The sequence below is a fragment of the Vitis riparia genome, chromosome 19, assembly GCF_004353265.1.
Source record: "Vitis riparia cultivar Riparia Gloire de Montpellier isolate 1030 chromosome 19, EGFV_Vit.rip_1.0, whole genome shotgun sequence".
Lineage (NCBI taxonomy): Eukaryota > Viridiplantae > Streptophyta > Magnoliopsida > Vitales > Vitaceae > Vitis > Vitis riparia.
In genome coordinates this window covers 24,137,685-24,203,298 of record NC_048449.1, presented here as the reverse complement: position 1 = coordinate 24,203,298, position 65,614 = coordinate 24,137,685, and the positions used below count along the sequence as shown (strand labels likewise).

General features: G+C 34.7%; 4 protein-coding genes and 1 non-coding gene across 12 annotated transcripts in view; 3 read left to right on the top strand and 2 right to left on the bottom strand.

The window, feature by feature from the left end:
- The window catches only part of LOC117909161 (phosphoglycerate kinase, cytosolic), a 4,980-nt gene extending 2,892 nt beyond the window's left edge, over positions 1–2,088 (top strand). For both annotated transcript variants that reach the window (XM_034823066.1, XM_034823065.1), the window contains exons 5-7: positions 688–1,005; positions 1,150–1,308; positions 1,638–2,088. In XM_034823066.1, the coding sequence (XP_034678957.1) occupies positions 688–1,005; positions 1,150–1,308; positions 1,638–1,832 (672 nt within the window). In that variant the 3' untranslated portion in view covers positions 1,833–2,088. The remainder of the gene's footprint in view (positions 1–687; positions 1,006–1,149; positions 1,309–1,637) is intronic.
- A 3,545-nt stretch (positions 2,089–5,633) lies between these two features.
- On the bottom strand, positions 5,634–39,126 carry LOC117908763 (homeobox-DDT domain protein RLT3). Of its 7 annotated transcripts, none has more exons than XM_034822473.1 (20): positions 38,977–39,126; positions 38,372–38,427; positions 37,478–37,600; positions 31,232–31,352; positions 29,744–30,190; positions 28,119–28,186; positions 27,773–28,015; positions 27,579–27,641; positions 27,284–27,500; positions 27,079–27,179; positions 23,048–23,134; positions 22,666–22,797; positions 18,624–18,764; positions 15,998–16,120; positions 15,395–15,853; positions 10,320–10,739; positions 9,596–10,216; positions 8,169–8,273; positions 7,798–8,030; positions 5,634–6,106 (listed from the first exon to the last, which is right to left on the bottom strand). In XM_034822473.1, exons 4-19 carry the CDS (start codon positions 31,344–31,346, stop codon positions 7,812–7,814), a joined length of 3,561 nt encoding a protein of 1,186 aa, XP_034678364.1. In that variant the 5' UTR covers positions 31,347–31,352; positions 37,478–37,600; positions 38,372–38,427; positions 38,977–39,126; the 3' UTR covers positions 5,634–6,106; positions 7,798–7,811. The 7 variants fall into 7 exon arrangements, with proteins under 7 accessions (XP_034678364.1, XP_034678361.1, XP_034678363.1 ...); XM_034822470.1 differs by having other exon boundaries at positions 37,521–37,600; XM_034822472.1 differs by having other exon boundaries at positions 37,545–37,600.
- Positions 39,127–45,725: 6,599 nt separating this feature from the next.
- Positions 45,726–47,231, top strand: LOC117908361 (cytochrome P450 89A2-like). The gene has a single exon (XM_034821946.1). It carries the CDS (start codon positions 45,726–45,728, stop codon positions 47,229–47,231), a length of 1,506 nt encoding a protein of 501 aa, XP_034677837.1.
- A 2,543-nt stretch (positions 47,232–49,774) lies between these two features.
- On the top strand, positions 49,775–57,536 carry LOC117908524 (putative rRNA methylase YtqB). The gene is made up of 6 exons (XM_034822156.1): positions 49,775–50,006; positions 50,615–50,678; positions 51,844–52,036; positions 54,175–54,248; positions 55,419–55,574; positions 57,231–57,536. The coding sequence occupies exons 1-6, from the start codon at positions 49,838–49,840 to the stop codon at positions 57,352–57,354; spliced, it is 780 nt and encodes a 259-aa protein (XP_034678047.1). The 5' UTR covers positions 49,775–49,837; the 3' UTR covers positions 57,355–57,536.
- A 7,282-nt stretch (positions 57,537–64,818) lies between these two features.
- Positions 64,819–64,891, bottom strand: TRNAR-CCG. Its single transcript has one exon. It is a non-coding gene; the product is annotated as a tRNA-Arg (tRNA).
- Positions 64,892–65,614: the final 723 nt, after the last annotated feature.

Here is a 65,614-nt window from a genome sequence, read left to right as displayed (position 1 = left end):
CCTCCTTCCTTTCTGGGTCTGGTCTGTTTTGCACAACTAAGCGCTGTTTGGGCATCAGTTGGTTGGACTTGTGGTCAAATAACCCCATATTGAATACGTTCATGCACCTAATAGGCCTACATGTGAATGAAAGAGAACTTATTTACAAACTTAGTTGATCCCTGAACATGTATCTATGTATTTGAGTTTGTGAATGAGCCTGGTTTATCCATCTCGTAACAAGCTTAAAATAGCTAAGCAAGTCCGAGCTTCATCTGTTCATAATCTGGGTGGGTCTTTTACAAACATGAAATAATTTATCATTAATTTTTTTTTGGCTAATTTATCTCTACCCTAAAGATGCTACTAATCAGATCCATAATGTTTGTTTGATATTAATAAATGCTATGCAGAGTGGATCCTAGCAATTAAAGTAATGAGTTTGACCTGTTACATTCATGTTTACAACGTTGAATGGCCCTATCTTTTTCATATAAATATTGGTACTGTAGTTCTTTTTGATGGAAAATATGAGTACTTGTTAACATAATTTTATTGTTTCTGTACTGCTCCAGTGCCATTGAAAGTGAATTATTTGATGTACATAACTTAATGTATGAAGTCCAAATAGTGGCTACACCTTGGTTTTCTTTGGTTTATAATACTTATTTGAGTTTACTTGACATAACATTTGTTTTCTGATTTTAGGAACTTGACTACCTTGTTGGAGCTGTGTCAAACCCCAAGAGGCCGTTTGCTGCAATTGTCGGTGGCTCGAAGGTGTCATCCAAAATTGGAGTGATTGAATCCTTGTTGGAGAAGGTTGATGTCCTTCTTTTGGGTGGAGGAATGATGTTTACCTTTTACAAGGCCCAAGGTTACGGTGTTGGTTCCTCCCTTGTAGAGGAAGACAAGCTGGATCTTGCAACTTCACTTCTTGAAAAGGCCAAGTCCAAAGGTGTCTCACTACTTCTCCCCACAGATGTTGTGATTGCTGACAAGTTTGCTGCCGATGCTAACAGCAAGGTTTGTTTGCTCGTCCTTCTTTTTGGAAAAAAATTTCCCTGTCCCAAACTCTCTCAGAAAATATCTTCCTCAACTATCCATTGATATGTATTATGATAATTTGTTTCTGAAAGGGTTAAAAACTTCTGTTCAATGTTTTTGCAGGTTGTCCCTGCATCCTGTATTCCAGATGGTTGGATGGGGCTGGATATCGGACCTGACTCTATCAAGACTTTTGGCGAATCTTTGGATACTACCAAAACCATCATTTGGAATGGACCTATGGGTGTGTTTGAGTTTGATAAGTTTGCATTGGGAACAGAGGTAATGCATAATATACACATACATGAAATATTCTAATGTCAACTACATTGTTTGATGCTCTTTTACCTGCAATGCTTGAATTTACCAAACCAAAAACCTTTGCCCATGTTTCCTGGTAAACAATCTGATTTTCCCAGTTGGAATTATTTTCATGAACTTCTGGGAAGAAATTCTAGTTTGTATGAATGATGCAAAATAAGAACTTCACCATTTTTTTGTAAACTGAAAAAATATTTCAATGCTACGATGCTGCTACAAGCCTATTTCACCAGGAAGCTCAATTACCTTATTTTGTGAGTGTATTGAGGATTATTCTTCTCCAACTGCAGGCAATAGCCAAGAAGTTGGCAGACCTAAGTGAGAAGGGGGTGACAACTATTATCGGAGGTGGTGATTCTGTTGCTGCTGTAGAGAAGGTTGGGCTCACTGATAAGATGAGCCACATCTCAACCGGCGGTGGTGCTAGCTTGGAGTTGCTGGAGGGGAAGACATTGCCTGGAGTCCTTGCACTCGACGATGCCTGAGCTGGGGTTTGTCTCCATATTTCTAGTAATGCCATGGTATGTTTTTTTGCTCCTTGTTTAGGGGTTTTGGAAACCATAACAAAGAGGTGATCCTGTAGAGGCTATGGATCAAATTTTGAATAAGTAGGTGGTTCTCAGCCATGAATCCTGGTGTTTTGCCTGGGAACAACGTTAATTATCCTACAACATAAGTTTTCTAACAGTATGTTTTTGGTTGTGTGCATTATTTTTGAGATGAAGCCCTTGTTGTTCCTAATTTGGTAGGTCTTGCCCTCATGTTTTTGGTTAGATCTTATGTTACCCATTAGGTTTAAGGTTACTTTTGGTTCCGGAAATTACTTAAGCAAGAAAAAAAAATACTAAGGAAAATGTTTGTCTTGTTTAGATGTATTATGAAAAATATTAAAGAAAATAAAATGTAATTAAAAATTAATTAAAAATGGTGCATTGTCAAAATGTTTTATCTTTATGTTGAGAAGAAAAAAATGGATTTGAAGTTTGTAATTTTTTTATTTATTTGCTACTTCAAAATTATTTTATTTGGATTTTTCTTCAAATTTTCTACAAACCAAACATGGCCTAAAAGTTAGCATATTTTTTAATGTGAAATTCAGCAATAATGGGTGATTTAGGTTTTATTTGAGGGGTGATTGTGGTAAAAATGCATTTAGCTTGTTGCCCTTTGGTTGGTGTTACCTTTATTATTAGCATTTTTATGCAGAATTAGACACGTTATGTTTGGCAAAGTTCTAGATAAAAATTATAAGGAAATAAAAGGATAAAGACACTTTATAAGTGCTTTCTTTCTTGATTGGAAGCCTCATGCAAAATTTGAGGGAAAGAAAATTAATTTAAAATAAATTATGAGAAATGTCTTTGAGAATTGTTTTTTAGAACATAAATACGTTTCATAATTAAAAGCATTATTTTTTATTTTTCAGAATAAAAAACATAAATACTTTTGATAATTAAAAACATTATTTTTTATTTTATGTTTTTATGAATAAAAAATAGGATGTTTTTTTGAGTTGTTTTAAAAAATAATTATATAAATATATAAAATGATTAAATTAAAATATTAAATATAAAATTATTTTTAAAATATATTTAAAAATATTTTAGGTTTTTATGTAGATTTTTATTTTGTAAAAATTAGAAAACAAATTTTAAAAATTATTTTTTAAAATTGTTTTTAAAAATAGTTATTATATATATATATATATATATATATATCCATGGAAATGAGAAAAAAGAAGATTTTTTTTTGTTTTTCTTCCCTAACACTTCTTTTCTTTTTGCATTGTTCCATTGATCAGGCAATTCGCCTAGGAGATCAGATGACACTGACTATGGCACGAGTCATGACACGGATGGTGCATAAATCCAACATCATGACACACGTGATTGAACGCTTTTAAGTTAGAAGCCATGCATGTGCCCACCCTCCTCCGACTGACCCTCACCAGGGGCCTCACCACAAGCCTAAAGTTCGTTATGCTAAATTAATTAAGACAATCTATGATGTAAGACATTCCTAAAGCTCTTTACACTCCAAATTTCTCACACAAAATAAAACTAAATCTATTTTTTTGAATTTCGGATAACTCCTCGTCTTAAAAATAATTTAAATTACTTCAATTTTGTGTAATTTAAATAATAAATAAATTTATTACAAACTAATAAAAGTATCATAAAAAAATCAAATATGATTGGAATAATATGGTTTTTTTTTCTTCCCATTTTATCTTTTATGTCATAAAAAATTTTAGATCTAAAATTTTCTACAAGTTACTTCATTTGGATACAAATTAGTCTAAAATAAATTCATAAAGTTTCCAAATCAAAACCGAAATTTTGCTACATACATTTGGCTTCATGAATTTCCATGGATTTCCCATCCAAAAGGAAAATGATAATACTAAAATCATATAAAAATGAATTTACCATAAAATTTTAAAATTCAACCTTTTAATATACAACAAATTCTAATAATTTAAAAAAAAAATAAAACTCCAATACATAATTCACTGTAATAATTTCAATTAATTTAAAAAAAATAATAATCAAGATTTGATGCTCATTCCCAAATTAAAAATAAAAAAAATTAACGAATTAATATCAATAATGGAACATATATTTTACTCACAAATCCATAAATTTTAAGACATACCAATAATAAGTTCTTATTCATCATAAGATTTAGAGTGTTTGATAAATCTACTTAATGACTTAATAACTTAATATAAATCATTAATAGATTAAATATATTTAGTAAAACTATTTATTTTTAACTTTAAGTCAAAATAATTAATTTATATTTAATGTTAAATCCTTTTTGCCTCATTTGTCCATATTAATGAGAGTATATTTTTAAATTATAATTATATATGCATGACTCCTTTTTTATAGTAAATATTTTATAGTTATTTTATAAATCTACAATACTTTAAATATAACTATATTATAAATAAAATTATTGCTTAAAATCAATGAAAATAAACATGAGTTTAAATTAATAAGGGTAAATATGTCAATAAATACGCCAATTTCATGATTTAGAATAAATATTAACTTTATCAAATAACCTTAACATTTAGTGTGAAAAATAAGTAATAAGTTACCACTTAAAAATAATTTTACTTAAAGTCAACTTAAGTCATTAAATAATAAGAAATAAATTTTACCAAACATTCACTTAATCTATTAGCATTGTTTCAAATTCCAATCTCTACAACTAAGTACTTTTATACCCTTATTCATCCTAAGATTTAATCTAAGATTTTGCATATCCATGATCTCAAATCAACTTAATAAAGATTCATTGCGCCAATGTCGGCATCATTGATGCCTAGTTTCGATAGACTTCAGGGAATTTTTTCCTATTAATAGCCAAGATTTAGAATCAAAGAATAAAAAGTAGAATTTTGCTGCAAGTGAAGCATTCAATATTCTCCCTTAGATGCAATTCTCCTCACGGCGTATGAAGATCTAGTCACTCATCTTTAGGAAATTAGTCATGATTCTCATATTTGGTAGCCAAGAAAATGAAAGAAAAAAATAAAGCAGAAAAGAAAATTGCAGTATATTCTAGGAACGCCCAATATACAACACTACAAGTCACTTTTGGCCTCTTGTTGTATTAGTTGTTACCTTTTGAATTTGAAAATTGGAGAGATTTTCTTTTCCCTCCATTTTGATTTTTCCACACTTTCTCAGCTGTCAAACAAGAAAATCCTGGCCAGTATGAGTGACCAAACCACCACTTATTTGTAGGAGTACTGATTCATGGATCTTAGTTGAATGCACCTAAAAAACTCCATCTATATTCTTAGATTCAAAGATCAACTATTCATTAGTAAATTCTCCGTAAGTAATTCTTAAGCATAAACTGAAGTGACCAATGAGAGTGATATTAATGAACAACAGCCAATAAAAAATAAAAATAAAATTCAATCTAAATACTTAATGATATTCAACTCAAATTCAGATGTATTCAGATTTCAGATAAAAGAATAAACATCATCTTATATTAAAAGCTGGTAACTGTATATAAATACTTGTTTACTCCTCATATACGTGTATAAAAATTTGTATACCGAATAAAAAAAGGAATAAGCTGTCATTCTATTTTTCTCTCCTTTGCCACTGTTTATGGAAACTGCATCTTAAGGTGAATTCATAACATAATTTTGTTCCCGAAAACAAATAAAAATTGGACTTTCTAATAGATTTTGACAATCTGTTTTAAAAAATGTTTCAAACAGGCCTGTAATCACCAATCCCACATCAGAAAGCAAGAAATTCACAAAAGTTGGCAGCCAAGGTGATATACATTAATGAAAAAATATATAGAAGGTTGCAACAGTAACATTCGTCTCCACAAAAGGCGAATGAAATTTATGAGATTTCATCATATCAGGGATCAAAATTTGGTCTACAGAATCAAAGGGCTCACTGGCCAAGGATAATGCACCAGGAACTCAATTTTTTTTTCCAAATACATCTAATAATGCTGTACAACAACTTATCGGCCAAAAATGCGGAAGTAAATGCAGTCTCCCTTTGTACAAACTTAGACCTATCACTTTGTTCGGGTTGGGAAGCATCTAGGTGATGATTCTTGTCTTTTGGTTCAATGTCGCTGAAGGTTGGAACTGTTTCACCTATTAGTAATGCTTCGGAGTCCTCAATGAGAGGCGACAAGGAATTATTCTTTGAGCCTCTGATCTACCAAACCCAAAAATGGTTTATCTATTGCTCAAGAGCGCGCTTACCTGAAATACAAGCCAACGGTTTTTCAGATATCAGCAAAAGTTTGCTCTAGAAAACATGTCTTAAAAATAAAATCTTCAGAAATTGTTTTCAGTGAAGATATTTGTCAAATATGTTTTTTAAGTTAGAAAACTGTTTTTAAGAACGGTTTCCAAATAGGCCCTAAGCATTGTAACTATGTACGAATGAATTGTCCAAACTCTCTTTTTTGGGTACCGTTTCACTTTGTGTTCTCTTCATTTGGTTTCTGTTTTCGTACTTCCTTTGACATTCATAATATGGGCTTCGCCTTCTTTCTTTTACAGGCAATGGCAGCCACACTGTTCCTTCTCATGGCACTTTGTGTTCCATTGCAGCCTTGCCTTTGTTCTTATGGTGGGTATGGGCTGAGTAGAGACTGCACATGTTATCTTATGTGTTCAATCCTCTTCAAGGGTCCTCCCAATGCTTGACCTCCATGCTTGAATTCAAATTTCTGGGAGGAAGGCTGACTGGATGTACTAGTTCACCTTCAAGGCCATTCTGTAAGGCATCTTCAAGGTCATAAATATGCATGGCTGTTGATTTCCGTCACATTTCAATCCTTCAATCCAACGTGTGAGGTCAGTCTATCTTTAGACACCTCGACAAGGGGTGGTAAGCTCATCAAACTTTTCCACATAGCTAACATGCTACCTTGCTGCTCAACTATTCAGTGAGGTGGTCTTGGTGATATACCGATGAACATTTTTTTTTTTCTCTTAGTTTAGGAATAATTTTTTTCCCAGTCAAAAATTGAAGGTTTCCCAACTCAGCAAAGACCATTGTTCCAGGATTTTCCACCATACCTTATGCCCAGCAAATTTCATTTTCGAGAAACACACCTTCCAAGCATCTACCATGTCATACCAATCAAATTAGTAATTATTGCAGCAAGCAAATCACTGAATACCTAAGGTCAGTCTTCGGTATACAATCAAGCACTTAGACATGTATCTTCTTCATGACATTACTACTCAATCATGGTGTTCATGCTCGTTTACACCAGTTATTTCCTTAGCCATGTCACCTAAACCTAACAACAGTTGTGGGGGAGTTCTAGGCTTCTAGCTTGACTTCGTCATGCATTATTCTTAGGTTTGGTGGACGGACCTCATCTCTCTAGTTATCAAAGACTCCATCCTCTTGAACTCACATCCCATCATCAATATTTCCCTATATCTTTCTCCACTAGGCAATTGATTTTTCCTTTCAACTGCAATGACACACATCTTCACTTTATCTATCCTTTCCCACAAGCCGCAAGTTAGCTCATGCCAATACCATTTCCTATCATTAGGTTCTTCATAGAGATTCTTCAACTACACGTTGAACTTGGCTATGATACCAAACGGATGTAGGATTAGAAAAATAGGGCTATATGTGTTAGAAGATTGGGTAACTCAGGGTTAATAAAGAAAAATTGACCAGTAAATTACGGCAGTAAATAGAACTCAACAATAGGACAGGGCTTCTGGGTTATGATGGTAGCTAATTGAAGGTTTAAATAGTTGACAGTGAAAGTTTAAAGAATGGGCTGCAGTTTTAAAAAAACAAGACAAAATAATTAAAGGAATATAAAGAATTTTGGGAGAGAGAAAGAGAGAGAGCTTGAGCTAGTAAATGGAATTCAAGTTGTCAATGATAGGAAAGGACATTGACAAAACAGGCATACCTTTAAATCGGGTACTAATTTCTTGTTCTCTTTTTAGAATGAAGTTGAACCCTCTCCAGATGGGGTGCAATCAAGGCATCCAACTTCACCAACCAGAGTGCAACTGCAGATGATGTTTGGGGCATAGTTGAAAATGATACAACAATTTCTTCCAAAAGATTATTAGAACCTAGCACAACATTGGACTGACACAACCAGTCCTCTTTGATGGCACCAACAAAATCAGCAAGAACCTGTAAGACATATGCATAAAGAGGATACCAATGCATGGTTCAGAAAATAATCATATATCATATTTTAAGAATAATAATAATAATAACAAAAAAAAAAAACCCCGAGTGATAATATGAAAAACTAATGATGAAATAAACCTGCAAAAGCTCTGTCAAATATGAAGTGCGTCTGAGGCGTCTGACCCAAAGCTTATGAGCAGATTTTGACCAAGCCTCCACTAAGGCATCTTCAGGCATGACTGACTGCATATGTGGGAGAGGAAAAAATGGTAAGACAATATAAGGGCATAATAGAAAATTGTAAAATTGATATACAAGTACACACATATCCTTAGTGTTTCTAAAAGACATTAAACCCCAATTATTTGAGATTTGCCACATGAATCCTACCAGAACATTCTGCCTATAAATGTTCGTATCTCCCATTGAATCATAGACCATCAGGTTATTTATCAAATATTAATGCAGCACTGCACCTTACTCCCATAGTATTCTGCTTGGCCTTGCAGCAACACAAAATTATCACTCCTTACTTATGCAGTATTGCTCTTAATAGCAAATGCAAAACAAACTTAGGCATGAGGAAAAGGGGGAAAATGGGGAAAAGGGAAAAAGTTCACCCCTCTTTGATCACCTCTATTGGTCCAACGACTATAGATTCTAATAGGGTGTTCACTCTTATATCCATCCCTCCGTGTATTGCAAAATACATGATTCAACATCCCTCTTGATGGAAACATCCATCATATGGCCATGTTTCCTGACTGTCCACTCTGCAGCATAAAGCATAAGAGGCATCGACATTTTACAAAGTTTTCCCCTCCAGTGTAGTAAGAATTCCTATAGCAGTTACATATTGGTTCCCACATAGCACAACAGATACAAGGATGTTCTAAAATCATCCAATTAATGGATGATCTAACCTTAGCAATTAAAATGGTCACTTTTGGGTGGGGGCATTATAGAGGCTTTCATCAAAGTCATTCCCTTCGTGTTCTTTCCTCTCTCTCTCTCTCTCTCTCTCTCTCTCTCTCTCTATATATATATATATATATATTCTTTTTTTTAAAAAAAAAAACAGAAACAACTTCACTGAAGTCATTCCCTCGTTTTAAAATTCTAATTTAATAATATAACACCATATTGCTAGCCAACAAAATCAAATTAATTATCATCAACTTCACTGAATTCATGACAAATTTCCTTCTTTCCATCTTTTTTTTTTCCATCCTTTGGTTGGAGTAGGTGTGTTTCCAACCACCCATCAGATCCTTCTTTGGGCAACTCCCACACCAAAAATCAGGCTAAATGGTGCAAACTAGCCAGCTGATTTGGGCATCTCATCCACAGATGTATTGTCACAGAAAGTATCAGTTTATGTTTTTGAGATGACGTCAAATGCATGCAGCCATGCTATAATTAACAGATAAAACTGCAGACAGGAAATATTGATGGTATCACCTATGAATGAATGTATGTGAATATGCATACACTTGCATTCTTATGTATGATGTGTATGTGGCAAACAAATAAAAAACAAAGTAATTAGCCAAATGACAACCCACCTCAATTGCGTGAATTGCAGCTTTCAATGACTGCAACTGTGATGATAGCACCTTATGCTTTGGAAACATGTCATTGTCTTCTTTCTCCCTGCATGTGGCTATATGAATCGCATATTTTTCTTCGAGATCAAAATCAAGCTCAAAAGTGGTATGACAAGTTTTACAGTGCTTTTCATCCCGCCAATACAGATCATGACAACTTTCACATCTAGCGAGTGAATCAAGATAAGTCCTCTTGCCATGTTTTACAGCATTAAGATCAGAGTAAAAAGACCTCCATATCCATGCATCAAATTCCTGGAGACGGCACCATCTTTGTTTTTGCTCTTCTCCCTTCTTTCCAACTCCAAGAACTATGGCACCAGATGAAGCCAAAAAATCATTGGTAATATCAGTTGCGCATGGGTTGTCTACTATATCAGATACTGGAGAAGAACTATCTTCTCTAATCATATACAGGTCAGATCTATCATATTGTGTCAACGACGTGCTTCCAGAATGGATTGCTATTCTGCTTGACATTTCTTGGCAGAGAGAAGCTTTCCGTTTCTCTAAAGATGCAAGAAGAAAAGCCTCCCGCTTACCCCTGCCATCCAACACCGACAGCAAGGCACAAAAAGCCTGAAATAGGATCAAGAAATACAGGTAGCTCTTAACAGCTAGCTTTGGTTGGGTTATAATAGGACAATAATATTAGACTACATAGCAAGGTTGGGGAGCTTACCTCTTCAGTATCAATCACCTCCCAGTGACCATCTTCAGAAGATTCAAAGTACACCCTCTTGTGACCAGGATCATTTGCATTACAAGGGCCTAAGAAAAGCCAGTATCTATTATACCTTCGATCAGGCCCCAAAAAGACAGATTGCATTGGATGTAAATCCAACCCAACTTCTGCTTCTCTTGTCTCCTTTCTTTTGCTAGAGAACTTTTCTTTCCCATGGAATTTTGAGATTGATGTGGAAGAATCAACTGGGCATAACTCAGATGATGTATCTATTTCCTTTCCGCCAAGCATTTGTCCAAAGTGGCCCCATGCTGGTGTGGGCAAGTTGTGTTGCTTTGTATATGATCTCTTTATTTTTGCTCCAGAACCATAATGATGGATGTTAGGAACATATTCTACTACCGCTTTTGTAAGATCCTACAAAGTATTTGCCACATCATTAATATAATAACATATGGAAAACTTCTAGAATGTTGAGCAATTGATCACAAATATGCCAACAATAGTTGTGCTCCATGACCATGTACTTCTAGAATATGTAACAATTGCAGACTGCCAATTGACTGTCACATGGACACAACTAATAGCTAAGGAGGAGAAAACTGACACGGACAAAGAAATATGCATAGATTATCATACACAGTTCCATCAGAAAAAACTGCACAAACAGTAAAAAATGTTTCGAGACTGACTCAAGGCCTGGACATTTCTTATGGAATTCCTGGTTATGTGCTGCGTGATAAAGAAATAGCTAGATCCAAAAATGGAATTCGGAATTGCATCAAATCTCATTCAATTTGAATCAAAATCATTACTAAAAGTAAACATATATATATATATATATCCCTTCAAAAGGAAATGAAGAAAAATTGATATTAACCATTAACGGGATTCTGAAAGCACAGAATGATTGGATATGAAATATGAAATCTTGAGAAATATTAAAATAGACTACAATGAATGATTGGAGCCACAATGTAGAAAAAATATATGCATAAATGATATATATGATTCATTGAGAAAGGTGGGGGGTAATGGTCGGGTGATGGAAATGTACAGCTATAAGCATATAATATAGAACAGCATTCTCATTATCTGGTTCATTAAATGAAATTATATCAGTTATGGGTGGAAATTCTTTTCACAACCCATGAACACAACATGGAAACAACATGAAGTTGGTGGGTACGGATTGAATCTAACCATGTACTTGACATGATTGTGTCAATCTCTGTAACCTTTTATTAAATAGGTAAATACTTGGCTTAAGGGTGTCACCCTTTCTGACCTACCTATATATACACAAGCAAACTATACCTGGTAAAATGAAGGATGAAAATCTTTCGCAAAAGAAAAATGTCCACAGGTAAATATAAAAGGGGTTACAAAAGTCCATCCAATAGAAAGCCTTGGCTTCCCAACCTAAGGAAACAAACCAACAAAATCCAAGGGGGGCATAAGATCTCCAAATTAAACTAGAGAATAGGCTCCTCTCTTGGCCAGCCTGTTGGCTTCCATGTTTGCCAAATCTCATCTTCCATAAGAAAGAACAACCTAACCCCTTGTCAAGTTTGATAATCCTTCACCAGCTTCAATTGTTAGCCATGCAATGAAAAACTATTCTTAAATCCCCTATCACCAAGAGATTACCGAAACAACTCATTGATAAGTGATGGCAGTTATTTATGGGACTACAGGAATGTTTAGAGATTATTGTTGAAAGCTTTTTCTAAACCAGAAGGAAAGGGTATAATAGAGGTACAAGCTCTTTTAAAGGGTTTGTTGCAGGCCAAAACTTTTAAGCCCTTCAAATCCGTGGACTGCTGCCTGCCATTGTCATTTCATGGGTGTCTAAAGCCCCATTTGAGATAACTTTTTTGTTTTTTGTTCTCTCTTTATTAATAAACTAAAGAAAAAAAGCAAACCATAATTTTCAAAGGGTAATAATAATATTATAAAACTTTGACTAACAAGAAATAGCTTCCCACATAAACCAAAATAAAGCTTCTACGAGAAATAACATTTCCTAGCTTTCATATATGCTCTTTTTTTAAATCATAAGCTCTTTTAACATAACTAGCTAAACAAGTACAAAAGTTCTTACTGATGTTAGTAGATCTTTAAATGCTCTTTTTTCATGGAAGTACATTTGGCTTCTTATAGATGTTAGTATAATGAGATGCTCTTTTTATTTGGTTCCATGCTCAGCTAACTAAGTCATAGATCATTTAGCCAAGCAAGAATGCAAGCAATTGCTATCCTTTGTGAGGACTCGTTTACCTCCCCTCAAATTGTGCATTTCAGGTTGTACTTTGCCTTGATTTCCCTTTTAAGATGCAACTTGTTTACTTTTCTTACAAGTGGTAAGGATGTGCTTTTCCTCTTTGATTAGCATTTTGTAAATCCTCAAAGGATCCCTCATTCTTCTTTGCATTTACTAAATCCAATCAAATTAGTTTGTTTGTGAGGAGAAACAAAAGATAACATCGAGACCCAACTCCCTCGGAATTTTGAGACCTTCGAGTGAAGCCACCTTAAAATCAGATCCCTCCAAGAAAGCTCGAATTCCCTACCCCATGATTTTGTACGAGTCTGCTAATGCCCTCTCACTTGGATTGCCTAAGAAGCATCTTTCAAAATTAGGCTTCAAAATACCAAATAGCACAAAAATTCACTTAGCCTCTGATCCACCACTCTCTTATTGGTGGTGGACCAAACTGCAATCCTGAAAAATAATAGTGAAGGAAAACCTTAAGAATTCCTTCTGGTTAACATCATGAGATGTAAGAAAGCAAACATCCCCCTGCAATTCAATCACCGGGCTCTTCCTATCTTCAAAGGTCATCATGATCCCTTTTTGTTAAGCAACCACAAGATAAAGTTTTAACGTCCTAACTAGTACAACCTTGTATTTAGGCTACTACCAAAATCCTGAAAGAGATAACCTTCATGTTGGGGCACCCCTGAGAATTACCTACGTATCCCTACTACTGAGAACAGTGTGTGGCATAACTCCAACACAATGGGGTGATGAAAAGAAAAGATAGAATGCAAATTCCCCACTTCCTAAGCACAAAACACAATAATCAAAGCTAATGACTTTCTAAACTCTCCTTGAAAGAAGAAGACATTTGCATTTCCATTTCTATTAGCCAACAACCAAGAAAATGCCTAAATTTCTAAGGAAAATGTAGAGTTCCATGTAAGTTTGCCTTGGGATAGAGTAAGCGCTTTTGAAAGGAATTATAAAAAAGATTTAGAAGAGAAGAAACCACTAGCCCCAAAGAGGAACTTTGTAAAGACAGTAGAAGAGCAGGTAAATCTTCAATCTCTTGATTAAATACATTTTTCTATAACTCAAGATTCTAAAGGGGAGAGTCATGCACCCAAACATGGAGCCTAGCAATAGGAAGACCCCTCAAGCACAAAACAGAACAAAGACAATAGAATATATGACATAAGTGGTCATCTCCACACAACAAGTTCTCCCAAAAAGAATAGAGGGTCCATCATGCATTCAAGTTGTTTCGCTTACGGACATAATGATCATGTTAATACAATATCATTGTTAGTGGTGTGATGGGGTAAGCCTTTTAAAGTTTATTCAAAGAGAAATGGGAAGACCTAAGTAAACTTTAAGTAGGATTAATATTAATTAGAATTGAATTAGGATTGGTATTTCTTAGAGTCTATCATCCACAACAAGATGAATGTAGACAATAAAGTCAGGATAATATTGGACTTCAACTTCCCAAGGGCATCAATGTGGATTTTTTAATTATTATAACACGGTCCAAGTATAACCTGCTTAACTCATATATTAGGTTCACTGAAATTTAAACTGGTAGTAAAGGTTACTATTTAGTATAAAGAAATACATTAGAGGGTAGAGTAATTAAGAGAACCACAAGCACTATCTGACCTATCATACCTTGCTCCTTTCAATCCCATGGTCCCACCAGCCAGAGTCCAAAGTCAAGTTCCATCATCAGTGGGCATCAATGCAAGTAAGGCTCTATATCTCTCTTTTTTATCTCATTTATATCTCTGTCTATCTCAGAACAGATGTTGTTTCATTAAATAAATATCAGAGTCGAGAAATCACTCTTATTATCTTTTCCAAATGTGATTTGTGCTTGTGACAGATCACGCTTATGTCAAGGTCATTTGACACAACTGTCAAATGGATTTTTTCAGGTTAGGTAAATTTTTTATTTCAACACAATATGAATCCAACATAAGACAACCCCTTGCCACCCCTAGTATCAATATAATTCATAAATAAACTATATGTTCATTTTACAAAAACAACTTACCTAAAATTTAAAAAAAGTCATTTTTATGAAACCACTCAAACTCTTTTGAAAAGAGATAAACAAAAATGAAGCAACAACTTGTATTTGTTGTTTCTGCAAATACTATACAAAAAGATGGATCATATAACAATAACAAATTCAAATTACTATAACCAAACAGTGTACTTTATTAGGCAACATATGATCAACAATTCACCAATCATTGGGCACAAGATCCGCATATCGGGAAAAGGGACTAGATATGACAATAAAAGATATTTCAACGGAAACCATCTAATGCTCAAAGCCTCAAAGTTTTTGTGGAACTAAAATTTGATCATCTGAAAATGGAATAAACTCATGGAGGCTTGAGTTTGAAAGGAAAGATACAATAGAAAAGATAGGTAAACGCTAAGCCAAACAGTGATACCTGGAGTTCATATGTCTATGAGTCTATGAAAGTTTTATTTATATATATAAAAGACACCTAGCATCAGGCACTTGAGGTGCATTGTTCTTCCACCAGATAAAAAGCATGAAAAGAGGCTTTGCCCGATACCTTAATATTGAGAACAGAAACACCATAGATATGATACATAACGTTGACAATACAAGTTCTCACGATTGCAGCTCAAATTTATTTTAGAAAAGGCTGCACAACTCTGATAAACAGGTAGCCAGATTGCTATCAAAGAAAATATAAATAAATAGATAACTAATAAATAATAAAAGTAAACTTCTAAAAGTATGGACTAAATGAAGAAAAAAATGGATTACCTCCATTCTGATACTGCTTCCACCACTAACAAGATCAACCAAAGCCATTAAGGCATTGAGCTTCTCTTCAATGCTTAAATCTGAATATTCACCCTCCATCAATCCTAATAACCATACTTCTCCTGGATTGCTCTCATCAATTTCAGTATATATAGTCAACATGCCATTTCTCTGTTTATGATGGTTCATATAATTCAGTTTCCCTAAATTGGAAGTTCCTGAATCAGAGTCAGAATCATCGTTACTGCTATATTTTCTGCTGTCCTTAGAGTCATCGTCAATGCTTCCAGAGTCATCAGTATCTGATTGAAAATTTTCAGCTTCATTTGTGTGAGAAGTAATGCGTAGACGATATGAAGAGCTAGAAATCTTTTCATATAAAGTAATGTCACTTGAAAGGGTAGCATATATTAGAAGTTCCAGCTCATCAGTCGTGCCAGCAAGATTCAATTCAGAAATCTTCAAAACAAAAGAATACCATTTGTCACTAAAATAGAGAGAAATTGATTATTAAACAAATTATAAATGAAAAACCGAAAATAACACCTATTTTTATTACTAATTTCCTTTCCATATAAATGATTACATAATCTAATAGCTTACCTGCACACACCTTGCCAAGTCTGGAACTTTCATACCATTATTTCCTTGATTCGATAAAATACTAAACAGTTCACCCTTCAAAGTACCAGGACGTAAGCCATACTTTACCATAGGATTCAGTTCCTATAAAACACCAACAAGAATAGTTAAATTTTGAGATCCCTATTTCACAAGTAAACAAACATGGGGGCAAGAGGAAAATAAAAAGGAAGCAAACATTTGAGTAAACAATCAACCATCAAGCAAAATGGAACTACTCTTCCTTTCAAGCCTGCTTTCTGATCAGAGCAGCACCATTCCATACTCAATCTTAACATGCATGCATGTACATCCACAATAATTTTTTTTTTTTTTGATAGATTTTATTGTTTTTTTTTTTTTTTTAGATAGGTAAAGAAAAGTCATATTAAAAGTAAAGAGGAGACACCAAAAGCAGTGCCCTTAGAGTATACATGAAGTATACAAAAAATGCCTAAAGGCTCAAACCAGAGGGGGAGGGAGAGAAGCAAAAAACATCACATGTCCTTACTTAGAGCCTAACCAATCAATGAAATTTACAAAAGAAATAGGGTTCATATCTACAGACACCCTAAACGAAAATTGAAATGCATAAACCACTATGACTTTGATGCCACCCAACGAAATTACTTTGAATTGCAGTCACACTCCTTACCCCATTTGGGCTATTTTCACCTCCAGCTCTCCTCTCCTCTCTTCATAATTTCTCCTATTTCTACTTTCCTACTGATTCTAACAGATTTGAGTTTGTTTATTAAATGCCCCATTCCTTCAGTGGCATCAATATTTCCAATGCCCTCAAAAATCAAGGCTTTAGTTTTTCCAAAATCACCAAAATACACTTTCAGAAAGCTTTCATTAACTCGAGCTCTTGCATAAATTCATGCCCTTCCCACCCCCACACCTGGATCTGGTTCCAAAACTCCCTAATATTCTCTCAAAATTTGGATGTTGCAACCATACATCAACAGAATGAAAGGGGTGGGACCCAGATAATCAAGTTAATCTCCATTACAATAGCACGATGAGCAAAGATTGATCTAAGCAACACTTCCAGAATGATATTGGGGAATCCAGGATTACTACGTTGAGATCAACAATCTCTCCAACCATTCACAAACCAGAGTCTATTGCCTCAAGTAAAGACCTTGCTTCTAAAGGAGGATCAACCGACCTAACAATCCTTGATTATTTCATCCAAGGGTTTGCTTCTAGTAACCCTTCAACACTCTGCCACCCCCCTCCTTTCCTCCAATCTTTTTGCATGAATTGGATATCATTGAAACTCACCCCCGTAATATCCGCACCAAATCCCCCAACCTTTAATTGTCATATGGAAATACAAATTTCTTCAGCTTGGATGTGAAGTAGTATTGCCGTATCTTTTTTTTTTTTTTTTTGATAACTTGGAGTAGTATTGCCATATCAAGAAACAGAATTCCTCTTTTTTAGCGTAAGGGCATTTTCTAGAGTTGAACCCAGGATCTGAATTCCAAGATGCATTGTATAAGAGGCTCATAGAGCTGGGGAGAAAAGGAGTGGTGATCCTAATTCAAAGCTGTGAAACAAGAAACCAACCATATAAAATGTGATGATGATAATCAAATACTTGCAGCCCATAATTCTGCTGCAGTGGCTGACCTATGGGGGAGGCAAGGAGGTGGAAGCGGATGTTGGGAGGTGCACTATAGAAGATCCTTCCAAGATTGGGAATTTGAGGAGGTGACTCGGTTTTTGGAACATATTTCTGCAGTAAAGGTTCAAGAAGGGGAGGATTCCTTAGTTTGGAAAATCGATAGGAGGGGAAAGTTTAATGTCAAATTGTATTATAGGTCTTTAAGGGCTGAAAATTGCTTTTTATTTCCAGCCAAAGAGATTTGGGGTTCATATGCCCCTCTTAGAACTCGTTTTTTTGCTTGGGAAGCAGTTTTGGGAAAAAATTTAATAGTAAACATGTTAATAAAGAGGGGTTGGTCCATGGTTCATTGGCGCAACCTTTGTAAAGACGGTGAGGAATCGACAGACCACATTTTGATTCATTGTGGTAAGACAAGGGAGCAATGGACTTTGCTGCTATCATCTTTTGGACTGGTGTGGGTGTTTCTAGCTTCAGTGAGAAATTTGTTTCTGGAATGGAAAGTTAAAGGGGCTAAGGAAGAAGAGGACAGTTTGGAAATTGACACCTATTTGTCTTTTTTGATGTATTTGGGGAGAGCGAAACCGAAGAATGTTCCAAGAGGAAGAGTTGTCAAACCAATGTTTGAGGAACCTCTTTTTTTGTTCTCTTCCAAAGTGGTCTCAATAGTTTTTTGATTTAGACTTTCCCTATTTTCTGAATTTTTTGGGTGATTGGCATGGCTAGCTTTTTATCTCTCTAGGTTTCTTCTTTCTTTTTGCAGCTTTGTTTTGGCTCTTTTCGTATACTGTCTATATACGTAGGGTGCACCTCCTGTTTTGGCGTTTTCTCAATTCAATGTCTTTGTCTATCAAAAAAAAAAATAATAATCAAATACTTGACTCCTGGACTTAAAATGAAACAGAATGCTAATTCAGCTGCAACATTGAGAAGATTAATTGATTAAAATGGTATATGTCCAAATTTGGATACCTTATCAAGGGCTTCCCTCCGCAATGTACCTTTTCTTGAACCAAAACCAGCTGCAACCAAAACTTGACGCAGTATTTCTGTCCATGTTAAAGGATTCAGAGATCTCTTCCAAAACTTCAGCACAAACTCATTTTGTCCAACCTGCCAATTCAGGGGTAAATATCGAGTCCATAACATATAGCAGAATGGTCCCTTTATAGATAAGCACTGATAGTGGATTATAAATATGAAATATATGAAAAAGGCACCATGATACCCATATAAATAAATATCACTCTGCAAAATGCTAAAAATTGTATGATTAAAATCTTCCTAAAAATACCACCTTAATACCCCAGATTTCCTTCAAGAAAATTATCGCATGACCACACAAACCTTCAGCAAAGGGGGACTAATTTTATTGATGACTTTTCTATACAAATCAATAAACCCAACAAAAAGTACATGGATTTTTCAAAAATTATTTGTTGAACACAGGGATGTTAATCATTTGAAAAGATATTGCATGGAAACGTTCTACATATGTTAAATAAAGAACTAGAAAGATACTGATGGTTCAGAAGATACAAAAGGAAAAGAACAACATTCCAAACAAGTAAAAGCAAATATCAGAGGGAAAATTCAGCATCATTAAAAAGGCAAAGTTGCTTTGTCCTAAGAAATTACTACCAAGATGAGGTTCAAACTGAAACATGATTCAATTCTCTAAAATGATACTGAAATCACTTTTTCTTCATCATTTTTGGGTAATTAAGCATTATCATTGTTAGGCATAAATTTCTCTATGTTGCCATTTTCATAAAAATCAACAATTTAACAATCTCGTATACTTCGCAAGATGACAACATAGCACCATATGTATAAAATTTTAGGATTAAAATGCTTGATAATAATTACATGTATAAGACAACCTATGTTACATGGACACTTCAAACTATGTCAAGCACAACAGTCAAACACGACATCGCAAGGTTTGGTCAGGGGATAGTCTCCAACATGCCAATTGATCAAATATGTACCCAACAGGTGTGTCCAACAAAGAAAAAGATGAATGATTCCCAGGTTAATTGTTAGGAACTCACATTAGACATTCTATCTTAGTTACTTGACCTAGGATATAAAACAAGAAAAATGAAAATTAGGTTACTTAGTCATGCTTCCATGTCCTAAGATCTCAGGATCAAATGAATGTAACACCTGGGCAAACACCAACACCCAGCACTTCTACCTAAGTCCATGTAATACAGATGTGACACGTCTTCACATTTGCCAATACTTGTAGGGATGTTCTAGGTGATCAAAACCATATGTCCATGAATCTTACTAGAATGAGGGTGCTGAGATGTATGAGTAAAAGAGAGCTTCTAAATGCTTTCTGGTAATCTTAAGTTGCTTCAAGAATCTTGGGTAGCACATATTAGAAATAATTTAGCAATAGGGGTATTTGTGCAATCACCATCTCTTTCCACTCTCTTCTCTCTCATTCTTCCTGCTACTTCCCCTTCTTTTCATCTCTTCGCTTCTCTTCTTTGCTTTGTTTTCTTCCTCATTGTTGCACATCAACCACATACACCAATTTGGCAAAAAGGAGCATTGTATAGATGTTTATGCCCAATCAGAAGCGCGATATCCTACTAGTGGGAGACTCGATCTGATGGGGGAAAGCCTTTTAAAGTTTATTCAAGGAAGAAAGGGAAGACCTAAGTAAACTTTAAATAAGATTAATATTAATTAGAATTGAATTGGGATTGGTATTTGTTGGAGTCTAATTAGGATTAGCTAGTTGAGTTATAATATAATTAGAATTTGAGTCATGATAGGTTATTAGAGTCTTAGTAAATTTTGGATGTTATAATTAGAATTAGAATCATAATAGGTTATTAGAGTCCTAGTAGACTTTGGATTTCTTAGAGAAGCCTATAAATAGGTTAATCAATGTCAATCAAATGAATGAATTGATGAATAATATTATATCTTCTTTCATTGCAAGGTTGCAACCCTCAATGGTGAGACTCCATTGATTTTCTTCTAGGTGAGACTCCTAGAAGGCCTTAGTAAGACTCTAAGGTTTTCCATCTTTTCTTCATTGTTTCTTCTTTATCTCTATTTCTTATCTTATAATTTTCTCTACCATCAAATTTATTCTTTGTTCTTCTCCTTACACCCTAAAAGTAAAACCCTAGCCCACCTACCCTTGAGTGTAGGCAACCATCCTAGGGTTGTCCTACATCACGATCCCTTATAGCATCCATCATGGATTTGCTTCTAGGTTTCAACCTTATCTACTGTTAGTGGCACCAGTGGATCCTCCTTTCTCAATTATGAAATTACAGTCATTTAAAAAGAATTTTTTTTCCCACAAGAACTTCCAATTTGTTTTTATCAGAATCAAACATTTTACTATCATGGATTAAGTATGTAAAGAGTTGATCTCAATAGCCTATATAGGTTTTTTTCAAGCAAAATGTGACACAATGGTTCTTAGTTTGTTCTTATAAAAGAAAAATCCAACTACAATCTCACAGGCTTAAAGAAGCTTGAAATTTCAAATTATCATAACTCCCCTGACACTCCTTGAGCAGGCCAATCAGCCCACTCTTTTTTCCTAGCCTCACAAGTGCTTTGATTAGATTTCCATCAATTAGTTCCATCTGTCTCCTAACAAATTACTATTTTCAGGGCTTCCTAGCAAAAGAAATCCCTTATCACTCATCTTATTTCTAAATCCCTGATAACTTATATCACAACTAATGATCTTCATGGGCAACAAAAAAACACTAGGGCCAAAGTCCAACATACCCTAAATACCAATCCCCATAATTCAAGCAAGGTCTAGAGTTTGGATATTTAAATTTCTTCCTAGAGTATATGTCCAGCTACATTCTGAATATCTATAGCCTAACCTGAGGGATGTGTTCCATCTGTGGATCTGGTGGGACTGAGGTTCATAGAAAGCAGCAGGAGTCTGACACCTACAATCGCAACCTTTGGCAGGAAGGCCATTTACTGAAGAAAAGAGGATTCTGCAGGACAGTGACCAAAAGGAAGAGGGACCTACTTTGCAGGATTGGTGACAGACCTAGTGACATTTTCCACAGGGATTAGAACTAATAGGTTCCACCATTTTCATAGAGTATAGAACCACCAACATTGATATTAAGAAGAGTAATATAAACCTAACTGGTAAAGAGGAGAGAAAAGGAGTGCAGATAATGATTTCAAGTTCAAAACAAAGAGGGTACCAAGGTCCATTGTAATAAGTATAGAAGAAATTCTCAGGTCTTCATTCTCAGCCAATTGAATTACAGAAACTGGGAGTCCCGCCAAATCAAGGTCCACTGCAATTTCTGTGGATTTAGGAGGCAATAACTGGATTGTTGAAGGCACACTTTGGAGAGAGTTCAAGCCAGCATTATCCCAAAAAGGATCCTGCTTCTAGGCCAACGACTGGCCTGGGACCAACCAGTATCCATCCTTGATGGGCATTAGTCCTCACGTCATCCTCTGTGATCAAAGCAAAAGTGAGGTATGCCTCATGCTGCAAAACGTGCAGAGGCTCCTTACTTCCACCATCAGACATGCCCACACGAATATCATAGCTCTCCTTTTTCACAAAACCAGGCCTTCCTTAACCCAATCATTATCCCTAAAATCCTTGCTTTAGAACATAGACCCAAACCTTACCTTTCTTTGGCACCCAGAAACTCTATATTTACCTTGCTGTCCAGATTCTACAGCAAACATTTGCTCTCAATTCTAGCCAACAAACCACATTAATATGTAATCTTTATAATTCTTAACCGATCCATAAACCAAAATTCCATACTATCCAAGAAACTCTACATTTACCTTCTGTCCAGATTATTAAGCAAACATTTCCTATCTATTCCAGCCCATAAGCCATATATAATCCTTAAACAATTCATAAACCAAAATTCCACCTCCCCCTCCATAAATCCTAAAATTGGAAACCATGACCACCTATTTAATTACAGGCAACTAATTCAAAGGTTTCCCAAGATCAAACATCCATTATACTCACCGATTGAAGTAACCCAAGAAACTTGCAGTTTTTAATCACATGAGGGAGAAATCCACTGCTCAGCTCTGTTTCCACATCAGACAAAAGAAGGTTGAGAAGGGCCAGATGAACTTTTCCAAGCAACAAAGAATCCTGAAAGCAGCATACAGAGAAAAGAAACATTAATATTGTGCAATTTTATTTATTTATTTATTTTTTTGATAGGTCAATTTTTATCCTCATTGGAACTTGAACCTAGAACCTCCCACAAACCCTCCCATCCCTTTACCACTTGAGCTGGACCTCAAAGGCTGGTACTGTGCAATCTAAATGTCATTCAGATAAAAAACACAACAAGCTATAATCAAGATCCCATAAAGACGAATCAAAGATAAGAACCAACCTCATCATGAAATGCTTGAGCAAATTCATCAAGGGTAAAGGGGCATACATCAACTACAACAGAGTAAGTATATAGAAAATGAAGGACCTGTCAAAGGAAATCAACCCATGCTTCAGCATCTGATAACTCAATAGAATGTGAAAAAAATAAACACAATATAAATAAATAAATATATATATATATATATATATATACATATTATAACCATTGACTCCAATTCAGAATCTATACAGTACAATAGGAGAGTGCATTAGTACTCCAGGTTTTGGCATTACAAGCACCCCCTTCTGTTAGGTTCTTGTCTGCAAAATGTCTTACATTTTTATAATCAAAAACAAAAAATAAAAATGTTAAAAATAAAGCTTATTGGCTAGTTAACATTCACATATATAAGACTTGGTAATATCACAAAAATAGTTTCCACGTAATGATTGTGAGTTAATACCTAAGGTGTTTGGCAATTATTTAACAAACTTAAGAGTAATGCAGTCATGGAATAAACTGCCTTCCGTTCTCCCTTTATCCTCAAAGATCCTATTGTTTCTCTCTTGCCATACCATCCAAATCGAAGTAAGGCAAGCGATTTGCCAAAGTCTCTTGCCTCTTAATGAGTTCCCCAAGCCTTTAAAAGCAATAACCAACATGTCCTCAAAACTCCTTGGAGGGACCCAAACCAACCCTGCTAGATTGAACAACTTGTGCCAAAGTCCAATGGTAACAGGACAATGAAGAAAAAGGTGGTCAATCGACTCTCCATTTCCTTTGCAAAGCATGCACCATTGAGGACAGAGGGATTTGTAGGGTCTTCTCAATTGCAACTTATCATTGGTGTTTACCTTCCCATGTGCTACTAACCAAGCAATGGCCTTAACCTTTGAAGGGGCTTTTGAACTCCACAAAAACTTGGCCGAAAGGAACAATATAGGATTTGAGACTTTTGACAAGGCCAAGAAAAAAGATTTCACTGAAAACAAGTCTGACGATGACAAAGACCACGCTCTTGAATCTGCCAAAGGAGAGAAAAGCACAGAACTAAGGGATGACATTAATATCTAAAGGAGATCAATTTCTGAATCAGTAAGATTGCGGCGAAAATTAAAATTCCAAGACAGTGGAAAGGAATTGCCAAGGACATTTGAGACAGTGAGGTTTTTTACAGAAATAACTCTATAAAGATCAGCAAATTGAGAGCACAAAGTTTGGTTACCCCACCAAAGATCTTCCCAAAAACAAATTCTCTCCCCATTGCCCACCACTAGGCGGACAAAAGGGGAAAAAACCTAGAAAACTTGAGCAATAGCCTTTCAAGGACATCTGTGTGACCATTTAACCACCATGTTGGCGTCTCATCCATTAGGATGTGTCCCATATATACTCGCAATAACCTTATGCCAAAGACCACTCCTTTCTCTAGGGAACCTCCAAAGCCATTTCCCTAAGAGAGCAATATTTCTCAGAGAAGTCTTCCCAAAACCCAAACCTCCCAACTCTTTTGGTCTGCTAACAACATCCCATCTGATAAGATGATCTTTCTTCCCTTCCCCCGTCCCAGACCAAAGAAAATCTCTTTACATCTTCTCAATCTTTGAAGCCATTGATGCTGGGATTTTAAAGAGGGAGAAGAAGTAGCTAGGGATATGAGACAGACAAGACTGAATTGAAGTAATCCTCCCTCCCAAAGACAAAAAGGCCTTTTTCCAACTATCCAACCTCCTCAAAATTCTCTCAACCACCGGATCCCAAAAGCATATTGTCTTTGGGTTCCCTCCCAATGGAAGGCCTAAATAAGACAAAGGCCACTCTGACGCTCTGCAATCCAAAACCGAGGCCAAACTAGACAACAGCTCCTACCTAGTGTTAATACCTGAAATGATGTTTTTTCTAAGTTGATTTTTAAACCAGATACTTGCCCAAAAACCAAAAGGATAATCTTGAGGTTTTGAAGATGTTCCGTAGAGGCTTTAGAGAAAAAGATGGTGTCATCTGCAAACTGTAACAAAGACACTCTAATCCTATCCCACCCCACAAAGAAACCCTAAGTTAGCCTAGTTTCCTCTGCTCTGATCATCAACCTACTTAGAACATCTGCCACTAAAGTAAAAAGGAAAGGAAAAAGGGGGTCACCTTGTCTCAAACCTCTAGAGGCCTTAACCCAACCCTTTGCATTCCCATTAACTAGGATTGCAAAACTTGATGAAGACAAACAACCCCTTATCCAAGATCTCCATTTCTGGCTAAACCCCTTCCTTTGTAGCACATGATCTAAAAACTCCCAATCCACATGATCATAGGCCTTCTCAAAATCGATTTTAAAGACTACCCCTTCCTCCCCTGACCTTCTTTTCTCATCCACCACTTCATTGGCTATCAACACAACATCAAGAATGTGTCTCCCTTCAACAAAGGCTCCTTGAGAGCCAGAGATTGTTTCATGAAGACTTTGCGTAAACGCCCTGATAAGACCTTAGCAATTATCTTATATAAACTTGTAAACGCCCTGACAAAACTCTTAGTCCTGACATTTGTATGTTGTGTATGAAGTATGGAGAATCAGCAGATCATCTTTTCTTACATTGTTCTTTGACAATGGGGTTGTGGCACAGATTATTTCAGTTAGCCAAGATGGATTGGGTTCTCCCAAGAAACGTTTCCGACATGATGTCCATCAATTTTAAAGATTTTGGAAAATCCAAGAGAGGCATGGTTTTGTGGCAAACTGCGTGCATTGCTTTAATTTAGGTTGTGTGGCGAGAAAGAAATGCTAGAATATTTGAGGATGCATTGTTTTAATTTAGGTTGTGTGGCGAGAAAGAAATACTAGGATATTTGAGGATAAAGCTATGAATTCAGAGAATCTATGGGATTCCATTCACTTCCTTGCTTCTTTTTGGGTTTTTTGCTCCATGGTTTTTAAGGGCATTCCCCTTAATGTGTTACAACTAGATTGGCTAGCAGTGTGTAGCTCCAATAGGATGGTCTAGCTAAGAGAGATTGTTCGTTGTTTTTACCTTTTAGCTTCTTGTTTTTGTATTCTTATTGTTTAGATTTCTTTGGTGGGAGGATTCCTCATCCTTCTTTTGTACTTCTTAATTCTATCAATATATTTCTTTGTTGTTTCCTATCAAAAAAAAAAAAATCAGTTACACATATCTAACACATAGACACCAATTAAAAATGACCGCATTCACATATTGCAAAATGTAGTGAATAAGAGAAACTAGTTTTCTAAGCTACTAATCTGACTTTGATGTCAATTCCATTCATGAATTAAGAAGACACAACAATTAAGTTGTATGCAGAGGTATTTGATTTTCCCATAAGATATGTTCCATATTTCATAAGATGAATATTTTTTTCAAGTTATCTGGGAGATTATGGCTATCCAACCCCTTAAAATTCCTCCAGCAACTCTTTCTTCAAGTAGCTTGTACATGCCTCACTACACTGCACTACACACATGCGTACAAAAAAATAAAAAAATAAAAAAAATCACACTGGCATTCAAAAACATTGAACACAACTGTAAAACTCCTATTTTCAACTTACACATATAAGTTCATACTAATATTCAAAAGCATCAGGAAAACAACCATAAAGCTCCTATTCTCCACTTGAATTGACAGAATAAGGATGGTTGTTTTTTACCAGATGTCGATTTCTTTCATTACCTGCCCAACTGAAATTCCTTCACAATCAAATGACACAAAATTAAAAACCATGCTCAAAACAACTGGTTCAGAGTTCAGGTGATAATTCTCCAACACAAGAAAGGGTACATATTTTGTAGGAGCTAGGGTATTGAATTCTTTGACACTAAATGCATCTGAACTTCAAGAAAAGGGGTAAGCTCAGTTGATGCAAATTGCATTTAGATATAAACTTGAGCCTTTTTTTTAAGATTAATAATGAAATTAACAATAACTAAGAAACTTGAACATGGGAAAAGAAAATACATAATCATCATTTAAGTAAGATTATCTTGAACTTTCAGAAGTGAAAAACATGATGCCCAATTTCAGGCTCCTATTCACCTTGAACATTTTCTTGACAAGCTCTGGAGAAGAATCCCAAGGTTGCATACAGAACGGTTGCTTCATCTTAACAGCATTGGGAGGAAATTTGGCCAGCAAATCTGAACATGACAACCTCCAGGTCATTGTCGTTATGGGTGTAAAAGAAACTCAATATGACGTAAGGGGGTCATCAGGAATTTAAAATACAACAAATGAAACCAACCTTTGCAAAGTGAACAGCCATGTAGTCCATTGGTAGCAAAATGAGCAGAGCATGTCACAGGATTTGGTCCTGCCTGAGATTCTTGAAGCTCCAGCTCCTCATCATCCATCAGCATTGCAAACTGATCAAGGCGTTCTTGAGATTTCCCTTCTTCTAGAGCAAGTTCACATTTCTCTTTATTTGGCTTCTTCTGATTCACATCTTTATTACATTCCACCTGAAATATAACAAGCAGAATTTGAGCAACTACAAATATTAACCTAAACATACACATGAATAACTAGATTACATGTACCTTTCCCCTTTTTCTTGAAGGCTTCTTTTTATCATTCAATTTACCACCTACACTTTTCCATTTCTGAAAAAAAAAAAAATTCACATCAGCCTACTACCAGAAGCAGTGGTAATAGTACATGTTTGCTCAACTATCGATTGGAACAAACACACAAATTTTAAGGAAAGTCACAAAAAGTTGATTGGATGACTTACAGTAACGGATGACTGTTTTCGTGGCTTTTTCTTTTTTATTAGTGACTTTCTTAGTATAGAAGTTGAAGTTGGAGATACAGCAGCAACTTGTCCATCAGCAAAATCAATGCCAGTAGGAAAATCTCCAGCACCGGGATTTGTTGCCCTCCAGACTGTCATCAAACCTTTTCCAATACCGTGTATTTTTGCTGGAGCACTCTTATTATTGCAAAACTGCTGGTGTAAAACAGCAGGCTTGGACACCTAAAAGTTTACATGTAAAATGAATGTGAAAGTCAGAGTCAGGGGAATGAAAGGAACTCCATAGATGATGCTAATTTATGGAAGATGCCAGCTAAAAACATACTACCACCACCTTTCTCCTTTTGGAAGATGTTTGGTTCTCTTGGCAAGTACGATGGGAGTTTCTGGAATCTGGACATTCAAAACAACATGAGCTCACTAAAATCTGAAGCTATTCAAATATAGAGTATGACAGTTCTATGTAAGGACTTAAAAAAAGTGATTAAGAAAAAAAAACAACATAAACAACCTTAAAACACATGCATGATGGTGATATATATCATTTTAGAAGTACTTCCTTTTGAACACAACAGTGAAATGGAAAGAACTCCCAAGCAATCATTGCTACAGTCCCATTAACCAAAAAGTTCATAGTGGAAGGCCTGGCCCATGGAGCTATAGCTCAACAGCAGTGCTCTCTAGCAAGAACCAGAGGTCCCACATTTGACCTTCCCAATATTTAAGTGGTAAAGGGGTGGGCCCATTGTTTCGCTGGAAGTCAGGATAAATGTCTTGCTACCAGAGTGGATTTCCTATTATAAAAAGAAATTAAAAAATAAAAATAAATAAAAAATCATAGTGTGGGTGCTCCTAGAGGCAGGGTGCTCTGGCAGGTGGTTTGCCTTACTTTGCTTTGAATAATTGGCAGGATTGGATCATGGATTTTGAGGATATATTAAGGACCAAGGAGCCTATTTGGAACTTGGTATATTTATATTCCTCTTTGGGCCTCTAACTCAACAACCATAGCGTGTTCTCCTTCAAGCTTCCTACAACTTGATTGGAATGTGGTCTGCAGGCCTAAAAGGTGATCCAGTGTAGATTCCACCTTCAATGGATCTACTTAACCTATATTTTGATGGATGTGTCTTGCATAGCCTAGGACAGGTTAGGATTGGAGGTGTGACTAGAGGTCATCGTGGTTCATTATTAAGAACTGTCTTAAAAGCAACAAGAAAGGATTTAGCCATGGAGGTAGAAATCTTCACACTTTTGGAGGGCTTACTGCAAGCCAGGCTTTGGATCTCTCTAATTTATGGGGGGATGGGGATTCTGCTACTGCAGTCTCTTCAGCTTCCAAATCAGAGAGAGGTCAAAGTATAGGTGGCTTCGCCAAATTCAAAATGTTGCTAGTACCTCATATTGCTCCCTTTCTTGGGCTCCATGTTCAGCCAATTATGTAGCAGATCAGTTAATGAAAGGGCAGCTAAGTAGCCGGTTTCTTTTGTTGGGGATTTTTTAACCCAAGTTGTGTAGTAGGTTCATTGACTAGTACAAGTTTTTGTAACTTCCTTGAGCTCGTTTTGTTTTTCCTCCTTGCAGAAAGGCCTTTTGTTATCCTTTTAATCAGTTGGTGTAAATTTTCAAAGGGTCTTCTCATCTTCATTATATTTACAAATTCATATCAATCAATGACTCATTAAAAAAGTTCAAAGTAAGAAGTCAAGAAGATTAACTACAAGTATTTTCATTCATTTCCTTGAGCTCAAAAAAGATTGAGCAGTTGAATAACAACATTGCATTGCCTCCATAGATAGAGCACTGTTGAGAAGCTAGTTCACAAACACCAGAAACTCACAAGAAGATGTGCAATGAACAATTCATCAATTTTAATAAAGTAATCCTTTAACAGAAACTACAAAATATAAGTTAGTAAAGAAACAGAAGAGTGAAAGTGCCACAACATACCTGTACAATGGCAAAATGAACTAGAAGGTAGAGAATCAAACTCCACACCAAGGGGGGGACCATCCTTTCGGAACACCTTCTTCAGTATGTAATCTGTAGTTGATAAGTCTTCATTCAAAATTTTCCCTCTCTCAACAGCCCTAGAGTCAGGATTGCGAAAACAATGCCAATGGTGAGCCCCAAGGCATGCCCTGTTGTATGTTGAAGATGAAGACATGTTTCCTCTACAATGAGCTGCCAAGCCAACTCGCCTAATTATCTTTTTTGCAGCTACAACTCCAATCCCATTTTTTGCCCTAACAAGTTTCTTACTTGATGATACTCCCATACCATTTTCATTTTTCTCTTTTCTTCTCCTCTCAAAAAACCATCCCCTGACCTGCTTGTATGTCAATCCTAAAGCCGCAGCATAATCTTTCATAACCCTTTGTGTGGGATAGTTATCCTCTGCATCACCCAAAATCATGTTAGAACAATGGACAAAATACAGCTCTCTTGTTTCAACCAAAAACAATTTTCTAAGTGAAATTTTTAATGTTTTCTTTTCTGCAAAGCTCCATTTATGTCCATGTATATTATGAGGGTTTGAGAAATGTTATTACATTTCTTTAATAGGTTTTTTTTTCTTTAAATAAAACTTTCTCTAGAATGAGATGTTGAATCAAGTACAGGCTAAAAGAGAGAAAAGCTGTCTTTGTCCACCAATTAATTACCTCCCAGCTATATGACTTATGTCACCATAACAACATGAAAAGAACAGGTGAACCAGCATTACTTTAACAAAGGATTCATAAAAATTGTATAGACAAATGTTGAAAGCAAGAAAAATAAGCTCTAGTTGGATTATGAAAAGTACAAGGGAAAAAATAAGTAGAAAAAGATAAGAATGAATCAAAAGTGCAGGAAAGCAAACAAGATCTAACTCAGAGAGTAAACTATGATTTCTAAACTCAAATAAGTTTTTTCTTCCTTCCCTCTCCAATGTTATTCATCTTTTATATAATGATTAAAGAATTTGCTGGTATATATGTTATTAAATCATTTCCATTATATTTTATTTCATATTTTCCATGACAAACCAAACAAGTGAATTAAATTATTTATTCCTATTTTTTTCATTTCCCAAGATCCAAATGAAGCTTAATATCCATTTAGATATCAAAAAGTACAAAGGAAAGGAAAAGAGAAAATTAAGAAAAGCAGAAAGAAAGTGACATATGTTTGAATGCAATAAATTTATCCCCAATTCTTTTCCAATTTTATTCTATTTTTAAATAGAAAACAGTGAATTTGAAATGTATATGTTTTGCAATAGTTTTCATTATATTTCATTTTCCTGAACATTTTCCATAAACAAACCAAAGAACAAAGTTGAGATCCCTTCCCATTTTCTTTTTCCTTAGTACTTTCCAAGATCCAAACTAAGCCTGAGAAGGATTCATCGACACAAAGGGAATGAATTAAAGATAGAACAGGAGAGAACCTCACCCGAATACAAGCTCTCGAGAGTTTTAAGCTGGAGGGGAGTCTTCCTCCTAATACTGTTTGTATTAGTATTAATTGTTCCATGATCTTCAATAATTGCAACCTCATTTGTCCCCATAGAGTCCTGACAACGTCATTTTCAATAATAAGCCATAAAAAATTTAATTTAAAAAAACACAAGAATTACACTTCATGTAAAAGCCTACACAGAGTTGGAGATAAAGTAATTTAGGGTCTTTAGGCTCTCTCTCCTACCGAAGACAATAGTTGTTACAGTACTGAAAATAAAATCTTTTTTTCAATTTCGGAGCCAGAAATTAAGGGCTTGTTTGAAAACTATTTTTCAAAACAATTTTATATTCTTTAGAACAGAAAGCAGTTTTTAAACTTAGAAAACACCTTTGATAAAATTTTGGCAGAAAACAGATTTTTTGAGAATTTGTTCTGAAAATAGGTTGTTTTCTAGAACAAATTTCTGAGGTGTTTTCAATTGATTTTTATAAAGCATTCTTAGTAACAATTGAAGAAATGGAGAATATTTTGAAAACTTTTACATTACACATAAGTTTACTGTTAACTTTATCAAGAATAAGCCAAGAAAATTGTTTTCCATACTTGATTTCCCAAACAAAATTTTGTTCTTGAAAGCAAGTGAGAACTGTTTTCAATAATTGTTCTCAAAAAATGTTTTTTAAGAACTATTTTTGAAAATATTGTGAAACAGGCCCTAAAATAGTTTTTTTTAGAATCAAACATGGAAATGGCAGTACCAGAAATGAAAATGGTTTTTTCTATACAGGACATAAATGAATTTTCACTGGAACAAACAGTCTTCTTTTTTAAGAACCAGACATGGAAATGATTTTTTTCAGAACAAGAAATGAAGTAGATTTTCAGACCCAAAAGTGGAAATGCTCTTTTCAAAATAAGAAATGAACTTTCAGAACTGAAAGTAAAAATGATTTTTTATAATAAGAAATTAAAAAATGAATTTTTTTTCTCAAAACAGGGCATGAAATAAATCTTTCATAACAAAAACTAAAAATCATCTTTTCAGAATGAAAAATGAGAATGGCTGTTTCAGAATTGGAAATAAAATTAGAAAATTTTGAATTACCACAAATGGAGTCAAATATTTGTTTCTGAACTATTTTCAATTGCCAAAGTGCTTGCATTTCTAAAACATAAAAAAGACTTCCACACAAAATCGATTCCATTTTTGTTCCAACCAATTTTTGTCAAATATCGAGAACTGAATACTAAAAATAATTTTTCACTGTACATGAGCGCACTCAGAAAACATAAAACAGTTTTCTAAGTTAAAAAGCATGTTTCATAATTTTTTTATTGAAAATAGTTTTCAGAGAATTTGCTTTGAAAGCAGGATATTTTTGCCGATAAATTTGAGGTGTTTTCAGACATTTTTGTAAAGTGTTCTAAAAAACAATTAGAAAAACACAAAGAATGGGTAGGGAATTTTCGTATTGTACATGAGTGTACAGTCCTTTCACAAAGAATAAGCCAAAAAAAATTGTTTTTCATATTTGAGTTCCTAAACAGAATTTTATTCCTAATAACAATTGAGAACTAGTTTTAAGGACTGTTCTCAAAATCTTATTTTTGGGAATTCAGAATTGTTTTAAATGGAAACACACTTCCATTTCCAAAAACAAGCTCCAATTATCATTCAACATTTCTCAACCTACATTGAAAAATTGAAGAAAAACACGGTCATTTCAGACTTCAAAAAAGAACTTCAGGCAGAAAAATTTTAAAAGTTCTAAAAAGAATGTAAAAACAATCCAGTTTCAGGAAAATGCATTGCTTTGAGTTTATCTAGTATTTTTCCAACAACATAACCAATTGAGAGATAAAACAAAATGTGAAAACCGACATATGATACATCAAAGCAACTCACATGAAGAGGTAGTGAGCATATCTCTCAGTTTTGTTTTTTTTTTTTTGTTTCCAAAAACAAAAGATGTATTTATTAAGAGCTCATTTGACAGTGATTCTAGGAGACGCCTCTAACATTTCTAATATTTGAATTTTTTTATCAAAAGAGTTGTTTTCAAGTGTTGTAAAGGTTAGAAGCGCGTTTTAGAATCACTGTCAAATGGGCTCTATGGCTCAATTGTATTTCATTTCACATAAACTCACCTCCATTTGCAAAATTGAATTCTTGCAAAAATTCTTCTAAAAGAATTTCAGATTTGCCTTTTTCTTTTTTTTTTTGAGAATTTATATTTTGCATCCACCTAATCAATCTATACATCCATCCTATTTACATATCCACTTTAAAACATTAATCTTATTAACACAACCACCTGAAATCTCACTTCACATAAACTCACCTCCATTTGCAAAATTGAATTTCCTAAACTGAAAAATTTTCAGCAAAAATTCTTCTTAAAGAATTTCAGATTTTTTTTTTTTGAGAATTTATATTTGCATCCACTTAATCACTTTACACATCCACCCTATCTACATATCCACTTTAAAACATTACTCTTATTAACACTGTTAAATATAATGTATTTATAGTGTACAATCTTTCTTTCCTTTCTTAATATAGGTCACATATATGGTAGTTAGTTCAACCTAGCCTTGTATATATATTTCTCTAATGTAAAAAGTTAATCATTTTTTAATGAGAATTAAGGTTCTCTCTCTCTCTCTCTCTTTCAACATGGTATCAGAGCCAAGGGAGAAAGCTTTATTATTTCGGTTTACCCGTGTAATTAATTCTGGGAATCCGTCCAGTGACAGTGTTTCATTCCGATCACCTTTTCCATCTCCCAAAGCTTTCCGGTCAGCCATATCGTGGTCAGAAAACCCTCATCACCGTCAACATTTTTCTGGCAATATTTTCCGACACCGACCACATCATCAAGAGCGCAAAGAGGAGATCTGCAACTTTTCTCAGAGCACTGGAGCCAAAAACCGATCCACACGCCATTTTTCTCCGGCAGCCTGAATCCCACGCGCCTACGCGTGGCCACTTTCTGGTGCCGAGCTTCTACCAATAGGCTCGTCCGGCGCTGTCTTGCACTTCTAAGCCTCTGTCAGTCCTCTCCAAACCCTGCTTCTCCATTTTTTTGGCATTTCAGCCTCCGCGGGTCTTCTTTCAGCCTCCGACGGCAGCTTCCTTCCTTGGCTGAGACCTGTGCGTGCCTTGGGAAGGCCTCTTCTTCATCTCCAGTCACTTTTCTCCTTCGTTTGGGTCCCGACATACCAGCTTCTTCTTCCACAGTTGTGATCCGACCTCCCTTTAGGGCTCTCTTCGATCCAAACGTGATTCAATCTCAGGTGAAATGGATATGGCAACTAAAAATCCTATTTTTACATTCGTCATCTCTGGATCTCCTACTATCACATCAGAAAAATTGATTGGTAGTGAGAATTATCTCTCCTGGTCAGTGTCCGTGTAACTCTGGTTTATGGGACAAGGTTATGAGGATCATCTTGTTACACCTGAGGATGTTATACCTGATGTTAACAAAGTGCAATGGAAGAAAATCGATGCACAATTATGCAGCGTATTATTACAATCTGTTGATCCCAAAAGTTTACATCATCTTCGTGCCTACAAAACCTACTTTAAATTTTAGACTCAAACTAAAGGATTATACACGAATGATATTCAACGATTTTATAAGGTGGTTTCTGATATTGTTCATGTGAGACGGCAGGACATAGATCTGTCTACTTATATTGGCCGGATTGCGTCTCTTAAAGAGGAGTTCTTAACTTTGATGCCCTTCACTAATGGTGCTGAAGCTCAACAAATACAGACTGACAAGTTCTTTATGGTGTTAACCCTCATTGGCCTCCGTCCAGATCTTGACTCTGTCCGAGATCAGATTCTTGCTAGTCCATCAGTACCATCATTGGATGATGTGTTCGCTCGTCTCTTACGCCTCTCCTCTACTCAGACCTTGTCAACTGATGGTCCTTCAGATTCATCTGTGTTAGCCTCTCAGACTAACTCTCGAGGAGGACGTAGTGGCAATCAGGGTTGAGGACAACGTCCTCAGTGCACCTATTGTAATAAGCTTTGTCACACTCGAGATCGTTGCTATCAATTACATAGACGGCCTCCTCGCACTGCCCACATTGCTCAGTCATCCGATCCTTTGCTATCTCGACCTAACTCCGCTACGAGCTCCACATCTCAGAGTATCACCCTTAGTAGTAGTGATTATGATGCCTATCTCCGATATCAGACAGTCACATCAGGTTCTGTTTCCTAGACCAATAATGTCTCTGTCTACTTTACTCAGTCTCCTTCTCTTGGCCCATGGATTCTAGATTCTGGAGCATCTGATCATATCTCTGGTAATAAACACATTTTCTCCTCTATTACTACTACCTCTGCCTTACCTACTATTACTTTAGCTAATGGTTCCCAAACTATGGCTAAAGGTATTGGTTTGGTTCATCATCTCCCTTCCCTACCTCTCCATTTTGTCCTTTATGCCCCTGAGTGTCCTTTTAATCTTATTTCCATCAGCAAAATAACTCGCACTCTTAATTGTTCTATCACTTTTTCTGATAAATCTGTGATCTTGTAGGACCGGAGTACGGGGAAGACGATCGGCATAGGATGTGAGTCTCAGGGCCTCTATCACCTTACATCACCTTCATCTCCTGCAGCTTACATTTCCACCAATGCTCCTCTTCTCATTCACAATCGTCTGGGTCATCCTAGTCTCTCCAAGTTCCAGAAGATGGTCCCTCATTTTTCCACTTTGTCGTCACTTGCGTGTGAGTCGTGTCAGCTTGGGAAACATACTCGTGTTTCGTTCCCAAAGCATTTGAATAATCGGGTAAAGTCTCCTATTGAACTTGTCCACACTGATATTTGGGGTCCATGTCGGACCGCGTCTACTTTAGGATTTCAATATTTTGTCACTCTCATTGATGACTATTCAAGATGTACTTGGTTATTTTAATGAAAAATCGAGTTGAGTTATTCTCTATTTTCCAGAAATTTTATGTTGAAATCCAAACACAATTCAATGTTTCTATTCGAGTGTTACGCAGTGACACTGCTTGGGAATATTTTTCTACACCCTTTACTTCTTTTATGTCCCAACATGGGATCCTCCATCAGTCATCTTGTGCTCATACTCCTCAACAAAATGGGGTTACTGAACGTAAAAATCGACATCTTGTTGAGACAGCTCATACCTTCCTTCTCCATAATCATGTTCCTTTTCGTTTTTGGGGGGATGCTGTTCTTACAGCCTGTTACTTGATTAATCGTATGCCCTCATCTATATTACATGACCAAATCCCTCATTCCCTCCTTTTTCCTACCCAACCTCTTTATTTCCTTCCTCCCCGTGTCTTTGGTTGTACTTGTTTTGTTCATACTCTCACACCTGGACAAGACAAGCTTTCCGCCAAGGCTACGAAATGCATCTTCTTGGGATACTCTCGACTTCAGAAGGGCTATCGTTGTTATTCCCCTGACACTCATCGTTATTTTCTCTCCGCTAATATCACCTTCTTTGAGGACTTTCCATTCTTCTCATCATCTGAATCTCTTCCCATTTTTGAAGTATTGCCATTTTTTAGAATTAAGGTTTTCTCTCTCTCTCTCTCTCTCTCTCTCTCTCTCAACAAACACATCTACCTAAAAATTTTAAATGTACCTAAAATACCATCTTCATTCTTCTCTTCCAAACCAACCTTCATCTTCTTTCTTCTCTCATTTTTTTTTCTTCTCAACAACAAACCCTAAGGCAAAATCCTTTCTCCAAAGCTTATTAGTTAATAAAAAGGTATTTGAGACAAGTTTGAAGTTAATTCCAACATTTTTTATACAATTTTTTTAATTCACACAACAATATTATGTTTTTACATAAATATGTTTTAAAGCTTATGATTTATGTAAATTTTGACAAAAATTTGTTGTAAAGATAGTTAAAAAAACAGTTAGGAATAATATAGAAGTGTTTTAGAAGTAATAAATTTTGCAAAGGTGGAAGAAAAATGGGGAAAAAACGATTTTGTGGTGTCCAAAAGTATAGTTCTAGACAATGTTAATCCGTCCTATCTTGCATTTAACTTTAAGGTATTTTAGTTATTTCATTAGGGGGCCATTTTAGTCCCTACAAAAATCTTAATTTGGGTGGATGTGGAGAGAGCTTTGGTGGATGCAAATATAAATATTTTTATAAGCAAACAGAATTTTTGAAATCAATTTTGAGAAAAAAAAAATCAAATTCAATAATTTCATACCCTAAATGACAAGTTTCAGTGTATTTTCTCCAGAAAAACACACCTCCATTTCGAAAACCACACTTACACTCGAAATTCAAGCTCCAATCATCGTCCAGTATTTCTTAACCTCAACAAAAGTCTCTGAAAATAATTTGGGAAAAAAGAATCAAAGAAAAATTAGTATTTCAGACCTTTAACAAGAAATTTCAGAACATATAACATTAAAAAAAATTAATTCTTTTCTTTTATATAGGTTACATTAAAAAATATTAATTCAAAAAATGATTTTCAGGAAATAGTTTCCAAAACAAATTCATCTTTATTTCTCCTAGTTTTTCCTCCAAACAAACATGTCTAACTGAGAGGCAGAGACAACAGAGAATAAATAAACTCCACAGAGCAAAATTCTTCCACAGTTGTATCTGCCTCCACAGGACCATTCCTCCATCTCAAAAAACACACCAACCTCCAATTACAGGGGAAAAAAAAAATTCACCACAAAATCTTCAGGAAAAAAAAAAAAAAAACAAATCAGAAAACAATTTTGAACAGAATAAATTCAGTAATTTCAGATTTTCAGGAAAAATTTCAGACAGAAATTCAAAAAAAAAAAAAAAAAAGCAATGAAATTCTGTTGTAGAAAAATGCAAATAAAGGTGTTGAAGAAAGAACTAATCAGAAAAATATATATATATATATATATATATATATATATATATATTCTGTTGTTTGGGTCGTTCTCAGTTTTCAATTTTCCAAGTGCATTGTATTTTTAAAAATGAAAAACACCTCTACAAGTGATTATTGTGAGGATATGTTCCAAACGATTATCCGGTTATTGGTTGAACAACATTAAAAATTGAGAGACAACGGAAACAGATAGATGGTAAAAAAGAAAACGAAGAAACCCACCTCTTCTCAGTCGTATCTGCCTCCACAGAAACTCGCCTCCATTTCAAAAACCACACCTACACACAAAACCACGCTCCAATCATCACCCACTGGAAAATTTTCACCAAAAGAACTTAAAAATCACGTAAATTCAGTAGTTTCAGACATTCAATGAGAAATTTCAGAACAAAAAAGGCAAATGAAAAAAAAATGAACATTTGGCAAAATGATCCATTTCCAGGAAATTGTTTGCAATCATAAATTCATCTTCATTTCATCACTGTTCCTCCACCAACAAGCGCAATTAAGAAACAGAGAAAACAGAGAACGAAACTCAACTAACAAGAAAACAAGGCAACTCAACAAAGTAAGCTTCTGTCTCAGCTGTATCCGCCTCCACACAAACCACACCTCCATTCCATAAACACGCCAACAACCTTCTATGACAGTGAAGAAAAATTTCTCCAAAAAAATTTCAGAAAACAATTTTGACAAAACAAATTCTGATACTTCACACTTCCAACACCAATTCCAGAAGAATAAAATAAAATGAAACTTTTCAGAAAAAAAAAATCCAAAAAAAATAGCAAAACTGTGAAGATGAAAATGCAAATTGAAGAGAGTACCTGGTCCGAGTGTAGGAGAAGAGAGATAAGAGAGAAGTATCGAAGACGAGAGAGATTAAGATTGAGAGATAGAGATAGAGATTGAGGATTGAGGATTGAGGATTGTTTCGAACTTCACAGATGTTATGGGGATGTGTTGATAACTTAGATATTTTCTCTCTGGTTCTTCTAGTGAAACTGAGGAGGGCTTAGGGTTTATAGGACATGTAATATGGTGTGTGTGCGGCTCACCCTAGCTATGGTGGGACCTATTTCTGTTTCCTTTAAATGGGTCGGTATTTTGGCGGCCCACCCAGAATACCATTCATAATGCCCAGCCCAATGCCCATTCAGATTTTTCTTAAGAGGCTTGTGCAATTTTGAATAATTCTGGGGTATTTTAGAAAGTAATAGTTTTTTTAGGGATATTAAGAAAATCTTAAGTATTAAAAAATTTAAAAACACTTCTTAAAATTATTATCAAATGGACTCTAACTTAAGAGGTCCTTTTGGTATATCATTATGTAATTACTCATAATTTTATAAGCTTTTTTTACAATTAAAAATAATTTCATGACTATTTTAATATTTATTATTTTTTTTATGGGAATTTGTAAAACTATTCATAACTTTATAAATACTTATATTATATGATTACTACCATTTTTTAATTTTTATATTACTATTCATAATTTAAGTTTATTTGTAGAATTATTCATTATTTTATGATTGGGGAATAATTTTTTCAAAATTTAATGAAGTTCTTTTTATGACTGCTTATAATTTTGGAATATTTGTATGATTACTCCAAAGTTATGAAATGCATCACAATAAATAAATATTTTGAACATAATGGGATGTCTAAACCTGGTAACAAAAATGAAAATTTTTATGTGAAGAAGAATTCCGATACAAATATTGATATAAGGAAATTATAAATGTTATTGATTAAGCACAAAACCTAGCAATTGATATATGATTCAATTAAAAGATATTTGACATCCAAAATACCCAAATTATCCTTACTGGTTTATAACTAATACAAAGATGGAAATTGAAAAGGAAAATAAAAGAAAAGAAAGTAAAAATCAAACACTTTTCTACATAAAAGTTAGAACCATATCTTTCTAGCAATTTTATTATATTAAATTTTTTTTTTTTGTTATTTAGTTTTTTCTTTCCTTTACATCATCTTCCATAATTTTAAATTTATTTCATATTTTCATATAAATAGTGTGAATTTTTTTTTTGCTTATTCTCTAAAGTGAACTAATGAGATTCTTCATTTAAGAAAATAAAACTAGAAAAATCATATCATCCAAATCAACAAATATCATTGTAGACCCCTCTTGGACCAAGGGGTATTTTCATATCACCCCGGGAGAGCTAGTGGCATCTTGGAGGAGTGGGGGTTTGGCTTCTTCAAAGGCTCACAACTGCGCATGGCCAAGGACACCACCACCTTGCCATGGTGGTAGTTAGGGATAGAGACATCTCTGAGTAAGGAGCAGAGGAGCAGTGAAACGGGTAGAAAACGTGCAGGGGAAGCTGATAAGAAAGAGAAGCTGGACTGAAAAGAGGTAAGGAGGATCTTTTTGGATATGGATTTTGGGATAGCATGAAGAAAAAAAATTGAGAAAGTTGGAAGAGGATCGGGGAAGTAGGGGAAGACTTTTGCTGAGTTGGGAAAAGCTACAGACTCAAGTGCTTGGAGCTGAGCAATCCTCGCTCGAGTAGAGTTATTAAGGTGCAGCCATTGTATGCTCTGTTTTCCCATTTTTGCACCATCTACTCTTTTTCTTTCGCTGATAGTTGGTTTTGTTTTTTATGATTAAGAGTGGGCATTAGAGATCACACATATCGGAGTTGGTATGCATACACTTTCTGTTTGATTTTTCGATTTTTATAGAATCAGAAATCATGCTTTGTTTCTTTGCTTTATTTTGGTTTCTCTGTGAGATGCCTGCAACCATTTTTTTTTCTTTTTTTTTCTATTATATTCATCGAGTTCATTTTGGTCACTCTCAATCAATTCACAAGCTCATTGACAGACTATGAAATGGTGCGAGGTTTAATGGTCTTTGGTTTGTTTGTGTATGCTTTGTTTTGGTCTTTGCTATGCTTGGCGAGTATCCCGACCAACTGGGTTGGTCATCTTGGTTGGGATGTTCTTGAGAGAACCTCGTATACCACCTTTCACACAAACGAAAACTCCTGGATGCCCGTATTGTTATGTAACCCAAGCACATTAAGTTGAAGAGTTTTTGTCATAAGTCACGTTTCTGCTGTATGGAGCCATTCCAGTTTTGTTTTAGACACTGGGTTCTTGTTCACTTGCGAGGATGGATGATTTGGTCTAGTAGGTGTTGAGACCAAACGTCCCTGTGATCCACGTAGCTGCCAAATGGACGCACGCTCTCAACCAATATTGAGTTCTGGTTCAGTAGTCCCTGCAAAAGATGTCCGGACAGGGTGTCCGGACACACCCTCCGATGGTTTTGTCAGCCATGTATCTAGAGAGATTAATCAATTGGCCTTTTACTAGATATAGCAAGCCTACCTTCCTCCTTGTGTGAAAGTTCATATATATAGTGATAGAAGCTCTGTCTTCCTCTTTAATGGTGGGAAGACTTTTTGGCTCGTCATGATGCCTCTAGGTGGTGGCAGAGCCATCATCACCCTACGGGCGGTTGTCAGAGATCTTTGGAGGTGACTTGGCTGTCATAGATCGTGGGAGGTGACTTGTCATCATTCCTGTCCTTTCGCTCTACAGACGGTGAAATGTGGGCTGTGGCAGACTGTCGAAATAACGTAGTAAGACTTGCTTACTTTGGTCAACGATCCGGACAACAACATATCCGGATAGGATATGGCAGTCGTCCGGATGTGGTGTTTGCAAGTGTCATGTGCTTCTCCCTGAGGGAGTCTGGATAGGAGAAGCGCGCCACGTGTCCTCTTGGGGAAATCCGGATGGAGCTGATCCGGATAGAAATATGTGCCACGTGTCATCAGGGGGAGGGGTCCCTACAGTAGGGTGGTGAGCAATGGTGTGCCGGTAGTTCAAAAAGTCCAATGTCGAAGGTTGAGTTGGGGCAGATGCTCTAGAAAAAAAAAAAAAAACACTACAATCTACCATTGAAGTACCACTCGGACAAAACCCAAATGCTTGAATCCAACGATCGAATCTCTTCGTCACACCCATGCTCAACGTCATCATTCTGTCGCCACTGTTGATGTCTTTGGCGACCACCACTGTCGCACCTTCTCCACACACCACCCACTATACCTTGGCACCCATGGAGTTGCCTCATTCACGCACCGTAGCTTTTCCACCTCCGGTCGATGCCCACTATGCTTGCACCGCTATCAGTTTCATTCCCTCATCTCACAGTCATCCCACTACTCATTCATTTGTTGATTCTTATGGTATTTGTTTATGGAGTTTAGTTTTCAAATTTGATGATTTGAGGTTCTCTTGTTTGTTGTTGGATTGAGTTGGTCTGGTTTGAGTTTTCATTTGGCCTTAACTTTTAGTTCTTATTTCTAAAAGTTCAGAAAATTGTTTTGTTTTTGTTTTTAAAAAATTAATTTTATTAAAAGTCTAAAATTGTTTTTAATAAAAACCCAAAGAATATCTGTAATAAAAGACTAAAAAAATTATTCTTCAATAAAAACAATCCAGAACATTATTTTTGAATAAAAACAATGCAGAATTTTTTTTATTGAATAAAAAATAGTGTAGAAAATATTTTTATTAATAAAAATAGTCCAAAATTTTTTATATTTTGTTTTAAAAGGTTCAAAAATCATTTTTCAAATAAATGTAAAGTTCCGGAAATTTCATCTTAGAAAGTTAAAAAAAAAAGTTTTTTCTTTTAAAAAAATAGTTTAAGAAAATTGATTTTAATAAAATTTCAGAAAATTGTTTTTCATAAAAATCCAAAAATTGTTTTTTAATAAATTGAACAATTTTTTTTTAATAAAACTATCCAAGTTTTTCTAATAGAATAAAAAAAAATATTTTTTGGTAAATTTTTTTTAAAAAATGAATAAAGTTTCTTTTATAAATAATGTTGAAATTTTTTTTTCCTATTAAAAATCCTTTTTACTACTAAAATTGAGTTGAATATTTGTGGCCATCATTTTACTCAATGACAGTAATCAGTTCCATGTTGTCTGCCTGACTTTGAGCTGCAACCCAGTGTACCGATTAATGTACTAAGTGGTAAGTAGTACATTCCGATACTGATTTGACCAGGTACTGTAAGCAGATATTGGGTTTAAAATAGAACATTTGTCATCCTTCGACTGGTAGGGATTTTAGGTGATAGTTATTGGTTACTGTATGGTCCTCCTGCTGCTGAGTTTCCTGGGACTTTTCTCATACGATAATTTAAAAAAATTATTCTTAAATTATTGTAATAGAAGAAGTTATTACAAATATATGGTAATTTTTATCACCTAGGAGAAGATGAACGGATAAATTTTTTTTTAAACCAAAATCGTATTTTCAAAAGACGATTTTATTTCTATTTAAAAATAAATAAAAATTCAAAAGGAAAATCGTCTTGAAGAGACGATTTCCAATATAAAAAAATTAATATATTTTTTAATATTTATTACAAATTAAAAAAAAAAAAAAAAAAAAACCCCCAAGGAAAATCGTCTCTTGAAGAAACGAGTTTCCATGAAAAAAAAATTAAAAAATCCCAAATTTAAAAAAAAAAAATCCTCAAGGGATTAATATTTTTTTTAAAAAATCCCAAATTATAAAAAATAAAAAAAAGCAATCCTCAAAAAAACTCATTTCTTCAAGAGACGAGTTCCATTGAAAAAAATTAATATTTTTTTTATAAAAAATCCCAAATTATAAATAAAAAAAAAATCCTCAAGGGAACTTGTCTAAACGAGTTCCCATGAAAAAAAATTAATATTTTTTTTAAATCCCAAATTATAAAAAATAAAAAAAAATCCTCAAATTAAAAAAAAAAAAAAAAAAAAAATCCTCAAGGGAACTCGTCTCTTCGAGTTCCCATGAAAAAAAATAATATATATATATATATATATATATATATATATATATATATATATATATATATAATTTTTAAAAATCCCAAATTAAAAAAAAAAAAAAAAAAAGCAATCCTCAAGAGAACTCGTCTCTTGAAGAGACGAGTTCCATTGAAAATAAATTAATATTTTTTTTAAAAAAAAAGATCCCAAATTATAAATAAATAAAAAATCCTCAAGGGAACTCGTCTCTTCAAGAAATAATAATAATTTTTTTTTAAAAAAATCCCAAATTATAAATAAATAAATAAATAAATCCTCAAGGATTCCCATGAATATATATATATAATTTTTAAAAATCCCAAATTAAAAAAAAAAAAAAAAACAAAACAATCCTCAAGAGAACTTGTCTCTTGAAGAGACGAGTTCCATTGAAAAAAAAATTAATATTTTTTTTTAAATCCCAAATTATAAATAAATAAAAAATCCTCAAGGGAACTCGTCTCGTCTCATGAAAAAAAATTAATATTTTTTTTTAAATCCCAAATTATTTAAAAAAAAAAAAACAAAACCTCAAGGAAACTCGTCGAGACGAGTTCCCATGAAAAAAAATATTTTCTAAAAAAATTAATATTTTTTTTTTAAAAAATCTCAAATTAAAAAAAAAAATAAAAAAAGACTCAAGAGAACTCATCTCTTGAAGAGACGATTTCCCAATTTTTTTTAATAATTTGGGATTTTTTTAAAAAATAAATATTAATTGTTTTTCATGGGAACTCGTTTCTTCAAGAGACGAGTTCCCTTGAGGATTTTTTTTTTTTTTAATTTGGGATTTTTTTTAAAAAAAATATTTTTTTTTCAATGATTTCCCTTGGGGAATTTTTTTTTATTTTTATAATTTGTAATAAATATTAAAAAAATATTAATTTTTTTAATGGGAAATCGTCTCTTCAAAAGACGATTTCCCTTTTGATTTTTTTTTTTTTTTAAATGGAAATAAAATCGTCTTTTGAAAAGACGATTTTGATTAAAAAAAAAATTATCCGTTCACCCTCTTTCCTATGTGGTAAAAACTACCATATATTTATAATAACTTTTTTTACTATAATAATTTAAGAATAATTATTTTAAATTACTATAATATTGAGAAAAGTGAAGGATGTGGAAGCTTTGCCACCTCCTCCCGAAACTAAGGATCAAATTCCAGCTCAAAAGCAGAGAGGTGCTTTGTTACTTCATCTGCACAAGACCTGGGAAGGGACCAGTGTTGCTTTCTCATGAAACTCAAGCCCTCCTCAACCCAAGTTCCGATATAATATAAAAGCAAAATATTGTACGAAAAAAACTTGATTTTATCTCAACTTATAGGTTTTCATGTAGCGAGTGATTCTAAAATGTTAAAAGCGCTTCTTAAGAAAAAAAAATTAGATATTTGACAGAATTTTAAAACCTTAAAAAATCTTTTAAATGCGATTTTTGAGCCAACATAGGAAGAAAGTATGTATTTCAAAAATCACTTTTTATATATATATATATATATTTTTGATTTACTTATAAGCTATAATCTCTAATTAACATGAATTTAAGACTCCATTAAAAGGCAATTAATTAAGAAAAACATTGTAATTAATTGTGTAACTGATCCCATTTAATTTCCATTAAATTGGAGTTCAAAACAAGAAACCCATATATAAATAAGTGAAATTCACCATTGTTGTTTGCTGAAAATCTCCATTATTAATTTGTGTTCGTATACAACCATGGACCTTTGGCTTTTCTTCCTCACTTCTTTCTGTATCGGAGCTTCTCTCCATGCCCTCCTCAGCTTCCTACAAAACCAGAAGCTCCCACCAGGGCCTCCCTCCGTCCCCATCCTCGGCAACATCCTCTGGCTCCTCAAGTCCTCCAAGAACTTCTCCAACGTCGAGACCCTTCTCCGCGTCCTCCGCTCCGACTACGGCTCCATCATCACCCTCCACATCGGCTCTCGCCCTTCCATCTTCCTAACAACCCACTCCGCAGCCCATAAAGCCCTCCTGCAGAATGGCGCCACCTTCGCTAGCCGCCCTCAATCCATCGTCGCCACCCAAGTCCTAACCAATAATCACCGCACCGTGAGCTCCTCCGCCTACGGCCCTCTCTGGAGACTACTCCGACAAAACCTAATGTCCATAGTCCATCCTTGTAAACTGAAGTCCTACTCCCATTGCAGCAAATGGGCTCTGAGTAGATTGAACGATAAGATCAGGGACGACTTCAAATCCGGTAATGCTGTTCCCGTGGTAGACCATATTCGATATACCATGTTTTGTCTATTATCATATTTCTGTTTTGGGGAAGAGTTCGATGAGAAGACAGTTAGGGAAATAGAGAAATCTCAGGTGCCGGTGCTATCCAATTTTATTCGGTTCAATGTGCTGAATTTTATGCCCAGGTTGGCGAAGATTGTCTTCAGAAAACTATGGAAAGAGCTCTTGGAAATTCGTCGCAACCAAGAAAAAACCCTTATACCTATCATAAGAGCTTGCCGCGGCCGCGAGAAGAAGACGATGGTATCGTATCTTGATACCCTTTTGGAGCTTCATGTCCAGGATGTGGGAAGAAAGCTTCTGGAGGAGGAGCTCGTGAGCTTATGCTCGGAGTTCCTGTTCATCGGCACGGACACCAGCACGGCGGCGATGCAGTGGGTGATGGCCAACTTGGTGAAGCACCAAGACATACAAGAGAAGGTGGTTGAGGAGATTAACCGAGTTGTGAAGCCGGGAGAGGAGATCAAGCAAGAAGATGTCAGCCACATGAATTACTTGAAGGCAGTGGTGCTGGAGGCCTTGAGGAGGCATCCGCCGGGCCATTTTTCGATACCGAGATCGGTGACGGAGGAGACCATTTTTGATGGGTACCTGATACCGAGAGATGCCTTGGTGAATTTCACAGTTGCAGACATGGGTTGGGACCCCAGTGTGTGGGAAGATCCGATGGAATTCAGGCCGGAGAGGTTCATGGTGGGTGAAGGTGGAGAGGTGGAGTTTGATGTAAAAGGGGTGAGGGAGATCAAGATGATGCCTTTTGGGGCAGGAAGGAGGGTTTGTCCTGCTATTTCCTTTGCATTGTTTCATATACAATACTTTGTGGCAAATTTGATTAGGGATTTCAAGTGGGTTGCTGAGGATGGAGGTGGGGTTGATTTGAGTGAGAAGAAAGATGGGTTCACCATTGAACTCAAGCATCCACTCAGGGCTCTAGTCTCTCCTAGAACAATTAGCTAATTAACTAGTGTCGTGGCTTCATTTTATTATGTGGTTTGTGTGTATTGTATTCAATGTCATAGTCTACCAAATAATGCTTTTTATTTATGATATCCATGAACCTAAATTAGGGTTTATTTTTTAGTGTTTTAATTCATTTTATATATCAATGAATTGGACTCTTGTGGGAGTAATTTTCACAAATACATTTTTAAATTCTAATATTTTTTTTGTATAACATTTCTATTAGAAATGATACTTTTATGTTGAATCAATTCGACTATATTTGGTTCTCCGAAAATACGGGGGAAAAGGTTTAAAAAAAAATATAGAAAAAAGTAAAAAGGAGAGAAAATGTGAAGAAAAGTAAAAAATAAATTTAACATTAATAAATTATTTTTATAGAATACTTCAAACTTATTTTACTTATTTTAACGGCTCGATGTAAATATTAAATGATTTGAAATTAACTAATTTTAATTATATTTTATTATAATTATATATATATATATAGAAAGTATTCTAAACCTTAGGAAGTGCTAGTAACTTTTCAAAAAATCACTCTCAAATGTACCTTAAATTCTAGTTAAAAAAATCATTTCAAATGATTAATTATTTGGATTTTAAAAACTTTGTGAAATGCATAATTTGGTAGGGAAGGGCTTTCTAGTAAATACTAGCAAACATTTCTCACCCTTCAAGAATCCTTTCAAACAAACTCCTATTAAAACTAAAACTAATGTTAAGTTTCATCAAATTAGCCAATTAGGATTATAATGAATCTAGTATCAATAATAGCAAATTAGGGTTGAAATGTTCGGTTTAGAGTTCATTAATTTGGCAATAATTTTGGTAAAAACATTTTTTTTTCTATAATACTTTTATAAGCAGCACTTCTATTAAAAAAAACTTTTAAAGAGAATCACTTCGTGTGTATTGGAATTAAATAAAATTTTTTTTTTTATAGTATTGTTGACAATATGTCATATGATAAATTTAATAGTCCTTTGTTATGCTTTAATACATCCAAAAAATATACATACCTCGAGTATGAATACTCTTAAGTGGCTTAACCTTGATTCAAACGTGTAAGACCCCTAGAATATATAATACGTTAGAGTTAATGGTATAATAGACCAAAATTGCCAACTTGTTTTGTATGAATAAACTCTTAGGCTATGTTTAATTTTTGAAAAATTTGAGGGAAAATACAAAGAAAATAAAATAGAGTGGAAAAGTAGAAGAAAATAAAAAATGTCAGAAAATAAAAAATAAGTTTAAATTTAATAAATTATTTTTGTGTGTTTCTTTAAACTTTTTTTATTTACTAATCTCTATTATAATAAGATAAAATAATTTAAAAATATATAAATTTTAAATTAATTTTATATATTTGATTTTTTTTTATTTTTTTATAATAAAATTAAACATGAAAAAACTATTTTTTTTAACATTTTTTTTTCTTTTCTAATGTTTTCCGCGATTTAAACATACCTTTAAGTAACTTGACCTTGATTCTAACATGATGTGATACATCAACAATTGTCTCCCGTGATTTTATGATAAAACATAAGATTACAATGAACCCCAATGTTTCAAATAAACCTCATTGGACACTAACCTAATGCAATATTAATCTTAACCATACACACTTAAATGCAACATTCTTCTCTCTTTTGATTTTGAATAAAAGAGGTACTTAGTCAAGTGCATCCCACTCAAATGTTAGAGGAGGTAAGCAAAATTTATCCATAAATCATATAAAGCCTAATAATTATTTTGGAAAACACTTTTTTATTCTTTAAAAAAAAAATAAAAACAAGAAAACAAAAAGACTGTTTTTAATTTTTTATTTTTAAGAATAGAAAATATAATATTTTAAAAAATATTTTTTAATTATTTTTTATATTATTTTTACTTATTTTTTGAGGATTATTTTAGAAAATAATAATATAAGCATAAAAAATAATTAAAAATAAAGTATTGATTATTAAATTATTTTTGAAATATATTTAAAAATATTAAAAATAATTTAAAAATATTTTTGGTTTTTAAAAAGACTTTTATTTGATCAAATATTAGATAATAATTTTTTAAAATAATTTTTTTATAACCGTTTTAAAAAATAGTTATGAAACATCGGGAAAGTAGAAAGTATTTGGAACCGGAATTGTTTTAAAATTTTTAGATTATGTTTGGTTCTCAAAAAATTTGAAGGAAAATGTAAGAGAAAGAAAATACAAAGGAAAAGTAGAGGGAAAGAAAAAGTGAAAAAAAAAAAAAAGTAAATTAAAAGTTAATAAATTATTTTTTTTTATTACTTTAAACTCATTTTATTTATTTTAACTCATCAATATAAATATTAAATAATTTAAAAATACATAAGTTTTTAATTAGTTTTAATCATATTTGATTTTCTTTGATATTTTTCATAAGACAATTAAATATAAAAAAATCATTTTTCTTTACATTTTTTTTCTTTCCTTAGTATTTTTTAAATTGTATCATCCTCGATTATTCTATAGTCTTAAAAAAAAAACAAAAAAAATTCATAATCCCTTTCTCGCGATTTTTTCTCGTGAATCAAACAGAGCCTCGGAAGCAAGCCCTTTTTTTTTTCGTCGGAGATGCTGCTGATGCGATATTGTTCACATAGGTTTCCCATTCCTTGTGAGAAGAGGCTCACAAATTTCAGTCGGAGATCCTGGTTGGCCGCTGCTCGTGGGAATCTCAGTTGTTCCTTCGCACAAAATGGAAATATGGATGTTTCTCTCTCCAATAATTCTACTTTTTCAGGTATACATTTTGTTTTTGTTTTGTTTTCCCTCCAAATCCATGCCAATCTAACCACATATGTGCATAGAATAGCTGTGTTCTGGAGAGTTATTTATGAAGAGTAATGTTATTCCTTTTGTGAATTGCTTCTCAGCAGAGACACAGCACTTAAGTGCCTTCAATTTAGTAAAATATTTGTCCGAAACGTAATTCCTGAAACTCGTTGGCGATTAATAGTAATTTTCATATCCGCATGGAAAATCAAAGGGATAATATTTTGAGCAAAATCAATGGCAACTGTGTTATTCAGGTAAGTACCTTGGAGAGGCATCACTCTGCATGAAGTGATAGATTATCCTCTTCTTGAATTTATGAGTATGAGTCACAGCCAGGATTATCTCATGAAAAGGTGTCCTTTTGAACAGTCTTTGATGTGTTTTGGCTCAAAACCCGTAAATTTGGACTGTATCTGTATTTAGCTTGTTAAGAAGACATGAGATGGCTCAAAAAAATAAAAAATAAAAAAGAATAAGTTTTATATATATATATATAAGTTTTAATGTTGTGTTGAATAATGGTATGTAAATGTGCTGTTTTTTATATGTTATGATGTTAATGCCTTAATTCAGGGATGGAGGATGTTTTAATGGGCTATATTTTTGGCAAGGAGAAGGCAACCAAAGTTGCACACTTGTAGGTACTGAATTTCCATTTCTTGAATACCAGGATTGCTTTGTATGATTATGTATAAATATTCTGAAATTCAATTGTTTGCTTGAATGCTAAGTTCACTAAATGCATTGTTGAGGCTATATGTTATTAGATTTATATTAGATTTACAGTATATGTGGCATTTAGAGATATTAATAGGTGAGCCAATCATTTTCATAACTTTGAGAATGTGTCGGTTATAATGTGGGAGACAATTTCATGCATATGGGCCAGAACAATCAGAAATTGTTTGTTGGCACCAATTATACCTTTTCTTATCTTGGATGCTTGCCCATGTAGATTTCTCAGAAGCTTACTAGAAAACAAAAATTAGAATCACTCAATGAATCAAAAGGGACAACATGATTTTTATATGTATAAATTGCCACTTACTTGAGTCAGAATCTCTGTTTTCATCCAAAATAATTCCTTTTGGATTTTGGAAGAAATCAATACCAAAATCATATTGGAAAGTGTACATTCACCGTTCTTGCAGCAGAATGGTGTAGACATTTTGTTCTTAAGTCAACAACACTGGACTTGAGGGATTAATTGGAGATCAAGTTATTGCAATTTGACAAAATCCATGTTGACAAGATTGAGTCAGATATGATGAACAAATGTCTATCTGAAGGTAAAGATGTGGAATTGGTGAGGTGAAGCTTTCTACATTAATAACGACTTGGGTAAGGGAGTTTATTGGAGTTTGATATAAAGTTGGGAACCACTAATGTGAGAACAAAAATTTTCTTAGTTGCTTTGATGAGCCCACTCAAGGGAATTGCTATGATAGAGTTTAAGTGTTGTTAAGTGCATAAGAACACTCTTATATTATCTCATCAGTTTTGTGGTGGTTGATCAAGAGAACTAACCATATGTCTCTTGGTTGGTACTCCTATTCTTTGTTTCTTTTACCCATCATATCCTAAACACTCGATCAGACTTTTTTGGAAAAGTAGAAGGCAAAGAAGAAAAATAGCTTCCTTTAGCACTGGTCTAATCCAAGCGGAGAACCATATCTAGAAGATATGGTTCTCCATGATTTCTAAGCCAATGGTTGGCTTCATTCTCTCATTCATATTGCCTTATTGTTACTTGATGGTTGTGCTTTAAGTTGGAATAATTTGGCATTTTCATTTTTAACCAGGGTATGGAAGCATGTTGTCCAAAAAGGAGATACAGTTGTTGATGCCACTTGTGGCAATGGGTATGATACCTTGGCAATGCTCAAAATGGTTGCTGATGGGTCAGGTAGAGGTTGTGTTTATGGAATGGACATTCAAAAAGATGCTTTAGAGAATACTTCTTCATTGCTCAATGAATCGGTCAATCCAATTGAGGTACTACCTTGAGCATTTTTCTTCTATTTATCATTTCACTTCAATAGAACTATAGACATTGTAAAATTATGATTCATGCACTGCCACTTTATCATTTCATTCAATGTAAGAGTCGACATTGTAGGTTATGGTTCATGCACAGCCAGCTCCTTACTAAATGTGGACAAAGAATTAAGATGTTATTCTTGAGATTCAATATTTGTACAACCATTATTTTTTTTAAACTTGAATCCAACTACATTAGAGTCAGTATTAGTGTCTGACACTTCATAAACAAAGTTAGAGCAAGAGCATGGATCTACGATTTTTAAATTTTATGGGGTCCAGAGCTCCTACAGGGTGCTTTGAGATGGATCCATTACTCACAAACCCTCCTAACTCCACTGGTTTCCTAAAAGACATGGAGAAAAGAGGGGAAAAAAAGGAAAGGAATTATGTTCTGAGGTTGGACCATGTGCATGTTCAACCTCTGTCAGTATGCGCTTGCACCACTACCATGGTTTACATTCAGGAGGGACCACAAATTATCAATGATAACATGTTTTAAAGACTTTTGGGCTCATGCCTTAAGGCTTGCTCTGAAAACACCTGGACACTCAAGCAGTCTAATGCCTGAAGTAAGGTTTGAGGCTGTCATTAGACAATGCTTTAACTGATTGGGATTTGTTTTATGTTTAAAAATATTACTTGATGCATTGCTTTAATATAATTGGAATAGATCTGATGGAAAAGGGTTTCATTTTGCTATTCTTACTTGAATGTTCTTTAGATTTAAATCAATTAGTTATTTTTTGAACTCAGAGTGGTTATCAAAGGTGCAAGAAATTCAATGCACCAAGAGTAAGTTTGATGTTTCAATTTTAGTTTTATTTAAAGATATTTAATGTCCTGATTCTTTTCTTAAATTGTTTTTATTTTTTGTTTTCCAACATTTTGAATTTTATTTTATAAGTCCAAATAGATTATGGTACTTACATCTTTGAGTCTGATGCCTGGCCTCATGGAAAAACAAGTAGTTCTGACATCCACTTCTCATCTTGTAAAACAATGACCATAGGTCCCATATATCATAGTCACAAAATATATTAATCTTGTTTATTTCTTTTGGTTTTCTTTCTTAACCTTTTGGTGGGAGGGAACATTAACCAAAATTGTTTAGGTGGTCAATAAAATGCAAATTTCTGTTTCTTACATTTTCTGAATTATCTCTCTACTATGGTTTCTCCAGGCAAGATAAACCAATTTGTCAACAGTACACAGCCTCCTCAATCTCACTGTGCACATGAGTCATTGAACAGTGCATGAAGGTCCTCAGTCTTTATGATTTTGAAATTTGCAGATCTCATTGGAGAATAGATGGAGATTTTATCACTATGTTCTTATCCTTTTTTTTGGTTCATTTTCCCCAACAAATTCTAAGGGTTATAGAGCTTCTTCCTCTTCCACTTCCCTTCTCCAAGTGGGCTGAGATGAAAGAAATTGAATAGGATGCCCATGCAGAAAAGAGCCTTGGAAACTGGGATCTTTCTTTTGGAAAGTCTTTGACTTGTCTAAAAATTGGGTTGCTCTTTCAAGTGGATTTCTTGCTCGGCTAACCAACTCTTTGGCAAGGGACTTTTGTAGGAAGTTTGTCTCCTCGAGAGGTTCTTTGTATGTGCATGTGGTTTTTGTTTAGTCTTTCTTCAGTCTCAGAGGCATCACTATTTTGTTTCGTGTATTTTTGAAAGGGCAACTCATCTTTCTTGTACCTTTTGATTCATATTGCACTGAATTTTGCTGTTTTTTATGATTAGAAGAAAAAAAAAAAAGTATTGATGAAAGCATGATGTCTAATGCTCCAAAATTAATATGATATAGAAAGTTAGATCCATTAATTTGGCTGCACCTTTCTATTTCTTTGTATGTGTTGTCATGCAATTTATTACTATTTGTAATCAGTAGATTATATGCATTTATCGATTGATCCATCCTCAATACAGTTGTATGTCTACACCTAATCATGTACTGTGTTCTTGTTTATTGGTCTTTTAAACTATAACTAAACCCAACACTGATGTTGTAGTCCATCATTCTTGTTCCCAAGAAAAAAGAGAACATACATTTTTATACTTGTTTCATTAAGTCTCAAATTTATGCAGAAAGAACTTGTTAAGCTCTTCACCATTTGTCACAGTAGAATGGAGGAAGTTGTTCCAAAGAGTACCACATTAAGGTACTGACTGCAGTTCAAATTTCTTGATGTGTTTTTGTTTTTTGGGGTTATTATTTTTGAGTTCTCATATGTAGAGCTATTATAGGTACTGTCAAGGACAAGGTTAGTGATCTGGTATCCAAGCAGTGGCATATATTTGGCAACCTTGGTTTTCAGAAATAGTATCTTTAGGACAGTCATATAAATATATCCTTTTGTTCTTGAAGTTTATGACCCACCATACTAGTGTAGACAGAATCTGTTAATGTTTTTGCATGACTGATAAGGGACAGTATCACTGTTAGGCTCTTTTTGTTTCATGCCAAAGTGGTGTGAGGAAAATGAAATTTCTGTAAAAGGCCTTTTTACTATGATTGTTACAATGTAAAATGTGGTAGCATTTGGTTATCTGAAATGACGAGAAACTTGGTTTTAATATTTGCCTTTTCTCCTTCACTTTGTCCTAGTTTTTCTTGAAATTCTGTCTTCTTTAGTTAATGATTCTCTTTCTGGTTAACATGAATCTCCTCTCTTGCAGAAGACCATAATACCAATGATTATGATGTGAAATGAAAAACATGTTCTTCTCTCTGCACATTAGTGCTAAACTTTCAGTGTTGACTATTGTCTGGTGATTAGACATATAGTGATTTATTGATATACTGACATTTAAAAATATTTGGTCAATTGCCTCCACCCCTCTCTAATCTCACTACCCCTTGAACTCCATGTGCTTGCTGGCAGCCACCCAGTCATGAAACTTGCCCCTAAGGTTGATCCCCTGATTCTCATAGAGAAAAGCAACATCTTTGCCAATGAACCAAGTGATTTAAGTAATACATATATATATATAAGTATTAGTGTTTTACCCCTTTTTCATTTAATTTACATGCATACACTATACAGTTAAGGAGAAACCATGTGAAGTGGCTGGCAATAATTATATTTGTGCAGCATCCATATATATTATACATTGATACAGCCATTTTGATGGAATATATATCTATGCAATGCTATTTCATAAACTAAACAATTCTTCTAAACCTCACTTGAGAATGATGCCCTGGGTGTTTTTACGTTTGTTGCATTCAACTTGCCATTTTGATGGAATATATATCTATGCAATGCTATTTCATAAACTAAACAATTCTTCTAAACCTCACTTGAGAATGATGCCCTGGGTGTTTTTAGGCTTGTTGCATTCAACTTGGGCTACCTTCCTGGTGGTGACAAAGAAGTAACTACAACATCAGCAACAACCATCTTAGCATTGCAAACTGCAACAAGAATATTAGCATCTGGAGGGCTTATCAGCCTGGTTGTTTATGTGGGGCATCCAGGAGGAAGGTGCTGTTTTCTTCTTATTGTTGCTTGTTGTACTTGCTTGTTCTCATTTATTATCAGTGACTGGATTTTTCATGTCCCACCACTATATCGAGTCAAGCCTTTTGACAAAATTAATTAGAAACTAGATTTTGATTCCTTGAGTGTACCTTTTTATTAATTTTGTTTCAATTTTTTAGGTCATCTTTTTATTATTCAACATTGAATCGTAGTGGAAACCTGTTGTAACCTTTTTATCTTCATAGCCATCCTAGCAGTAGCTGTTTTTTGTTTATTTCCATTAGTTTGGTAGGATTGTCCCCTTTATAGAATTGTTCTTGGACAAGTCTACCATTGTTCATTGATTCGATTGTTCAGTCCGGTTGCATGGTAAATATGTCTATTCTAGAGTTGTTCTTGAACAAAACATGGTAAATGTATGTCTACGGGCCAAATCATTCATATATCATTTGTTTCAAATTTTCAATTGTTGGAAAAAACTTGACTAATACTTCAGGTTTTGAACATGTACTTTTTGAGGTGCCTTTCCAACAATAGTATGAGTAGAATATTAGAAAGACGATAATCAATGTCACAGGACTCAAACATCATAGGAATCTTTTTGTTCTATGATAATATTCGATGAGCTATTATGGCAAAAGTATTGATGCCAAAATCCTTTAACAATTTAATTGGTTGCTTTAACCTGAACTGAAGAATTGGAGGTTAAAAATACATTTATTTAATAGTTAGTAATAACTCCTTTTGGTGGCATACTGGTTTAAAGAATTCTTTTTAGTAGTATGGATCACTATATAATGCTCCATGTGGATCACAGTCTAGATTCTTAAACAGAATGAATTCAGACAATAGGATAATTTATAACCATATGAAAGTCAGTTGAAATTATTGATCAGGCAATCGCAAAATACGACACTTAAGTTGGAAGATATACTTTTATAATTATAGCATTGTTTTATATGAAAAATGGTACTTCACTGCTAAAATTATCCTTGCTGTGGATATATAGGATAATTGAAAACTTTGCCTCTAAAAGGGATAAGAAGAGAGAGACAACTAGTTGATATTTATGACTTTGTTCCCAATTTTTCTTCTATCTGTGAAGTTTACCTCCTGAGACGGTTGGGTGGTTGGATTTGATGATGTGAATGCATTTTGAGGCATAATTTTATGGACATAAAATCCTAACATTGTGTGTACTGTTGCATGTTCTAAAGTTATATTATTGCAGCTTCTATCTATTTTCAACCTTTAACTTTCACGATGGTGATTATATACTTGTTAGAACATCTATGTTGCAATAGTTTGCAATCTTTCTGGGTATGAATCCACTGGTTTACTTTACTAGAAGCTATTTTTGTGCCAACATCTTTTTCCCCTTTTGGAATTGAATTCAATCAAGGTGGCATGTCATTGGAAATGGATTAAAACAATTAATATGGAGAATTCTAGAATCAAACCATTAAATTAGTCAAAAACTAAAGTTGGAGCTATGCAAAACTGAGCCGACATGTCCTTTGCAAGGTTCTTACTAAATTTCAATGGTGGATTAAGTAAGAACCTTTGTGAGAAGCCAGTTTTTCCAAATTTCCTGTTTCCGATTGGGTTTGAATTTACTGCTAGATATGACAAGATTTATCTTTTGCTTGTGATATCCAGGGATGAACTTGAGACCATCCAAGCTTTTGCCTCTGAACTGTCAGTCGAGGATTGGGTTTGCAGTGAATTCCAAATGCTAAACCGACCATTGGCCCCGGTACTCATTTTCTTATTCAAGAGATGAAGTTGAATAAGTAGATGAAGTTTGCGTTAAGTCTTCCAGTGTAACAACCCTGATTTTGGAATTTTTTTCTTTAATTTTTTGAGACAGCATCAGTTGCTTCTTTAATTTTCTGAATAATTGAAACACCATAATGTTTCTCTAACCCTTTCCTTAATTTCTTTAATTGTATGTTCCTTGTGCTATCTTCTGCATTGCACATGCCCAGGTTAATTGACTGGGTGTTAGACAAACTTGAGTCAATTTGTTTGGTCTGCAACACAATTTGTGAGTGCCATCAAAAGGAATTGAGAAATTATATGAGTTTGAGATATAGTAATGCAGTGGGGATGCGATGGAGTTACAGTAGATTGCTTTCATGGTGGACTGCATTACATGTTCTGCTTTGAGCTCTTCAGAAAGAGAGAGAATAGGTGGAATAGCAAAATCTCATAAATAAATTCTTAATTTTCTTGATTGGGAGGTTTCTTGATTGGGGAGCTATGGGTGCTCAAGGCTCAGCGGGTGGAATTTTGATTTGTTGGGACAAAATATCTCTGGAATTGTTGGAGATGGAGGTGGGTCATTTCTCTATTTCGTGTAGGCTAAAGAATGTTGAAGATGGGATTGTTTGGATTTTCACTGTAGTCTACGGGCCTTTTAACAGGAAGGATAGGGAGGCTATGTGGGAGGAATTAGGGGCTATAAGGGGCATATGGGACGAGCCCTGGTGTTTAGGAGGGGACTTTAATGTCACTCTATCCCAAAGGGAAAGGAGTAGGCAGGGTAGCCTAAATGGAGCAATGAGAAGGTTTGCTCAGGTGGTTGATGATCTAGACCTTATAGATCTCCCTCTGCAAGGGGGTGTGTTCTCTTGGAGCGGGAGCAGGAACAATCAGACATGGGCTAGATTGGATCGTTTTTTGGTGACTCAGAGCTGGTTGGACTTTTTTAGGGGGGTTGTCCAGTGTAGGCTTCCCAGGCCTACCTCAAATCACTTCCCCATTCTGTTGAAGGGGGGTGGGATGAGTCGGGGACCCTCCCTGTTCAGGTTTGAAAACATGTGGCTTAAGGTTGATGGTTTTAAGGATCTCCTTCGGGATTGGTGGCAGGGAGTGGTGAGGGGAGGGAGGGCCAGCTTTAGAATGGTTGCTAAGATGAAGGTGTTGAAGGAGAAAATTAAAGCTTGGAACAGGGATGTATTTGGTAGGCTGGAAGTGAATAAAAGCTCAACTCTTCAGCAAGTTGAATTTTGGGATAGGGTGGAATGTGATTGGGGCCTATCAGAAAGAGAAATGGAATTGAAAATCGAAGCTAAGGAAACCTTCAAAAAGTGGGTTCTCTTGGAAGAAACCCATTGGAGACAATTGTCTAGGGAGTTGTGGCTAAAAGAAGGGGATAAGAACACAGGGTATTTTCACAAGATGGCTAATGCCCATTGGAGAAACAACTCTTTGGACAAAATTAAAATCAATGGTGTGGAGTTGGTTGAGGAGCAGGAGGTGAGGGAGGGGATTGTGGATGCCTTTCAGCACCAGCTCTGGGAAGATCCAGGTTGGAGAGCTGACATAGAGGAGCTGCACCTTCAAAGTCTAAATCTTAGTGAAGTTGAAGCTTTGGAGGCACCCTTTACTGAGGAAGAAATATTCTCAGCTCTGATGGAAATGAATGGTGACAAGGCTCCAGGCCTGGATGGGTTTACTGTGGCTTTTTGGCAAGCTTGTTGGGATTTCGTAAAGGAGGAGGTTGTAGAGTTGTTCAAGGAATTTTATGACCAGAAGTCTTTTGTCAAAAGCCTGAATTCTACCTTCTTGGTCCTTATTCCAAAAAAAAAGGTGGGGCTGAGGGCCTCGGGGAGTTTTGGCCCATCAGCCTGTTAGGGGGGCTGTACAAGCTTATGGCCAAAGTGTTGGCCAATAGGTTGAAGTAGGTGTTAGATAAGGTGGTCTCGGCAGATCAAAATGCTTTTGTGAGGGGGAGACAGATTCTAGACGCCTCTCTTATAGCTAATAAGGTGGTCGATTATTGGCAGAAGCGAAAAAAAGAGAAGGGGCTGGTGTGCAAACTGGATATTGAGAAAGCCTATGATAGTATTAATTGGAACTTCCTCATGAAGGTTTTGAAAAAGATGGGCTTTCGGTCTCGTTGGATGGAATGGATTTGGTGGTGCCTCTTAACGGCAAAATTTTCTGTCCTTATCAACGGGGTGCCAGCAGGCTTTTTTTCCAGTTCTAAGGGCCCACGTCAAGGAGATCCCATTTCTCCTTACTTTTTTGTTCTGGGCATGGAAGTGCTGAGTGCACTCATTAGAAGGGCCGTGGAGGGGGACTTTATTTTTGGTTGTAGGCTTAGAGGGAGAGGGGGTATGGAGATGAATGTGTCCCACTTGCTTTTTGCCGATGACACAATTATATTCTGTGAAGCTAGAAAGGAGCATTTAACTCATCTTGGCTGGATTTTGGCGTGGTTTGAGGCGGCTTCTGGGCTTAGGATAAATCTGGCCAAGAGTGAACTAATTCCCATTGGGGAGATTGAAGATATTGAGGAAATGGCGGTGGAGTTAGGTTGCAGAGTGGGGAGCCTTCCAGTCAAATATTTGGGGTTGCCCCTTGGAGCCCGTCACAAGGCCTTGACTATGTGGGATGGGGTGGAGGAAAGAATGAGGAGAAGACTAGCTCTTTGGAAAAGACATTATTTGTCTAAGGGCGGGAGAATCACCCTCATTAAGAGTACATTGGCCAACATTCCCATCTACTAGTTGTCCCTTTTCAGAATGCCCAAGTTAGTGGTTAAAAGCCTTGAAAAATTACAAAGAGATTTTCTTTGGGGAGGGGGAAGCCCGGAAAGGAAAATCCATTTAATCAATTGGGGGGTGGTGTGTACTTAAAAGGAGAAGGGGGGTCTTGGCATTAGGAAGATTGAGTTATTGAACAAGGCCTTACTGGGCAAGTGGATTTGGAGATTTGCCTTTGAAAAAGATGTCTTGTGGAAGAAGGTGATCGGGGTGAAGTATGGTCTGGAGGGATGTGGTTGGAGATCTAATGAAGTTCGTGGTCCTTTTGGAGTGGGAGTTTGGAAGGAGATATTGAAGGAGACAAGCTGGTGTTGGGATAACATGGAGTTCAGGGTGGGGAGGGGGACTAAGGTTATGTTCTGGATTGACCATTGGTGCAGCAACGCAGCGCTGTCCCAAGCATTTCCCCAGCTTTATGCCTTGGCGGTTTGTAGTAACGCGACGGTGAATGAGGTGTAGGACCCAAGCCTTGGTCAAGGAGGGTGGAATCTCAGATTGTCTAGAGATTCTAATGACTGGGAGCTGGCGTTAATAGAAGAGTTGCTTCTTTTGCTAAGGGACTTCAGGATATCCTCAGAGGAGGATTTAGTGTTATGGAAAGGAGGGGGTCTTGATATTTTTCGGATTTGGGTGGCTTATGATCTGCTGGCAGCCCCCAATCCCCTCGTTTTTCCGAAAAAAAGCATTTGGGTGGACAAGGTTCCAACCAAAGTTGCTTTCTTTGCGTGGGAGGCTACTTAGGAAAAAATCCTCACGTTGGATAGGCTGCAAAAGCGAGGGTGGCAGCTCCCTAATCATTGTTTTTTGTGTGGTTGTGAAGAGGAAAATGTAAATCACATTCTTTTACACTGTATAGTGGTTAGGGCCCTGTGGGAGATCGTCTTTGCCTTATTTGGGGTTTAGTGGGTGTTTCTAGAGATGGTCAAAGAGGCGTTATTTTTTGGAGGGGTCCTTTTGTGGGTAAAAAAAGGAAAAAGATATGGAATTCCATTCCGTTGTGTATTTTTTGGACGGTTTGGAAGGAAAGAAATAGGTTAGCTTTTAGAGGGGGCTCTTTGGCTATTCAGACTCTCAAGAATTTTTTTGTATGTAGTTTGTGGAGTTGGGCTAAGGTGTATAGGGGAGAGGAGTCCTCTTCGCTTTTAGGCTTCTTGGAGTGGTTAGCGGCTCCCTAAGGGCTGGTGAGGTGTTCCTGTTTTTGCGCTTTTGGCCTTGTGGCTGCTTTGTATACTTCTTGTATGTGGTGCGGCCTTCTGGCCTTTTTTAATATATTTTGCGCTCATTTATAAAAAAAAAAAAATTCTTAATTTCCTAATATTTTGTGTCTAGAAGGATCATGATCTGGATAATACTTTTAGAATGGAACAAATGTAGTAAAATTGCAAAATTAGTGGGATGGATTCCACCTAATGAAAGTTGGGTTAAGATCAGCTTTTGATATGACTAGGAGAAACTATAAAATTCAGTGAGTGCTATCAGTGAAATGGTAAAGGGCATCAACTATCTATAATAGCCTATTCTTTGATAGAAAAATGGAATATCTGTTTGTCTATTGGCACATAGATTTAGAGATGGTGTAAACTTATTTAAACTAGGAAGGAGTTGACATTCGTTGATATTGAAGAAAAAACCGTCACTTGCACTCCATAGAAAACCTTTTTCACATGGACTTGGGCACAAGCATCAGGTGCTGGTATGTGTTTAACTGTCAGATTCATTTGGTATATATCTAATTATCAGATTCCTTTAATTCCAATATCTTAGGATTTGTAGGCTTTTAAATAACCAATTTTTTTTTTATTTAAAGTTTTAAGCTTGTAGGATTTGGGTTCACTATGCATATTGTACTTTTCAATACCCTCCTTCACATACAACCCCATATCTGCACATGGAAAAACACATAGGCGTGATGATGCTTGAACATATGATCTCCCGCCAAATGAGACTTTGATACTACGTTAAACAACCAATTTTCATTAAAGTTTAAGCTTCTAGGGTTTAGGTCTATATTGTATATGTGTTCTTTTAACATAGGCTAGATTGAAGTATGTATCTATGATAGAATGTACAATATGAGTCTTAAGGGCCTTGCAATAAAATAAGAATAGATTGTTCTTTTTCTTTCTTGGACATGCCCCCTGTTAGTTACTGTAAGTTACATTATCTTACTAATAGGCAATCTCAATTGCATAACCCATATCTAAATCCTTGTCATGTCATTTTTGGCAAGAGTACTTCTCATGATTTGAATTTTCCCTGTAACATAGAACAAAACTGAAATGCCTAGGAGAAATTAGGCGTATTATGTTGGATTCCAAAAGGATTATCCCGCATAACAATATAGCAGCCACCCTTTAAGCGTAATCATAGAGAAGTAAATGATGCAGATGACTTGCTACTAAGTTACATTGGTGAAAAACTGGAAGCAGGAGGAAGCCTGTATAGATTTGTTAAGTTCTTGTATCATTCAGTCTGAACCTGGGTTGCCAAAGGCTAAAGCAGATAAATTTAAGAAGAGGCCTCTATAGATATGTTCAGTTGTATCTTTCAATGAGAAAAAACTAAAGCAGATATCTGTATATATGAGAGGAGAGAAGCTGGGTTTTCTAAGCTAAAACAGATATATTCAAGAAGGCCTCTACGGATATGTTAAAAAAAGAGGTCTTTATAGATATGTTCAGTTCTTTTATCCTTCAATCAAAACCTGGGTTCAACAGATATATTTGAGAGAAGCTGGGTTTTCATGGAGGAAGAGGCCTCTACAGGTATGTCCAGTTCTTGTATCTTTCAATCCGAACCTGGTTTTTCCGAGTCCAAAATGGGATGCATTTAGGAGAAACTGGTTTTTTTTATAGGTTAGAACAGATACAAGACGAAGAAGGACAGGAAGAAGGCTCATTGGCTATAGATAAGTTCAATTCTTGCATCAATTGTGTACGGTCTTTTGTAATGACCTACTCCCAATTATGTAGATATCATGCCCTTTGAGCTCAAAGGGCCTTCACGGCTTTAATACGCATCAACAAGATTAAGAAAAACCTATAAATATGTAGCTCGAGGAACTTTTTCTCTTATTCGATATAGGATATCACAATCACCCCCAATTATGTAGACACAATATCCTCCACCCCTCATGGGATTGAACAAACAAAGACTCACATCGGGATCTCAACCAGATATATATTGTCCTCTCTGAACCATGTATATATTGTTTTCCCTGAGCTCTTAACCATGTATATATTGTCCTCCCTTGGGTCTAAAAGGCATTCATGGCTTTAAAATGTGTTTACAAGGTTAAGAGGAACCCATATTTATATAGTCTCGAAAACTTTCTAGTTTAACTAATGTGAGATATATATATATATATATATATTGTCCTCTTTGGGCCTAAAGGGTCTCTACGACTTTAAAATGCGTCTACAAGATTAAGAGGAATCCATATTTATAGTTTTGATAATATTTTTCCCTATTCGATGTGGGATATCACACCTTTATGGATACATTTGATTCTTGTTCTTATATCTTTCAATTTGTCCTTTGCATTTTTAAAGCTACATCTATAAATTAAAGATTGAGCTCTAGAGATTTGTTGCTATTGGAATGCTTTGGTGGAGTGCTATTGTTTTGAGGTAAACCAAAGGGAGTAATCTTGCCATAATACATTTTTCTAGCTTCATTTTTCAATGAAGGTTCATTTAGCTGTGGTTCTGGTTGTTTAGAAAAGTCGAGGAGTATGTCCATGAGAGTGAATTTTTACGGTTAACCCCCATAAAAACCTAACCTTGTTCATGAAACCATCCTTACTTTTTTGGCTCCTTTTACCCAGTAACTTATGCTTTAACTTAGGATTTTTTTAGGTGCCCTGAAAGGTCATTTGGGTCAGTTTTGAATTAATTTGGTCGCAATTGAAAAGTAACTTGCTAGGTGGTGTTTGATCCATTCGGTGGTGTTTGTTTTTTTAAATTAATATTAAATGCAATTAGTTTTCAGAGTTTAAATTATTTGTTTTTAATTTTTTCTACTTATTACTTTTTTTTTTTTTTTTTTTTTTAAGTTTTTTGATTGAATGGAAAAATAAAAAATATTTGGGTTTTTGTTGAATGTTAAAAACAACTTTTTGAAATAAGTAAAACACAAGCTTATTAGAACATTCACCTTGTTAATACTTAATATTTAATTAAAATAAAATAATAAAAAAAACTTAATACTAGAGTTAAGTTAAATTAAGTTCTATTTAAATTTATATATATATATAAAATAAATGTTGCTTTAGTTAAAGTGGGTTTGAATTTTTTTTTATTTAAGTTACTTTTAATTGATCTCTACAAGTGTTTTATGGAGAATTATTAATCGAATATTTTTTTAGAAATTATTATCAGTAATTTTTGTAAGTATTTTAAAAAATTTTACAACTAATTTATTTGTTTTCAAAAAGTTAATTTTTTTTTTTTTTTAATGTTAGAAGTTTTCATTAATAGAGTTTCCTTTTAAAGAAAATCATGCCGACTCTTTGAATATATATATATTTATATACATATACTTTGATAGTATTTTATATTATGAGTTATATAATAAAAAAATAATTTCTAAAACTATCATCATTCAAAATAATTTTTAAAATTTTGTGAATATTTTAAAAAAGTGGAGTGACACCATTTGATAAATTTTAAAAACCAAAAATAAAAATGACATAGCGATCGCGATGGGACTCGAACCCACAATCTCCCGCTCCGGAGGCGAGCGCCTTATCCATTAGGCCACGCGATCTTTTGCTCTTAACCGATCAGCATTTTTATATAACTAATATATTTATAGTTATGGCTCACTCAAACACGAGGCTTAAATTTTTCTTTTTCTTATAGTATTTTTTGAGGGGAAAAGTGTTTCCATACATTCATATGAAAATAATCACAAAATAGGAATCCAAGTTTATAAAATACTAGCTATATAAAAATAATTAGCATTTCATGCAATTTTTATCTTAGTTACGTACTATTTTTAACCATTCAGGTACTACCTCTTAATGATATATGTACTACCTTTGACTATCTTAGATACCACTTTTGATCGATGAATGTAATAACTTTGAATTATTTTTAAAAAATTTCTATTTTATAATTATTTTACATGAGTAAAAACACATTTCCAATCCTCTATAGTTCATTTTATATAAGAACAATGGAGGTCTCTTATTTGAATGTACTATCTTTTCAACACTCAAGACCATAGTTAATTTATTATTATTATTATAAAATAATAATAATAATAATATCCCTTCTAAAACTTTTTATTTTTTAATTTTTTTTTAAACGAGATTACAAAATATAATATTTTACAAATACACTCAAAAGATGAGTTACATTGATACTCAAAACTAAACTTTTTAACATCTTTAAGGAAATTTAACTGTCAAATGATTGATTCTAAATTACAAATACATTTTTTAATTGAACAATCTATTATTCTATTTACTTCCCAATGATGACAATT

Excerpts from the sequence above, each read along its gene's own strand:
- LOC117908763 (XM_034822467.1), bottom strand. The coding sequence starts at position 34,048 with ATGGCTGACCGGAAAGCTTTGGGAGATGGAAAAGGTGATCGGAATGAA. Across the intron at positions 28,187-29,743 it reads TTCATTTTGCCATTGTACAG|ATTCCAGAAACTCCCATCGT; the intron begins GTATGTTGTGGC and ends TTGAATGTCCAG. Across the intron at positions 8,274-9,595 it reads CTGCAATTCACGCAATTGAG|TCAGTCATGCCTGAAGATGC; the intron begins GTGGGTTGTCAT and ends CCACATATGCAG.
- LOC117908361 (XM_034821946.1), top strand. The coding sequence starts at position 45,726 with ATGGACCTTTGGCTTTTCTTCCTCACTTCTTTCTGTATCGGAGCTTCT.
- LOC117908524 (XM_034822156.1), top strand. The coding sequence starts at position 49,838 with ATGCTGCTGATGCGATATTGTTCACATAGGTTTCCCATTCCTTGTGAG. Across the intron at positions 50,007-50,614 it reads CAATAATTCTACTTTTTCAG|GGATGGAGGATGTTTTAATG; the intron begins GTATACATTTTG and ends GCCTTAATTCAG. Across the intron at positions 55,575-57,230 it reads GTGGGGCATCCAGGAGGAAG|GGATGAACTTGAGACCATCC; the intron begins GTGCTGTTTTCT and ends TGTGATATCCAG.